The sequence below is a fragment of the Schistocerca serialis genome, chromosome 3 (genome assembly GCF_023864345.2).
Source record: "Schistocerca serialis cubense isolate TAMUIC-IGC-003099 chromosome 3, iqSchSeri2.2, whole genome shotgun sequence".
NCBI lineage: Eukaryota > Metazoa > Arthropoda > Insecta > Orthoptera > Acrididae > Schistocerca > Schistocerca serialis.
In genome coordinates this window covers 180,903,481-180,975,569 of record NC_064640.1, presented here as the reverse complement: position 1 = coordinate 180,975,569, position 72,089 = coordinate 180,903,481, and positions in this window count along the sequence as shown.

The following is a 72,089-nucleotide window of genomic DNA, read 5'->3' as shown; positions in this document are numbered from 1 at the left end:
GAGTCTTCGACGCAGGAAACAGGAGTTTATTGAGACCATGTTCTGCTGAACCTTCTGTCATAGAATCCTGTGTCTTACGTCTGCTTTCTCTTTTGTCTTCCCGTCTCTGTTGATAATTTAGAAAAAATCGCGTCTCCTCTTAAAATATGCCATTTCACTGCAACAATGCTGCTATGATAATTAGCTTGAAACTACTTGGCCTCACTCATCTCAGCACGCTCAGACTGCTTCCATTGTCTTCGTACCGTAATTCTCTACTCCGTGACACATGTTCTAACTTTTCCTACACAGAATACTACATCATAAGCGCAAACTTCACTAATAAATCGAAATGCCCCTCTGCACGTCATTAAATTGAAAGTTACCCGATTCAAATGCGTTTTTCCTTTATAGCTATTCTTGTATTAATAATTTGTACAGATTTGTCCAAGGAATCGCGTTTGTACCCAGCCCCATATCTCTGCGTCCAAAAGTGAATCGACTCCCATGAATATCTTTCTTAAAGGCCCTCGCAAGGGGAGAGTTCGGTGCTGTATGGAGGATGTGTAAGGGCTTACCAAGAAACTTATTCAGAGCAGTCTAAATAAAGCAGGAAATATATGCCCTCCCATTTATTGCCAGACTTGTTAGGAGTAGGCTGTAGAAGTTTCGCTGAAAGCAATTACACATACTCCATACGATTACGACCACTGCCCATGTGATTCACGTGTTTTTGGAGTACGAAGAGCAGCACGGCTTGGAACAATCATGGTGCTATAGCAACAGTAAACATTCACTGATCCAATTTTGAGTATGAATATCTTCAGACAAGTCTATATCATTTATTACCATTAGATCCGATAAATTTCCATCACGAGTGTGCTTCCCAACCATCTAAGCAAGGTACTTTTTAGAAAATGCACTTGCCAATGTTTATTTAGGTATCTTACTATGACCAAAAGTTACAAATGTTTCATTATTCCTGTCGATATCTGCATGATTAATATATTGTCCAACGATGACAGTATGAATAGGGAACGTAAATTTTAGTGAAATGAATTTGTCTTTAAGTATTTCGTTTAAATCTGGGAGTGGGTCCGGTGGTTAATAGGTAGATCAAGTTGTAGGACCATGTCCACACTCTATACTGAGCCTTGCCCAAATAATATTGCATGCAGCTTCAATTTGTATCTCAGCTGATCCGAATTGCGATAAATACAGTACTTCCATTTCCCATACGCTTATACTCTCGATATATACTTTCATTTACCACTAAAGTTCCTACCGCTCTCAATTTCGGTTTTTAGCTAAATGTCTCTGCATTTTAAGCAGTGAACTCCATGAAATTGTTATCCTCTCATTCATAGTACATTTCTATTTCTTTCCTTCCCTAAGTTTTTTACATTTCGTCACATGTTGAACATATTTACATTTTATATGTTTATAGGGATAGATATTTCACTGCAATTGAATGATCTTTAATGTTAAACGAAAGGTCATGCGCTTCCAGTTTATACTTTTTATCCTTTACCTGAACTATTCAAATGAGTGTATGACAGATGTAATGATTGATATCAGCTATTTATTTGAACCTGTATCTAATATTTCTATAATTATTTACTTACATCTTCAATGATAATTTACTTATTTTTCTGTTATTTGTAATGTTTTCTGAAAGCCTTATCGCTATCTTAATGTGACAGTTGTAATATAACAAGACTTTCCCCATCTTGTTGGTGTTATGCTGTATTTGCGTCTGCAATAATGCGTGTCGGTTTCACATTGTTATCGTTAATTTCAAGACATTCATCACCAAAATTAGTGATAGTGCTATAAAGCGCTGTTGATCTTACAGTACATCCTCCATAAAAATTGAAGATACCTACCAAAGCTCTCTTAGATCTGCTGAGAGTCATAGTGTACGGAAATGTATTGATGCTTACTGTGACGTTTGTTATGCACTCAGCAAACAAATGCAGGCGGCATTTGACGTTTACTTCTAACTATCCTTTATAAATGGGGCATACTTTTTGCCTCTCTCTAGTATTGCTGAGCTCGATAGCTTCTGCTAGTTTCTCATATTCATGTTTGCTAATCGTATCAATGACTAATGCGAAACGTAGTTTGCCCATAACTCTCTCTCTCTCTCTCACTCTCTCTTTTCTCACTCTCTCTCTCTCACTCTCACTGTCCTTCTTACACCTGACACATTTTTCTCTCACGTCCCCACTGCACTCATCTTTAAAAATCAGTTCAAACAAATTACAAATAATTGAATTGGCGTCATTGGTAGTCACCCTCGATGTATTTCCTTGGTTAACTAGGAATGAAATGCTAGCTAAGAGTCGTGCTCGTTCAGTGTAAACCTGTTCACATGATCCCATTTCCCGGAAAAGCTTTAGAAACTTGAAAGCATCTGACGATGTTGGTAGAACTGTCTTCTCAAACCTGTCATAACAACATGCGGTGTCCTGTAACGGCACAGTACCGCCCTGTCTACAAGTGCTAGTCACAGCAATTTATCGGACTCTCTCCATAATAGAGCCTAAAATCATTCAGTAGAACACTGGTACCGACCTTTCTACATTTACAATGTGAGGCCATCCGTAACTCAGGACACGGATGTAATTAAGTACGCTTGATTTTTTGGTGGGCAGTTTTATTGAACTCATGCGAGTGTGCTACCGATGATTCTACTCCATCTTTAGTAACACAGTATCACCTCCGATTTCTTCACTTCAGTCTCCGCTCATTTTTTCCACGGAGTCTGCAACATCAACGTTTGATTCTTCTGTACATCAGATAAAAGACTGTGTGACGTTTCCATTTCATGTTGTTTATGAGGGGACTGGTCAGCGTTTACTGAATCATTTTTGACTCCTTTAGCCCAAGCTAGGATGGAAAGTCCCGAAAAAGATTTCAAATGATTTGTTACGAATTTGTCAAATCTCGTTGGCCGAATATTATTTCATAACAAGCGATGTTTCAAATCGTTGAATTCCTCCTCAACTGCGGATGAGGTAAAACTTCAAGTCCCAAATCCAAATATGTGTATCATAACACTTGAATACAGGGGAAAATATTGCAGGTTTGCTTTGATGCATCGCCCTAAAGCTCTTACATAATAGGGATTGATATCATCCCTCGTATATGCTGAGTGCCCACACTCAGTTTCTCTTAAGGACTCACTAACTAAAGAAGTGGCCAATGCAGCAATTCCGGATTTGCAATTGCTCTTTTCGCTGCCATCGAACCACCCAAGTGTTTCAGTCTCTTCATTTTTCACTGCACGTTCTTCAGTTTCCACAATTCTGGAGATGTCCGGTTCTCCTCACGCTATACGGCGCAGTATTTTAAATTCTTTCTCAGCGAAACAGTTATAGTCGTCTTTGTGCCCACCATACTTTTGACTGTTAGACACTACGACTGCCGATTGCACTATTTCTTGAAAGTCACTTAAATCGTTGACCGTAGTGAGAAAAGCCGTTAACATTATTCAAAATATTCGCACAAGGTTATGGAGAGTTTTGAGCTCCTTCCACCTAATAATCATATGAATGTAATGAGGCACATTCAGTCGTAGAACACATAATGACGGTGCCTTGGACGAGCCGAGCAAACACCTAAAACATAGAGGTAAATAACCTTTCAAATCTCTACGGTCTCCAGACGCCATTAGAAACTCAAGACTGCGTTTTCTCGAAATCGCAAACAGCTTTAGTACTGGAAATTTTCTAATGTGCTTGCTAGGCACGTGAATAATTTCACTAAGCGAGTATTGCATGGAATTAGTGTTTTGAGACTCGCTGAACATTTGAAAAACCGGCAGTCTGGAAACTGGGGTTTCTGCTACGATTTAATGAAGATAGATGTGCTAATCAGTCACCCGTTAGTTTATTCAGTTTATTTACTAATAAACCTGTTCCATCTATACATATGCATTGCGAATATTGTGTGAAAACCGCAATTTGTTCTTGCATCCAATAATGCACCTGAGATGGAGCTCGACCAATGGAATGAATTACACCGGCTTTACGTTCATACTTTAAGAGTGAGATTTTCACTCACATTAAACTCAGTCAACCCAAAAATTGCGTTTTGACTCTTGTTTTGCCTTACGTGGAACTGAAATTGTTGGCACTTGCAGAGGCTTGGGGTTGCTGAAATTCATTAGATTAAACTAGACTCCCGCTAATCTGGCCAGTCCTGGCACAAATGGGTGCCGGATTAGAGGAAGTGGCAGATTATTGAGTGGTTGAATTTTGTTTTATTCATTTATTTCGTTTTTTATTTATTTTGAAAACAAAGCGGATATAGTGTACTGTACTTTATTACACCGAAGGATACAGTATTGAAACATAGAGGATATACTTTATTAAATCAAAAATACATTTCTTTCCGAAGAAAACTTAGTCCTTGCGTGCATACTGTACAAAATTATACAATCGTATCACTCACTAGGAAACATGTCTCTAATTTTTTAGTGTCGCAATGATGATACGCGACGGTGGCTTCCTTAGTCACGCAACCTCTTTGCAAGCATATCATCGGTACTCTATATATCTGGTTGTTGCATAATGTACTCCAGCAAGACCTCGGCAGCTTCAGCACCAGCAGCGTGAGTAATCTTCATGCTCTCTCCTCCTGTGTCCTCTTCTTCATCACTTCCATCATAACTTTCTTGCACGCTTTTAATTATTTACTCATCTGTTAAAGTTTTGTCCGTATCATACTTTTCCTTATTCAGCCACTTAGTAACATCTTCAGTATCAATTTCTTCTCTTTCTGGAAGGTTGTGGAACATGTCAGCCTACAAAATAATTGATAATTCCGTATTGACTGGCTCATTGCTGTTACTCACTACTGGATCCAACTCGGCATCAATGGATGGCCACAATTTTCTCCAGCTCTTCATTGTGGTAGCGCTCTCCACTTTATCCCATGTTTCTATAGCTTGGAAAACAACATCACGTATGTTAATTGCTTTCCACGCCCTCAGCATAGTTTCGATGGAGTTGTTTCTGCTATCGTTCAGCAAGGAGACAAGTGAATGTCGATAATGACGTTTAATTGATTCCAAAATTCCATGGGGTGAATTAGGGCTGTCACATTGGATGGAAGAAAGAGTGCTTGTTTATCATCTGTCTTCAGAGAAACATATGAAGAACGTTTCTTGGAACCACCGAGAGAGTATTTGTCTGTCTATCCACGCTATCTTCTGAGTGCAATATTGCACTGGTAGAGTATTTATGTCAATGTGTTGAAAACAACGTGGATGTTGGGATTTTCCAATCACCATAAGCGGTAGTTTATGACTCGCATTTGCATTACAGCACGCCATTAATGTTACGCGCTGCATCTGTTGCTAGTAACCACGAGTTTCCTTCTCGTTCTTGGCAGTTAATGTTTTTGAAGGAAGCATGTTGTATAAGAAAATGTTTCATCAGCTTTACACAAGGCATCTGCAGTTAAATCTTCTTCCTCTATTATCTTCCGTATTTTGCTTACAAACTCATCCGCATCCTTATCGCTAGTTGAGCTACGCTCTCTGGTGACTGTCAGCTGAAGAATGCCATGTCGTTTTTCCAGTTTCATAGCCAACCTTTACTTGCTGCGAACAAGTTACTACCGCCTTGTTGTTTGTTAAGTGCAATTGCTTTTTCCTTTATAATCGGGCCATTGACTGGAATTCCTTTACTGCGTTGCTGTATGAACCATCTATAAACAGCTACGTCCACTTCTTCAGTCTCATTCTTTCGCATAAACTTCCGTTTTCCCAACTCACTATCCATTTGTGTTGAGTACTGTCGAATAACATCATCTTTCTTTTTGATGTCATAAATAGTGGATCGTCCAACATTGAAGTCAGCAGCAATGGCATTCTGCGAAGAACCTTGATTTAACTTAACTGAAATTTCGAGTTTCTGCTACAATAACGTGTTTCCTCTTAGATGACACGTTCCCGAATTGTAAAGAAAGCTACAATTTCAAAAATAGCATATAAAGCATTGTTTAACTAAACATTGTTGCGCACGCTAATTCATTTTGATCGTGTTTCTGGATGTGCGCCGGATTACTGACAGGCCGGACTACAGAGGGCCGGATTAGTGAGAGTCTATTTTATTTGTCTCGTTTCGCCGGCCTGGGTGGCCGAGAGGTTCTAGGCGCTACAGTCTGGAACCGCGTGACTGCTACGGTCGCAGGTTCGAATCCTGCCTCGGGCATGGATGTGTGTGATGTCCTTAGGTTAGTTAGGTTTAAGTAGTTCTAAGTTCTAGGGGCCTGATGACCTCAGAAGTTAAGTCCCATAGTGCTCAGAGCCGTTTGAACCATTGTTTCGTCTCGTTTCTGCGCCAGATGCGAGATAAAATATTGCGGTCTACCATTGTTGAAACCTTGATTCTTCGTTCTCCTTTTAGATGACTCTTCTTACTATCCATAAAATAACCATCCTGAATATCCAGCACCCACTCCATTATGACGTCACGTCCTTGTGCCCAATTGTTAACAGCAATTACTGAAAAATTGCTTCTACAGTCTTTGCATCTACCCGTGATCTTAAGGTACCTTCCAAACTCCGAATCTCTTATACGAGATAGGTCATGGTATCGACGATTGCTCCCACAGTTTCTCATACAGGGTATCTGTCCAGACTTTTAGCAATAGAACACTGGACGCATTTTCAGATTGCTCTTTTCCCGAATAAGCTGCCTCTATACATGATGACCCTGGTTTTAGTTGGTAGAGTCAGCTGAAACGAAGTGAGACATTTTGGTTTGCAATTTTTCCGAAATTACGTTAGTCTCGAATTCATCGAATGTATCACTGTTAATTTTGATATCGTGGAATCAGGAATTTAGGAATACGCATTACACTTATTATTCGGTAGAATCGTGTAATAAGTTATAGGGCTTTTAAATACGATATTATCAGAATTGCTGATCACTGCAGTGATATTCATGTAAATAGCTGAGCTGGGCACCACTGGTCTGCCTGATGGACGCAAGACAACCTTGTAATCACATGATAGTACTACCCTTAAAATCGTGGACCGTACAGAAGCATTTTCCTACACGCCTATTATGTTAATATATTAATAATACACATAAATTAATTAGGATTTAAAGACGCATAAATCATGGTCTATCAAAAGTTTACTAAACTATACGTCAACACACAGCATGCTACATGCCAGTACAATCTCACGCACAATAATTTGCATGTGACCTATTGTCATTAGGTACCACCAAGCCGTTCTGAGAATCTGCGAGACATAGTTAGCCACCAGTAAAATTGTGTGCTTTGTACTGAACTCTCGCTGTGGCTGAAATAAGTCCTGGAAGTATCAAAGTTCTATTAAGAATTTTTACAATCTTGAAGAGACACTGACCCGTCTTGGTCTTCCTAGCTTGCGCAGCGTCATCGTCATTGCAGTTAGTCATCTGTTGGATTGCATAGGATGGGTGCGGTTGTAAGGCACAAGGAACTTTTCGAAACCTGGGGACAAACTGCAATCCGTACTAATTTCCAGGATATCTAAAGAGAGCAAACTAGACATACTTGTAAGCTCAGATAAATCTGCTCATCACTTCCTTACAAGAATTTCCTTTACGAAAGAGATAATTTAAAAGAAGTGTCGTCACTCTTTTCCAACGTTTGTGATGCTATAAAATAGTATTTTGCAGCAATACGGAGGAAGATTGAAACTTCTAACCTACGCAAAACTGTTATTTTAATTTGGGGGAGAGACTAAACTACAAAGGAGACTTTGACCTCGCTCCCATATTATTATTATTATTATTAATTTTTTTTTAAATTGTCGTTCTAGTTCTTGAGATTTTTTAGAACTAGAGCAAGTTAAAACAAGCTTAGAAACTGCATTTGCTCATAGAAAGTGAGGCGAAAAAGAAAATAGTCGCAGTTCCCAGTTGAATTAAATTTACTTCGACACTTCTGATTGAAGATATTATGTTCGGTACAACTACAGCGGCACAGAGCAAGTGTGAAAAGGAAAGCAGATGTAAAAACTGGTTTGATTTCTATTTCGGTACTATTTGCTTGTCGGCATAGACGTTCTGGAGAATGTTGGGAATACTTGGAGAATCTAAGAGTTCACTTTAAAAGGTCTAGGGCAAAAAATTTCTTTTGGCTACCAATTCTAGACTGCTAGCAAGTTAACACGAATGGAAAGGACGTTAGATTCATCGTAATTGTAGGAACTCGAAGACATAGCCGGTTTTCAAAAGTAGGGGCTGCTGGAAAATATGTATTTGGTTCGCGTTAGAAAAATGTTTGCCTGAGGGCATTGTCGTTCTCAGCTAACACTGAGAGCCACAAGAGCAACTCAGAGCTAGCATAAAGAAAAACCCGATTTTGCAAAATCTGGGTGCTGTCGAAAAGTACCTTCTTACCTCCCACTTGAAACCTGTGAATTTGAGGACGTTGTCGTCCCAGAGAAAAGTTGGGGGCTATGCTATCAGAGGCTCGTGAGTATCCTACACACCATCAGTTAGATGGATAGGAAGTTAGATTGTGGATTCCACCACAAACTCAAAACGACGTACGCGGAATGACTTACGTACGAGACAGCACTAATTGGTCGATAAGGTGCGGGCAATGAACGTCACCGCCACTGAATATACTGAAACACACTTCAGTATCACTGGATACAGGTCACAGTCAACGAACACTCACAAAATGCTACCACGAAACCGGCCATTGTTTCCCCAAAGTAATTCAGCATTGCACAAACACTTTCATCATAACCTACACGTGGCTAGCCCCACTTCTGCTCTCGACTACGACACATGACTTCCTTTTATAAACATGCAGACACAAAAATAATTACATAAAGCAGGCACGCATGTAGACTCATTGTGTTGTTTATGTAGCTGTTTAGATGTATAAATGATTTCTCTGTTTCAAAGATTGAAGAGTTGTGTGTAAACCAAGTATACTTAATCATTCATAAGGAGACCTAAGAATTTATGAATTAATAGGAATTATTGAAAAATATTGAGCAATCTGATTTAAAATAACCATCAGAGTTAAACTGCCGACATGAAATGTTTATCGAATGTTTATCAGTACACAGGTCTCGTAATACAATATGAATTTCGCAAAACAAACTTAAATTTCCTAATTGCTTATGGCAGTTGATGGAAACAGTAACGATTCATTTGCACTCAAGAAAGCATGACTCTACACCTTCAGTTAAATAGCAAGTTACAGCATTTGACTATGAGAAAATAATCCGTCATAGTGAATAATCGAATATATTTGTGTTTTTTGAAGCAAATCATTCAGTTCCATTATTCTCCATTGACATTAATCTCTACATGAAGTCTGATACCAAATGTTTTCACCGAATGTAAACAGCAACTGATGGGCCGAAAATAATGGCTGCCAGTTGGGAAATGTAATTGTTCCCTCGCCTGAGATGAATCTTCTGTAGCAGCTGAACGTAGCAGGAGCTGTAGTAAGTAAGCTGTCCACGGCAGGACTATACTTTGACGATGGGTCGTATCGAAAACGATTAAATTAATTCAGAAAAATGGTATTAATCTACACTGTTGCTCTTGTGTCTCGTCTTCCTTTGAAAAGTTTATTGAAAATAACTGTTGTTCAGTCAACCTCCTACTTCCATAGTTAAAATAACGTGTTTATATATTTCGTACACCGTCTCCGTTGGTGCAGCATAAATTCCCGTTTTATGATGGAGATTGGTCCCTTCTCACACTGTGGTTTTCTGGAATCTCCGACGCAGGAAACAGAAGATCATTGTGACAACGTTCTGCTGAATCTTCAGATCTTTAATCTTGTCTTTTAAGTCTGCTTTCTCTTTTGTCTTCTCTTCTCTGAAATTTCGAAGAAATGTGTCTCCACTTAAAATTTGCTGTTTTACTGGAACGATTCTGCTGTGCTAATTATCTGGAAAGTTCTTCGTTTCGTGCTCAGACTGATTCAGTTGCCACCGCACTGCAATTCTCTTCTCCACGTGATACTTTCCAACTGTTTACTACACACAGTCCTGTAGCTAATCTTGTTTTGAGTACGCTGCAAAGGCTTCGCTGGATGCCCTTATACGGCCTCTATACGACACCAGTCTCTCCCCATGTGATTCCCACGTTTTTGGAGGACTCAAGAAAGAAATTCATGGCCATCGATTTGTTTCGGTTGAGGAGCAGCACGCCTGTCGTTGTACCATCGGCAGCCTCAAACATTTTGCACATGACAGCCCCATAAATGTTTTATCAGTTATGGAGATCACTCTTGAAATTCTTACGTTTTCCCCAACTGCCTTACTTTCACGGGCTACATCACTGATACCATTTTGAGTAAGAACACCCTCAAACAGGTCTAGTCAATTTATTTCCTTTAGATCCATAATATTTCCATCGCGAGTGGTCTTCCGAACTATCTAAAGTAGGTACTTTTGCGAAAAGGCATTTAGCAATCTTTAGAAACGTGTCATCAAATGGCCAACTCATACAAGTGTACACTTATTCACATCGATATCAATACGTGTAAAACTTCAATGATAGCATCATGAATGGGCACCAAACATTTTAGCGAGATGAGTTTCTATTTAAAGATTTCGGTTAAAGCTGGGCGTGAGTCCGATGCTTAACAGATAGATCCAGTTATACGATTACGACCACACTTGATTATGAGTCTTTCCCATGTAATCTGGCCTGCAGTTTCAATTTCTATCTCAGCTGATCCAAGTCTGTCGTCTTTTGCAGTAAGTGCACTTCTTCCATTTCCTATACCGATATTCTTTCGATATTCACTTCCATTTACCACGGAAATTTTCACTGCCGTAATTTCGGGTTTTAGCTAAAATTCTCTGCATTGTACTGTGTGAACTCCACATCTTTTTGCGAGCACTTCCAGTCATTGTACGCTGTTGCGAATGATTCGGTAGCTGATCAGTGTAAAATGACTTTGACCTCGGTTTGTAGGGTGCAACTGACCATTTTACGGGAGCCCTACAGTTTTCGAACACATATCGCTAATCTAGGAACTACCAGCCCTGTCCAGTTTCTCACACAGGCTTCGAAGGCTGTTGTTCACTCTGGCCACTCGATTCAGAACAGTGGGCTTCGAAGGCTGTTGTTCACTCTGGCCACTCGATTCAGAACAGTGGGTCTGAGATCAGTTCCGCGGAGAATGCACCACAGTGTAAGCGTCGTTAAAATTCCGTGAACAAGGGCGTGGATTAAGACTTCTGCAGCTAAATTTCATGATTTTTTTTTCAATTTCTTCTTTTACTCAGCACAACACTCAGTGCTCCATAAACCGCTGTCTCTTGTGACTGCTGTTTATGATTCTGTCAGTGTTGTTCGCTTTCTGAACCTGCTGAACATTGCTGTGGGATGGAATGCGGGGTTAAAATGACGTTCGTTGTACATGACAAGTTCTTGTCGATAACAGCCGTTAGCTAAACCGTAGCAGCATACTATGCCATTAAATTCCCGAGCGAAGTAATTGGACTACATTTCACAGTTCATTTTGTTCACACTTCACACCTGACACGAATCATGTTCTGATTCCATCACAAACTGAAAACGAAGAATACGGAATGGCTTATATAGGAAGCAGCAGTAACTGCTTTGTACGAAGGCCTAAACATATTCAGAGGCATAAACTCAGATTATTACCCGATAAGATGTGATCAATGAATGTCAACACCACTGCGTACAGATCGTTCTCGACACAACAGTAGTGCATAACTTAAAACGTAATAATTTCACATGCTGTTGAAATACATAACACTGATGAAATTATAAATACTGGAATACTCGATGTAGTACTACTGAAGAACACTGTAATATTACTGAATAGAGGTCACCTTCAGTGAACATTCACGAAATTCAACCACCAAACCAGCTACAGTTTCGCGAAAATAGCTCAGTACTACAGAAATACTTTCGCCTAACTCGAACGTTGCTAGCCTCCTTTCTGCTCTTGACTATGACATATGACATGATTCGACACACGCATGTATACACATAATCACAAAAAGCAGTTACAGATGTAGAATCGTAGTAGTATTTATGTGACAATCTAGATAGATAAATAAATTCTCTCTTTCGGCGACTGAAGTGCGTTGTGTCACCACAGTTTGCTTCATTTTCCACAAGGAAACTAAGAATTTATCAATTAATTCCAATTACCGAAAAATAAATAGCAATCTGCTTTTAAATGACGATCATAATCAAACCTCCGACATGAATTTTTATCGAGAGTTTATGGTCGCAGAGTATTGAATCAAGGTAGTTAAAATCAGTTTTGATAATGCATTTTGATGTGAAGTTATAAAATATACCAATTTTGCAAACAAAATTAAATTCCCAGATTGATTGTGGCAGTTGATGGAAATAGTAACGATTTCACTTTATATTTTGCTCTAAAGGCAGGATGATTCCACTGCTCGAATTAACTCACTGCTTGACTTAACTAGTATAATAAACCATTCCACTGCGAGAAAACTATGCATCCTTATGAAAAATCGAATCAATTCCTATTTATTGTTTTTGTTCTTAAAATAACTTACTCAGTTTCATTATTCTTCAGTGTGATTTATCTCATCGTGAAGTCTGCTACATAATGTTTCCTCGAATGTGAATAGCTACTGATGCGCAGAAGTAATGGCTTCCAGTAGGGAAATATATTTGCTCCCTCACCTTAGATGTATCTTCTGTAGCAGCTTAATATCTTAGGAGCCATAATAAATTATGTGTCCTCGGGAGGACGACAAGTTGGTGATGGTTCGCATCTAAAACGAATAAATTAATTCACAAAATCGGCTTTGTGGGAAGTTGCGTGCTTATGGATTATCGTCTCAGTAACTTTGTAACTAAAAGTCTAAGAAGCCGAACGTGCTTACGTTATTGGACGGCTCACAGGTGGCGGATAGTGAACGTTCCATCAGATATGGTGGACAGCTACGAAGACTGAATAAGCAGCACCGGACCAACGCCAAAAAAATTTAAATCCAGTTTGTATCTATCTTGTAGCAAGCGGCAAAGTAGTCAGCGTAACAACTACGTTTCTTGCAACGCGTAACATACAAACACATTTGCAATCAAGTATACTTCTTAAATTACGAAATACATTAAAAGAACAGAAGATTAAAATTTTGGCATTTCACGAAAAATGGATTTCAGGAGTTATCGTCTTTTTAAAAGTAAAACTGATGAAACAATACTTAACAGTAGACCACATATGGGAGTTGCTTTTGCTGTCTCCAAAAATACTTCAAATTAAAGAACGGAAGTAAAACCCATTAATAATAGACGTACGACAATTTCTATTAAATGCACAAATAAAGCATACACACCAATTAATGGCCATACGCCAGTCAATGATGATAATCGTACAATACGTGAAGTTAATGAAGCTTTAAAACAGTTAGAAAACATCACTTCGAACATTCCTTCAAACCTTAATGAAGCTTGATAACCGTTAAAAACGTTAAAACAAGTCAAAAAACTTACGAAAGAACCCTTATAAACAAAAAAACTTGTCGTGCAAAATGGTTCAAATGGCTCTGAGCACTATGGGACTCAACTGCTGAGGTCATTAGTCCCCTAGAACTTAGAACTAGTTAAACCTAACTAACCTAAGGACATCACAAACATCCATGCCCGAGGCAGGATTCGAACCTGCGACCGTAGCGGTTTTGCGGTTCCAGACTGCAGCGCCTTTAACCGCACGGCCACTTCGGCCGGCCTTGTCGTGCACCTAATACATTTATTGGTAAATATTATATCCATCATGCAGGGATTTCATACCCCAACAACAAAGAAATTTTAAACCGCCGAGTTAGGAAAGGAGCTAATATTGACTCTGACCATTACTGAACGCGAATCACAGTAAAACGTAAACCTAAAAATTCCTTCCAAAGAAACACTATCCCTAAATTTGACGCTGCTAAAATAACCCCAACTCTAACAAGTGAACTTGACAAAAACAATCTAACAAATGGCAAAGCCTAAAAGAAAAGTTCATCAAAACAGCACAACATTTAATTCCGCTTCGAAAGAAACAGAAACACCCTTTCTGGAACACGGATTGTGAAACAACTGTTAAGTCTAGGCATGAGGCATTCAGAAATTAGAATAGTAACAAAACTAAAAATACGTTCAATACCTTTCTTCTAACTGCAACAAAAGAAATATGTAAATTAATCCGACAGAATAAAAGAACCTACGAAAATGTCTAACTTTTAGAAAAATGAAAGAGTCTTCCAAAAGAACAGTAAAAGAAACTTTTATAAAACATTCAAAACAAAAATAACCTGTTACCTACCTCAAAGTCTTTGATTCAAAAATAAAAATGACAGTTTGACTTTCAACAAGCAGGAAAATTGTAAGGTACTTGCTACTAATTTTGAAAAACTGTTAAACTGTGCAGAACCAGCAAATAAATTCCTACCACAGCCAACTAATAACATCAATCCTAACTCTAAAGTGCCTGACGAAATCGAAATAACTAAAAACACTGAGAGACTTAAAAACTGTAAAGGATCCAGAGAAGAAGGTATAATTGCAGAACTACTCCAATTAGCCGGCCCTAAAACTGTAAAAGAGATCACTCAACTAATAGGACATTTCTGGGAAACTGAGAAAATAGCTGAGGACTGGGTAACTGCAGAAATTCCTCCATTGCATAAAAAAGGGGATAGAACTTGCGTTAATAATTACCGAAGAAACTCTGTTCTTCCGGTTACATGCAAAATTCTCACTCAGTGTTTATGTGATCGAGCCCAAGAACAGTTAGGATCTGAAACTGGTGAATACCAAGCAGGCTTTAGGCGAAACGGATCCCGTCCAGAACAAATTCTTAATTAAAACTAATCCTTATTCACCAAAGTAGTTCTACTAACAATACTGTGTGTACATGCGTCGGTTTCAAAAAGGCCTAAGACTCAATTGATCATGAATCTCTATTCCAAATTTTAAAGGAACGAGGGGTAGACAATAAAACTCGAACACTGATCAAATAAACGTTAACCAACACTAGCTCCAAAGTTTAATTCGTGGACGAAAAAGACCAGCGTTGGACAGGCTGATGGACTCTCCCATTACTGTTTAACTGTGTTGGAAAAGGTAATTACAGAATAACGAGAGCAAAAGACGAGTCAAAATACAGATCATTCTATCAGTTTAGGTAGAAGTAATACTAACAAGATTGCTTCTCCTTTGCTGATGATCTGTCAGTTTTAACTAGGGATATTACCACAGCCCAAAAACAAATTGAAATTCTTAGAGAAGTTACGGAAAAAACAGGACTACAAATATCATTCAAAAAAACGTTAAAAATGAAATGCAACAAACAAGCAGCAAAGTTTTTAAACACGAAATATGGAAAAGTTAAAAGGGTCTCTCAGTTTAAAACTCTGTGGGAAATCATACAAGAAAACTTCCTGGAAAAATCTTCAAAAGAAGTTCACTGTCAAAAATGGCACTGCCTTCAGCCTAACACAAAATATTCATAATAAATAGTCACTTTCTTAATTCAGTTAACTTAGATATTACAGCACAGTAATCAAACCTCTATGTCTTTATGGAGCATAAACTTTAATTTTAAATAGAAAGAGGGATACTGAAGAAATTCAAAAGAAGGAATGAGAGATTATTAGGAAATATGAGGCCTCAAAATTACATATGTAGAAACTTACAGGCTGAGAAGGAAATAGAGGAATACACAGACATACATGGTGACATGAGAAAACGAAGACTACTTTTTTTGGACACGTTAAAAGAATGGCTCCAACTAGGTTGACAAAATATATAGCAGAATTCTACGAAAACAGGAATAAGGACGAAACTGTGCCAGGTAAATGGATCGCTGTGATTAAGGAGTATCTTAAAGTAGCCAGTATAACTCAGGCGGACGTTGTGGATAGAAAAACATGCTGACAAACGATATTTTATCGGAAAATTGTTCAGAAGGAAATTAGAAAACGGCCCGGTACACAGGGGTCTGATGAAAGAAAGACTTCTTTCTGAAAGGATCAAACTAACTTGAATACAAAGGAAGTCCGCCATTAAATGCGACATACATTGATTGCATCTCGCATGACCCTATTGGGCTCGTACGTGAATATTACTAATAACATTATGTGACCTAGGAACTACAATTACGAACAATTTCAATTGAGAAGAACACATAGAAAATGTTGTGGCTAAGTCAATCCAAAGACTGCGTTTTATTGGCAGAACGCTTAGAAAATTTAACAGAACTACTAAAGATACTGCCCACACTACGATTGCCCGTCCGCTTTTGCAGTTCTGCTGCGAGGTGTTGGATCCTTAGGAGATAGGAGTAACGGAGTACATCGAGAATGTTTAAACAATAGAAGCGTGTTTTGCATTATCGAGAAATAGGGGGGGAGCGTCATAGAGATGATAAAGGATACCGGATTGACACCATTAGAACAGAGGCGTTTTTCGTTTCGAGGGAATACTCTCACGAAATTTCAATCAACAACTTTCTCCCCCAGTGTGAATATATTGTTTTCACGCCGACCAACATAGGGAGAAACGGTCATCATAACAAAATAAGGGAAATCAGAATTCGCACGGCAAGATAAGTATCAATTTTTCCGCGCGCTGTACGAGGGTGGAATAAATGAGAATTATTCTGAAGGTGGTTCGATGAACCCTCTTCCAGGCACTTAAGTGTGATTTGAAGAGTATCCATAAAGATGCAGATGTAGAAAAATGCTATTAACTCACACTTTTACTCCTGTGCATCGCCTTGGTTTGTAAGGTTCGCTGATAGGCAATTGTACTTCAGTCAACCTCCGGTTTCCATTGTTCAAATAAGGTCTTTATCTGTTTCGTACACAGTCTCTGTTGGTACGGCGTATATTCTCGTTTTGTGATGAAGATTGGACCCTTGTCACAGTGTCGATTTCTGGAATCCTCGAAGCAGGACACAGAACATCATCGGAACGATGATCTGCTGAATCTGCAGTTCTTGAATCTTGTCTCTTACACAAAATCATTCAGGACTACATAAATACTTTCCCCTAACCTGCACACGTCTAGCCTCGCTTCTGCTTCTGTCTGACTTTATTCCTTGATTCCACCGACGCATATACACACATAATCACACAAAGATACAAATACAGAATCGTGGTAGTTAACATGTACCTACAATGGTATCAAAAATTAAAGCAACTAACCACAATTTCCCCAGCCTGTGTCTAGTTCAGGATATAATCAAACTAACTGGCAACTGATGTCCATATAATCGTATTCTGCTCGGAAGATTGCATTTCGGTTAACGGAAAACCACGCCGGCGAAGACGTCAGGTCACCTATGAAACGGAGTAGTGTTTACCGGGCAGTCCCACATTCACAACTGCTGTGTACACGATCACAGACGGTCCAGTATGGCACAGAGAAGTCGCGTACCAGCCTCTCTAAGTTGGAGGACTACAGGAAGAATGGAAGCAGGACAGTCGTGAACTCATATGGCCCGATGAGTTAACGTAAATCGTTCTGTTCTTTCTCAAATGTGGCGACCGAAACTACGTCATGAAGACCAAGGCAGGCCACCCACGTATGATATCAGAAAGAGAGGACCGCTATATGGCTGTAAGGGCACTACGGTACAGTCTCAGTGCTGCGCAGCAACTGGGATCTACCCTCGCAGCATCCACTGGACGTGTTGTATCGTCCACTGGACGTGTTGTATCGAGGCAAAAGATGTATAGAAGGCTTCGGCAGTGTGGCCTTTATTGTCAGAGACATGCTGTATACGTGCCTCTGACCCGTCTTCACAAAAGGCAACGTCTAGATCGGAGTCGTCAACATGCCACCTGGATAGTCAAACAGTGGGCCAATGTTGTTTTCACAGATGAATCCCATTTGCTCTGGAGAATGGTCTCAACGCATTCGCATCTGAAGAGAATGTGCAACTTGATTTAGAGATACGACCATTGTGGGAAGAGACCGATATCGACGAGGATCGCTAATGGTGTGAGCAAGAATTATGTTCATCACTCGGACATCTCTTAATGAGCTTTTATGGGTTAATCAGGAAGGTTTAAGTGTTGTCAGGTATAGTGACGAGGTCTTGGTACCTCATATACGGTTGTTGCGAGGTACTGAGAATCCAGAATTCGTACGGATGAACGATAATGCTCAACCTCAAAGAGCACGAGTAGTGGAAACAGAAGATAGCATAGAGTGGCTGCCTCCCTCTCTCGATTTCAGTACCATAAAGGATGCTTGGGATGCATTGAGAGACGGCTTGCATCACGTCAGCATCCACCAACCACTCTAAAAAACTGGCTAGCAGCTCCGCAGGAACAATGGACGTTATTGTCTCAACATAACACTGGTGACGTTATTCACAGCATGCTCTGTCGTTGTCAGACCTGTATAGCTGCCAGAGGTGGTCGCACCCCATAGTGAGTACATTAACCAGTTCTCCGAATGTGTGTGTAATTCTGTTGAGTAGGAAAAATCGAAGAACAATTTCCTCTACTGTTGTCCATGTTTCAGTTGTTGACGTTTTATGTTCTTTATATACTTTCTACTTTCCTATCACCTGTTTTTCCTGTTTTGAGGCAAAATAAAAGCAAACTTGCAGAAATTCAGTTAGCTGCTTTGATGTTGGGCACAATTACTTTTAGATACATACATAATTTCTCTATTACGACTACTGACCTTACGTGTGTCAATACAGTTTGCTTCATTTTTCATAGGGTGTGCTAAGAACTTATACATTAACACGAATTATAAAAAAATCTACGCTCTGATTTAAAATGACAGTCATAATGAAACTTGCGACATGAAATAATTATCGAAAGTTTATGGCTGAAGAATATGGAACCACTTTAGTTAAGTTCACTTTGGATAATACAATATGAAGTGAAAGATAAGGTAAACGATTTTTTCAAGACAAACTTAAATTTCCAAATTGATTATGACAGCTGATGGAAACAGTAATAAAGCATTTTACTTTTTACTCTAAAGTTAGCATGATTTCACTGCTTCACTTACATAGTGGGATACAGATTCTTGAATGCCAGAAAATTGTGCTTCTTTATTATCTTATTCAGTTTCATTGTTCTTCATAGTCTTTTATCTCTACGTGAAGACTGCTACATAATGTCTTCTCGAATGTAAGTAGCCTCGGAAGTGTCGAAGATAATGGCTTCTAGTAGGGAAATGTTGTTGCTCCCTCACCTGAGATGTATCTTCTGCAGCAGCTGAATATCGCAGGAGGCATTGTTAACCAGCTGTCCGCGGAAGAACGATAAGTTGACGATGCGTCGTATGGGAAACGAATAAATTAATTCAGAAAAGCGGCTTGTGGAGGAATTACCCGCTTACGGAATATCATCTCAATTATGTGACAGGATTCGTGATTTCCTGTCAGGTCACTGATCGTGGTAAATGACAAAGTCATGCCGGCCGCGGCGGTCTAGTGGTTCTAGGCGTCCAGTCCAGAACCGCGCGACTGCTACGGTCACAGGTTCGAATCCTGCCTCGGGCATGGATGTGTGTGATGTCCTTAGGTTAGTTAGGTTTAAGTAGTACTAAGTTCTAGGGGACTGATGACCACAGCTGTTAAGTCCCATAATGCTCAGAGCCATTTGAACCATTTTTTGACAAAGTCATCAAGTAAATGAAAAGTGATTTCTGTCGTTCCCCGAGGAATTTTTATATTGCCTCTGCTGTACCTTATCTGTGTAAATGATGTAGAAGACAATCTGAACGGCAGTCTTAGTTTGCTTCAGAAGATGCTGCCGTTTATCATCTAGGAAACATGAGAAGGTCAAAACAAATTGCAAAACGATTTAAAAAAGATATCTGAATAATGCGAGAGTTGGCAGTTGACCCTAAATAATTAAAAGTGTTGGGTAATATCACGAGTGCTAGATATCCAAAAATCTTCAAATGTATGGGAATTCCTAAGGGTCCAAACTGCTTATGTCATCAGTCCCTAGACTTACACATTAATTAAACTAACTTATGCTTTTTTTTGTCATCTGTCTACTGACTGGTTTGATGCGAACCGCCACGAATTTCTTTCCTGTGCTAACCCCTTCATCTCAGAGTAGCACTTGCAACTTATGTCCTCAATTATTTGCTTGACGTAATCCAATCTCTGTCTTCCTCTACAGTTTTTGCCCTCTACAGCTCCCTCTAGTACCATGGAAGTCATTCCCTCATGTCGTAGCAGATGTCCTATTATCCTGTCCCTTCTCCTTATCAGTGTTTTCCACATATTCCTTTCCTCTCCGATTCTGCGTAGAACCTCCTCATTCCTTACCTTATCAGTCCACCTAATTTTTAACATTCGTCTATAGCACCACATCTCAAATGCTTCGATTCTCTTCTGTTCCGGTTTTCCCACAGTCAATGTTTCACTACCATACAATGCTGTACTCCAGACGTACATCCTCAGAAATTTCTTCCTCAAATTAAGGCCGGTATTTGATATTAGTAGACTTCTCTTGGCCAGAAATGCCTTTTTTGCCATAGCGAGTCTGCTTTTGATGTCCTCCTTGCTCCGTCCGTCATTGGTTATTTTACTGCCTAGGCAGCAGAATTCCTTAACTTCATTGGCATCGTGACCATCAATCCTGATGTTAAGTTTCTCGCTGTTCTCATTTCTACTACTTCTCATTACCTTCGTCTTTCTCCTATTTACTGTCAAACCACACTGTGTACTCATTAGACTGTTCATTCCGTTCAGCAGATCATTTAATTCTTCTTCACTTTCACTCAGGATAGCAATGTCATCAGCGAATCGTATCATTGATATCTTTTCACCTTGTATTTTAATTCCACTCCTGAACCTTTCTTTTATTTCCATCATCGCTTTCTCGATGTACAGATTGAAGAGTGGGGGCGAAAGGCTACAGCCTTCTCTTACACCCTTCTTAATACGAGCACTTCGTTCTTGATCGTCCACTCTTATTATTCCCTCTTGGTTGTTGTACGTATTGTATATGACCCGTCTCTCCCTATAGCTTACCCCTACTGCTTTCAGAATCTCTAACAGCTTGCACCATTTTATACTGTCGAACGCTTTTTCCAGGTCGACAAATCCTATGAAAGTGTCTTGATTTTTCTTTAGTCTTGCTTCCATTATTAGCCGTAACGTCAGAATTGCCTCTCTCGTCCCTTTACTTCTCCTAAAGCCAAACTCTCAATTTTCTTTTCCATTCTTCTGTATATTATTCTTGTACGCAGCTTCGATGCATGAGCTGTTAAGCTGATTGTACGATAATTCTCGCACTTGTCAGCTCTTGCCGTCTTAGGAATTGTGTGGATGATGCTTTTCCGAAAGTCAGATAGTATGTCGCCAGACTCATATATTCTACACATCAACGTGAGTAGTCGTTTTGTTGCCACTTCCCCCAATGATTTATGCTAAGAACAATATACACACCCATGCCCGAGGGAGGACTCGAACTTCTGGCAAGCGGGGCAGCGCAATCCGTGACATGGCGTCTCTAACCCCGCTGTCACTCAGCGAAGCACTTGTCCGTTCTCGTTCGCAGTACTTCTGTACGATCTGGGATCATTACCAGATAGGATTAATGGGATACATCAATATAATTCAAGGAAGAACAGGACGTTTTGTATTAACGAGAAATAGGGAGAGGTTGCCACTGGCATTATACTGGATTTGGGATGGAGACAATAAAAACAGAGGCGTTTCTCGTTGCGGTGGAATCTTCTCAAGAAATTTCAGTCACCAACTTTCTCCTCCGAATGAGAAAATATTTTGCTGACGCAAAACGACATAGGGAGAAGAGATCATCATAATAAAATAAGGGAAATCTGAGTTTGAACGAAGAGATATAGGTGTTCGTTTATTCCGCTCGCTGTTTGGGAGTGGAACAATAGAGAATTATTGTGAAGGTGGTTCAGAGAGCCCTCTGCCAGGCCCTTAAGTGTGATTTGCAAAGCATTCATGTAGATGTAGGGGAGGAAAAATACTATTAATTCATGCCGTTGCTCTTCTGAATCGCCTCGCTTTGCAAAGTTCGCTGATAAGAATTGTAGTTCCGTCAACCTCCTGTTTCCATAGTTAACATTACGTGGTTTATCTGTTACGTACACAGTCTCTGTTGGTGTAGCGTATATTGTCGTTTGGTGATGACGATTGGTCCCCTCTTACACTGACAATTTCTGGAATTTTAGAGGCAGGAAACGTAAGACTATCGAGACAATGTGTCTGCTGACTCTTCACTCTTTGAATCTTGTCTCTTACTTTTGTTTTCTCTTTTGTCTCGTCTTCTCAGCTGATAATTTTGTAAAAATCGTGTCTCCTCTTAAAATTCTATTTCACTGCAACGGCATTGGTATGAAAATATGTTGGCAACTTCTTCGTTTCACCCGTCGCTGTACGCTTAAACTGCTTCGATTGTCACCATACTGCAATTCTCTTCTACACGTTACTGATTCCAACTGTTTATTACACACAATACTACCTCATTTCTGCTATATTATCACGGTCTTCGCTAGTAAAACGACACGACCGTCTGCCCGGCTATAAACTGCCACTTCCCGGCATCAACTGCCTTTTTCATTTATCACTTACCTCGTAATAAAAATTTGCACAGATTTACCTCAAAACCCAGTCTGCAGATGGCCTGTATCTCGACGTCTGGTGCAAATCCACGGCGACGAATACCTTTCTACAGTACTCCAAAAATATGGAAATCGCAACGGGAGAGTACGAAGCTGCTTGGAGGGCTTACCGAGAGTCTTCTTCAGCCTAGTAGAAATAATCTTGGGAATAAAATATCCGTCCACATATTGCTAAGCTTGTTTTGAGTATACTGAAGGAGTTTCGCTGGACGTCCTTATACATGCTCCTTACGATCCCTATCCCTCTCCATGTGATTTTCATGTTTTTGGAATACTGAAGAAAGACGCTCGTGGCGATCGATTTGCTTTGCGGGAAGAGTAGTACGCCTTTGTACAGTCATGGCGCCAAAGATAACCGGAAACATTTTTCCGTAAGGGCGTTAACAGTTTTGTCCCACAGCAGTGTAAATGTTTTAACAGTTATGGGATTACTCTTGGTATAACAAACAGTTTACTTACGTTTTCCCCAACTATTTGTTTTTCAAGGGCTGCCTCTTATACAACTTCCTCAAAGTCAGTGTTACCATTTCGAGTATGAACATCCTCAGGCAACACTAGTCCATTGATTGCCTTTAAATCCAATATATTTTCGTCACGAGAGGACTTCCGAACTTCTTAAAGGATATTCTTTTTAGAAAAGGCATTAAGCAATGTTTAGCGAAGTGTCTTACCATGAGCAACACTTAAAAATGTTTAATTATTCCCATAGGTTTCTGTATGATTAAAATCTTCTCTAATGATGACAGTAAGAATGGACAACATACACTTTTGTGAGGTGAGTGTCTTCAATTTTCGGTTGCAGCTGGGCATGAGTCTCATAGTTAATAGATACACCCGGTTATAAGATTATGCCCATGCTTGATACTGAGTCTTGCCCAAATAATTTGGCATGCAGCTTTGATATGTATCTCGGCTGATACATGTTTATTGTCTCTTGCGATGAATAGACCACTTGAATTTCCTATTCGCTTATGGTTTCGAAGTAGAATTTGATTTACCACAAAAATTCTCACCACTGTCAATTTAGACTTTTCTTAAATTTCTTTAGCTTGCATTGTGTGTAATCTGCAGCTTTTTACGAGCACTTCCAATCCTTGTAGGTCGTTGCGAATGCTTCAGCAGCTTGTAACACCGAAGATGCACATGAAATACCTTCTGCACCATTCAACAATTTTGCTGGAATTAATATCCGCTGATAGGTTGTACTGTACCTCTGTTTCTGAATCTGTAGGCTGTATGATAGAAACTATATTTAATAAGTAATCGATGTAATAGTGTATTTATTTCTAACTGTATATAATTTATTGTAATTATAATGAAAATTTTGTAAATTTCTGGGTAACAGCCAAGGTAACTTCACTTAAATGTATCGATCACATCGAAGAAATCGCATTAGCTATGTCGTTGTTTATCTTTCCGTATGGAGACACTCTGTCACTTTGTGAGCAGGGAGGAAGCGGATCAGCCTGAGTGATGAAAGAGTGCAGAAGAGTTTGTCGGGTGCTCCCACGGACGCGGTGTGCAGCTATGCTCGCGCCAGTGTAGACGCGCCTGATTTGTTACCCCCCGAGTATTGAGAACACGTTAGGAGTGGACAGGCGAAGGTATCTGCAGATCTAACTTTTGCCTGTCGCGTAATTATCCGTGGCTCTGGAGACCACTCGGGATTCTCGAGCAGCAGCAGCAGCAGCAACAGCGGCAGCTCACCATTGTCGGTGGCTACCCATTTCAAAATTATCATCAGTATTCAGCAGTTTCAGATATGGATACTAGAGTGAAGAAACAGCTGACTACGTATGATGAGAAAAAGAGGGAAGTGGAAGCGTTAGCGGCGACCACTTGCAAGTAGCTACAAAAGTAACCGAAATAGAAAGGAGATTAGACGGAAAACAGCACTATGTGTCATGCCATGCACGTAACACTGAAATCTTAGCGAAGGCGGAGTGTTTCGATTCCCTAAAGAAACAGAGGGTATTGCACGCTACCGACTTCATTAAAAATTTCGCAAAGGTATTGTCTGAATCATTGATGGATAAGAGAAAAATTTACATTGTAATCGACGTGATATCGGGCGAGGCCAAGCGATGGGGCTTCAAACTCGACATTGTGGACATGGGCTTTCAAGAATGTAACAACCCGTTCATGGTCATAGCAGCAGCAGGAGAGTGAATGGCGCGATTTCGTAATGTCAAAAACCTACGATTCTAACTCTCGCTGCTGGATGAAGGAATTTTATGAAATTGGGATCCGCAAATTAGAATATCTGTGTGATCCACTGACTGAATTCGAAATTGTATGGGAGCTGTGGAGGAAACTTTCAGATGATTCGAAGCAGTACATATGCAGTAGTTACAGAACAATTACTGCATTCTTAGAAAAGGTAGAAGATGAGGACAACTGGCGGAATAACCGCTTAAAATTTAAGAGTCGTGGTAATAGCAACAATTAGCACCAGTACAACAACCATAATAACAATAACCATGGCAATAATGGTAACCACCACCATGGTAATGATAACTCGCATTACTTTAACAGTAACAGTTCAAAATGGCTCTCAGCACTATGGGACTTAACTTCTGAGGTCATCAGTCCCCTAGAACTTAGAACTACTTAAACCTAACTAACCTAAGAACATCACACACATCCATGCCCAAGGCAGGATTCGAACCTGCGACCGTAGCGGTCACGCGGTTCCAGACTGTAGCGCCTAGAACCGCTCGGCCACCACGGCGGGCTGTCTCCAGTACAGTGTGATTCGCCTGGAGGAATTAAAGAAGACGATATTGGATAAAATTTCCGCAGTCGAGCAGGGCAACGCGGAACGTGGGGATGTGTGGCTAGGTCAGTTCGGTCGGATATACGACGATCTGAAGAATTACAGAGGATTATGTGGGAGGTGTGCTAATGGGGAAAGCGGACAATATTTGACGCTTCTCAACCCGCATGTAATTTGCGTTTATGAAGAAATGGGAAGGTCTGTACCGAAGAGGCAGGCTTGTTCAAATGTTGTAATAATTGAGGTAGCCAACACCAACGACGCTGATCCTAAAGAAAAACGAGGCGAAATTTCTGAAGAGGGGCAGGACGAGTTTGCTGATGATGACGGGGAACGACTAATTGACGGTCACATAGATAACAACACGTACAAGGTTAATACTGACGTCATAAAGTCAGACAAGAGTGGTATGGGTTGCATGAGCTCGGGAGAAGAATTAGAAGCAGAAGCAGAGCTCATTTCTCCAAGTAATTTGGAAGACGATGGTCATATTTCCGAAGGAAAGTTGTGTGACTTTACAGCGAATTGTTGGTGATACGAGGTACGTTACTCAAAGAAAAAGGTAAAAAAGTTTCAGTGTTGGGGTGAAAACGACTTCAACAACCGCAGGACAGGCAGATAGAAATTAAGAATATCCAAAAACAGAAAATTAAAAAAATCACCAGACAAACCGCTATCGGTGTCAGTCGGACGGGTTTTTCTGCAATGACCCTTATATGGATGAAGACCTGTTATGGGAAAACCAAGATCTAGATACAGATAAGTGTAAAAAAACAATACTGCCCGTCGATATACACGGTCTACAAATGCACGTTTTAATAGATACCGGGTCAGAGCTAAGACCTATTTCCGGAAAAAAATTCGATTTGTTACGGAAAGACCCGGAGCAGTGTAAATGCCCGTAATGGGTGTTGAAATAATCGATGCTACCGGAAAGAGTAGCAAACCTACATCCCGTCAAATATTTGCCTGTTTCGAAATTCAAGGGTAACAATTTGAACATTAATTTATTGCCGTGCCAGATTTGAGCAGCGAGATAGTAATAGATTTTGACTGGTTATTGAAACACCATGCAGTAATTAACTGCAACAAGAAAACAATGATGGGCATTTCAAAAGATAAGACCGAAATTAGTGTGAGTTTTTTGTGAAGACCTTGTATGACGAAAAGAATGAAGACGGAGAAAAATTTAGAAAGCTTATAGAATATACAACAATATCCTCTATATACGCAAAAGTCCGCAGCTCGTGGTCGTGCGGTAGCGTTCTCGCTTCCCGCGCCCGGGTTCTCGGGTTCGATTCCAGGCGGGGTCAGGGATTTTCTCCTCCTCGTGATGACTGTGTGTTGTGTGATGTCCTTAGGTTAGTTAGGATTAAGTATTTCTAAGTTCTAGGGGACTGATGACCATAGATGTTAAGTCCCATAGTGCTCAGAGCCATTTGAACCATTTCTTTTATATACGCAAAGATGAAAACAGCGACACTTAGCACGTGTGTTGGTCCACCAAGTACATCAGTAATAATAATGGCATGTGACGAGGGCCTCCCGCCGGGTAGACCGCTCGCCTGGTGTAAGTCATTCGATTTGACGCCACTTCGGTGACGTGCTCGTCGATGGCGATGAAATGATGATGATTAGGACAGCACAACACCCAGTCCCTATGCGGAGAAAATCTCCGACCCAGCCGGGAATCGAACCCGGGCCCTTAGGATTGACAGTCTGTTGCATCCCTACTTGGTATTGCCTCATTTTGTTCGCTTTCGTTCGGTGCATCTGCTCGGGGCGGGCGTCGTAAGACATCCATTGAAGTTCGTTATCGATCTATTAACTCAGCTGCCGGGGGCGGACAGTACATCAGTGAGATGGTAGGTTGTTATCATTTAGGCAATGTTCATTGCGTACCAAAGAAATGTACAGAGAAAATGGCTGAATCTGTGGATTTTGACAGCGTCTTAAAGAGAATAACAGATAGGATACAGACTTGCGATAAGTGTCGGAGGGTGAAAGTGACCAAATGCACAAATCGTGGCCCTTTGCAGAGCATGGGACCTGACGTAGTACTAGAGCTAGGTAATTTTTCCCACATATTAGTAGTGCTGGAAGCTTTTTTGAAGTTCATTAAGTTACATCCGATAAGAAAAGCAATAGCTAAAGCGGTTTGTAGCAAACTTGCAAACGATTACTTTGTGCATATCGGCTAACCAAAAGCGATTTTGTCCGAAAAAGGGACACAGTTTACTTCCAAATTATGGAATGAAGGTATGGAAAGCAATGGGGTTGAAGTGGTACACATCTCGACATATTGCCCATCCATAAATACAGCGGAACGATACACGAGTGAGCTGGGGCAACTTTGCCGAACGTATTGTCACCACAATCACAGAGCACGGGACAAATACATAAACGAATTTGAAAAGATTATGAATGCTTTGACTCTGGAGGAAATCCAATTAGACCATAAGTCTAAGAATTTGGTGGAAGAGATAATTGATTTCCCTCCGCGAGTTAGTACTGACATCGAGGTGAAGAAAGAACGTTTACGACAGTTAATGAAAAAGAAAGCCGCGGCGCCAATACGGCGTCAAGACGCGAAAGTGCTGTTTGCTAAATTTGCAATTGGTGACCTCGTTCTCGTTAAAGCGAACGAGAAATCAAGCGAGATTGGTAATGAGATTTCTAAATGTAAATTCACTTGTGATAGACCATTTAAGATTGTCATTATACCTCACACTTACGCTGACTGCTTAGCTTTTCCTATTTCTGGCAAGTTCTTAGCTGTACGTAAAATTGTTGACTTGAAGTTGTACCAGTGAAGAACTGATTAACTTGAGTAAGAACTTCCAGTAAAGACTTAATTGCTAGCGTAATTGTCAAAATTTATTCCAAATTTATTTCTTGGACCAGACTCATCAACGAATTTGCAGAAAGTGTACCGAGAAATTTAGCTTAAACAGCAAATGTTCTGGAAGCAACTGAAATGAAAAGAAACTCAAGCCATGTCCAATGTGAAAAAAATCACTCTGGTTTCTGTCTCATTTGTAATTTTTATACCCTGTATTATGTAAGCGAATACTGATGCAGTCAGGTAATGTAGAAGTTTCAGGTTTGTGTATACTTATGGATATGGACAGTGTTGAGTTATCGACTGTGATAGTGGAGATTACTCGGGAGTTAGTATTAGCAGCATGTAAGCAGGTGGACGCTCTGGTACGCCCTGCACAAACAGATCAAGCGTGCCCCTGTGGCACACGCAACGATGCCACGTCGGGAATAAGCCGCTGCGGGCATCTAGAACACTACGGCGTCCTCAGTAAACAGGCGGGTGGAACGCTGCATTTTTCTTTACAGTGCAACCAGTGTAAGGATTTGTTGTATACATTTAAGTTTTATCGGGACGCTTGCTTAAAACACACAAACTCTCATAACAAGAAATGCAATCTGTTAATACCATGACATTTATAAAAAACTATCTAAAGTAAACATTGTAACTAGCGATTTCTTATCTCGTTTCTTATCCTTTTACTCACTTTTGTACACCTTGAACTATGTTGAAACTTCCTGGCAGTTAAAAACTGTGTGCCGGACTGAGACTCGAACTCGGGACCCTAACTATGTTACTTACGTTTTCGTGTACCGTACTGACAATTTTCATTTCAATTATAATGGTTTCTTGAAAGATGTGATATTATTGTTTAAAATATGTTATGGTACACTATGATGATTTGAGTTATAATGACACAATGTTGTCATGCTGATACGTGGCCACACATGAGTATGATAATCAATGAGAAGCTTAATGAGTGATTAATAAAATTTATGGAGACAAAACTGAATGCATTTGCGCATCTGCATTTCCTTTTGTGTTTGTTCGGACATTCAGTTATTTTGTTTCCCTTCATGAAAAAACTCATGGAATGTGGGACACATGTAACACCGAAAATGCAGATAAAATACCTTCTGCACCATCCCAACATTTTGCTGTTCAATATCCCTTTATAACGTGTGCTGTACTTCTGGTTCTGAATCTGTAAGCTATGTTACAGTAACTATATTTAATTAGTAATCGATGTAATAGTACATTTATTTCTCACTGTATATGATTGATTGTATTTATAACGGAAAAATTGTAAGTTGCTGGGTAATAGCCAAGGGAACTTTATTTAAATATATTCTTAACAACGACGAAATGGCAATAATGTGCCGTTGTTTATCTTCGCGTATGGAGACACTCTGCCGCGTTGCGACCAGGGAGGAAGCAGAGTACCTTAAGTGATGAAAGAGTGTGAAAGTGTTTGTTGGGCGCTCCCGCTGACGCGGTGTGCAGCTATTCTCGCGCCAGTGTAGACGCGTCTGGTTCGTTAACCCGCGAGTACTGAGAGCACGGTAGGAGTGGAATGACAGAGGTAGCGGCAGGTCTATCTATTACCTGTCCCGTAATTATCCGTGTCTCTGCAGACGACTTGGGGTTCACAAACAGCAGCAGCAACAGCGGCAGCTCACCATTGTCGTAGGGTACATTCTTCGTCGTCCGCACGGCTGCAACATCGTAAGACTGTTAACTGACGGATATAGTACCGTAGACGCTTTAATCAGTTACATTTCTTTCACAAAGTATGGCTAACTTGAATGATAACTTGCAATTATTAAAACTTGTAGAGCACCTGTGTTGTCACAGTCCTCAGACAATATTACCAGACAGGGTCATTTTCCTTTCTATGCAATCACCAACTGTCATAAGAATTCGTAAATGTATTAACTATTTACTGCCAGTTTTGTGAGTTTGCTAATGACCAGTTTCAGTCTACATTTCCGGCCTCAGTAACTGTTCATTCTTATATTGCGTAACAGGGCTTAAGTATTTTGATATTTTGACTATTAATTTCATTCACTTAAAATAATGCAAAATTTCACTCTCAAAACTAATAACTAAAGGTACAGCACAATTACGAGCGCGCTATTTCATTACTTCCATATTTAGCTTAGCGACTGACTTCTAGTGGCTTGGTATGTATTTTATTGTTGTTATTTTAAAAGTAAAATCAGTTGCTCGTTTGCTTGAAGTAAATTCAATTCAATCTTCAATAATGAAAAGTAAATAGCTTTCCGTCTTCTAAATTTTGCATCACGTTCCACTGAGGCTAAAGTAAGTAATTTTTCCACATAAAAAAGTTATAGCTAAACCAGTCATTTATTTAACAAGTAAATTCATTTCATTTTACTTTTAAAATTTTGTATCTCAGGATAACTCCAAATTCAGTGCTTTCTGGGGAATTTATTATCTCGTGAGCTGTTGTGTTGTGGAAAAGTGTGACATCCTTACGCTGCCACACCAGTGATTATTGCTTGAATTTCTTTGCCATTACCTTTCTTAAGCTTCTGGACATTCATTGCCCTATCGAGTTAGCGACCGTTTAATTGTACCCTTTTCAGCTAATGTGTGCTTTCTTTACATTACCAGTAATTTTTATAGTAAAAATTAGTGGAACCATTTTTCCCCTCTGAGGTTCGTGAGCGATTGCATCATATTCCACCCATTTAAAAATTATCATCAGTATTCAGTTGAAGTTTAGAATAGATTTTTTCTTCAGAGGGGTCTGTTGCGCACATTCCTACAATTAACCGGTATTATTATCCTTGGGGAACGATAGCCTTACTCACTGGAATATTTCTTTAAGCAAAGCCGATCACGGTCAATTACTTCGCACTCCAGTAGGCCGATTAAGAAGGAGGAGGTTAGAAGCTGACCTGGGCTGAAGTGGTTGGAAAGTCACCTCGACCAAAAATCCCTCTTGAGCATCGCACCCACATCAGCTAGAGGACTCTCATCTCGGTTTGTAGTGCGTCACTGACACATTTATGGAGACCCTACAGTTTTCTAACCTAGAGCGCTAATCTATGAACTCCCAGCCCTGTCCAGCTTGTCACACAAGTCTCTCGTTCAGGCCGCCCACACATCGCAGAAAAAGAGGTCACTGGTTCATGCGACACACTCGTCTCAGAACAAGGCGTTCGCGATCAGTTCTGCGGATAAAGCTGCATATTGTAAGCTTCGTTGAAATTCCGTGAACAAGAGTGTGGATTAAGACTTTTGCACCTTTTCTTCACCTAACACTTCATTAAAAATTTCGCAAAGGTATTGCCTGAATCATTGATGGATAAGAGAAAAAGTAACATTGTAATCGACGTGATATCGGGCGAGGCCAAGCGATGGGGCTTCAACCTCGACATTGTGAACATGGGCTTTCAAGAGCTTAACAACGCTTTCTTGAAAGAATATTGGTCATAGCAGAAGCAGGAGAGTGAATGGCGCGATGACTTAATGCCAAAAACCTACGATTCTAACTCTCGCTGCTCGATGAAAGAATTTTGTGAAATTAGGATCCGCAAATTAGAATATCTGCGTCATCCAATGACTGAATTCGAAATTGTATGGGAGCCGTGGAAGAAGCTTTCAGATGATTGGAAGCAGTACATATGCAGTAGTTACAGAACAATTACTGCATTCGTAGAAAAGGTAGATAATGAGGACAACTGGCGGAATAACCGCTCAAAATTTTAAGAGTGGTGGTAATAGCAACAATTAGCACCAGTACAATAGTCATAATAACAATAACCATGGCAATAATGGTAGCCACCACCATGGTAATGATAACTCGCATCACTATAACAGTAACAGTTAAAAATGGCTCTTAGCACTATGGGACTAAACTTTTGAGATCATCAGTCCCCTAGATCTTAGAACTACTTAAATCTAACTAACCTAAGGACACCACACACATCCATGCCCGAGGCAGGATTCGAACCTGCGACCGTAGCGGTCGCGCGGTACCAGACTGTAGCGCCTAGAACCGCTCGGCCACCCCCGGCCGGCTTGCAACAGTCATCGTGGGAACAACAATAGCAGAAATAGCAGAGGCAGAAATAGCAGAGAGCATATGTGGTTCTCAGCAGAATGATTGCAAGCAGGAGCAAAATCAGCAACTGCGACACTGGGGTAGAAACGGGCCTCTCGTTCTTTCTCAGGGAAACATTAACCGCGCCAGTTAGGAGCCCATCGGGCGTGGGAAGACCTTGACGGCCTAGAAGAAAGCTTGGGCAACGTCGCTGTGATAAATCCGGATGGATAAATCGGCGATGGGAAAATGTTCAAGAAGACAGAGCGAGTAACGCACCTGCAATAACAGTAACTGAAGATGAAAAGGATCGCTGTTTGTAACAACGGTGAACATAGAGTACCGGTCGAGAGGAATTGGCGGCCACTGTTAAGACAACAATGGTGCCTCAGTCTCCAGCAAAAAATTCTTCAAATGGCTCTGAGCACTATGGGACGTAACTTTTGAGGTCATCAGTCCCCTAGAACTTAGAACTGCTTAAACCTAACTAACCTAAGGACATCACACACATCCATGCCGGAGGCAGGATTCGAACCTGCGACCTTACCGGTCTCGCGGTTACCGACTGTAGCGCCTAGAACCGATCGGCCACCAACAGCCGGCCGTCTCCAGTACAGGGTGATTCGCTGCAGGAATTAAAGAAGAGGATATTGGATAAAATTTCCGCTATCGAGCAGGGCAACACGGAACGTGGGGAGGTGTGGCTAGGTCAGTTCGGTCGGATATACGACGAACTGAAGAATTACAGTGGATTATATGGGAGGTGTGCCAATGGGGAGAGCGGACAATATTTGACGCTTCTCAACCCGCATGATATTAGCGTTTATGAGGAAATGGAAAGGTCTGTACCGAAGAGGCAGGCTTGTTCAAATGTTGTAATAATGGAAGTAGCGAACACCAACGACGCTGATCCTAAAGAAAAACAAGGCGAAATTTCTGAAGAGGGGCAGGACGAGTTTGCTGATGATGATTGGGAACGACTAATAGACGGTCAAGCAGAAAACGACACCTACAAGGTTAATACTGACGTCATACAGTCAGACAAGAGTGGTATGGGTTGCATGAGCTCGGGGGAAGAATTAGAAGCAGAAGCTGAGATAACATTTCTGCAAGCAATTTGGAAGACGATGGTCATCTTCCTGAAGGAAATTTGTGTGACCTGACAGCGAGTTGTTGGTGAAACAAGGTCCGTTACTCAAAGAAAATGTTAAAAAATTTCAGTGTTGGGATCAAAATGACTTCAACAACCGCAGGACAGGCAGATATAAATTAAGAAAATCCAAAAACAGAAAATTAAAAAAAATCACCGGACAAACCGCTATTGGTGACATAGTCGGACGGCTTTTTCTGGATTGACCTTGATACGGATGAAGACTTGTTATGGGAAAACCAAGAACTAGATACATGTAAGTGTAAACAAATAATATTGTCCGTCGATATATACGGCCTACAAATGCCCGTTTTAATACATACCGGGGCAGAGCTACTGTAGTGTAACGACGTAAGTTTTGTATAAATGATTTTCTTTTGACTTCGTCACCTACGTCAGTTACAAAACATTTCAAAATTATTTAAATTCTTTTTAAAATTGTCTCTGAAGGGTTCTTGAACGAAACTGTAATTAAAACCATCATTTGAGTCGTATGCGCAGAATTGCGTCAAGCAGTCCAATTGGTTTGCGCAAACATTTTCCAATTTAGATGTCGTTTGTTTCTTCTCAGAAATTATATTAATGCAAGTTATCTGCTTTAATAAATATTAAAACCACATTGAATAAACTTTCAAGACTCAAACTCGCGATGAACGTTGTCCAAAATTAATAATCTTGTCAAATAAATTAGTAATTCTTCTTCCTTAACATAATTCTTCATAAATAAATTCTCGAAACACGTATTCAAACTTTTGTAGTATACACTAGTCTATTATCTTCCTATGTACTACATATAGACGTGAATCTGAGCCTTGACAAGATAGGACTGAACATTTACATGATTAAACTTTCTATGACGTCATTGTTGTAGAAACATTACAAATTCTTATTTTTTCGGTTTTTAGAAGCACGACGCAACAACTCGGTTTCAGGATCTTCTGTTGCTCTTTGGCTGTCGACCCGCGACTTATAGTGGCCAGCAATTTTCTCTCTGGTCCCGGCAGTGAAGATGCTGTCTCCGTTCGTTGCGCCGCCCTCTCCGTACATGAAACATAAAAATAAATACAAAACTTTAGGTAATTCACAACCATTACAAATATTACAAAATACATAAACAAAACACTAAATTAAACTTATATTCACCTGCAAACTGGGGTGACACTGGTGGATGGGTGATGCTTCAATTTCACGTCCCACTACATTCCCCACCCACAAGCTCTGTTTGTCAGGTTTTAACCGAAAATAAAACTTCTTATATATACAATATTTAACTGTTAATATTATACATTTTTCTCACATTTTCCGTAATCTAAAGTCCTTGCTCTTAGATAGATTCAATCCTATCATGACGATATTATTGTGACTATTTGTCATTTACTTCTAATTGTGCTATTATGGTAATTCATAACCGAATATATGGAGATTACTCCTTTTCATTTTATAGTTGCTACTAAATAATAATTTAGTACGTTCTTTAACGTTGTTACATTAGGACAGAGCGTTCAAATTGTGATAGGTTAGTTTCAGTTTTATTCATTTACTAGAGCTATTCTTTCCAAAATATATATGACTAATAAGTTTGTCACAATAACTAATAGTACTATTTACTTTACGTCGTTCTTTTCCATAATGCTTTATTTGTGCCTGAGGTCAAGAAGAAATCAAGCAAAACTTTCTTAGAATCTCGGCACGGCTTTCTTTACCCTCGGACACTTTGTAGGGTAATGGCAATTTATTTAGGAGAAAAAAGCGAGAGAGCCCCGTTTGGTGTGTTCTATATTAACACAATTACAAATCTCTATTAAAGGCACTCTGCTATGTCCTCGTGAGCCATATAGCTCTGGACGCCCATGGTCCCTAAAATTATTAACCATCCTCTTTGGTTCCTACTATCCGAGTAAATATAAAATATACAAAATTTCTTCTGACCTAATAACAAAAATTTCTTCCATATAAATCCCCTTTTAGTTATCTTTCCCTTTTTGAAGTACCGGTAGATTATTGTAGAACACTTGTTTAAACTTCCTTTCATTACTTTAAAATAACACGTAACTATCACAAAAAACTTCACATGAATAAACTATGAACGCTCGTCCGTATGTAACATATACTAAATATTAACTTATTTAGGAATGAAGGGTTTAATTTGATCGACACTATATAATCCTTTAATTACACCTGATGAAGGTTCCATAAGAAGTAACGCTTTGGGATGTACAATCTTATGAACGACATATGGACCTTCAAAGATAAAGAAGAATTTTCTACATTCCCTATTGATCTTCGAACTTTTAGGATGAGATCGTACTAATGCAGGATCTCCTACCTGAAATGAGGGTTTTATAGCATGTTAATGATAACTTTTAATTCTCCGTTCAGCATTTTTAACAATCTGTTCGCGAATTTTGTCGCTTTTAATGCATTGTTGGATCTCATTAACTGGTGGCCAAGGTAGAGCAGGTAGTACAGGCTCACCTATAATTCGTTTGCCTAAAATTTCTATAGGTGATAATCGCGTCGTTAGATGAGGCAATTCATTTAATATCTTTTCGAATTCAGGCATTAGTTTGGCCCACCGAGTATGTTTATATGCATAATAAGTTCTTTGAATTGTACTGGAATAGGATAAGGTTTCTTAAAGAATGGTTTTTGATCTTTAATCTTAAGTTTACAAACGTAATCTTTGATTCTCCCCGGTTCATTTAAGAAGACGGCTCTAAATTCTAACAATAAAGATTCCAACTCTTCCTTTTCTTGTTCGGATAGACAATCCGTAGAATAACATTTTTCTTTCCTTTACATAATACGGTAACCTACTAATTAGGACTCGTATTAGATGACTTTCAATAACTGGTTCTTCAATGAATTAAGCACGGTTTAAATGCCATTCGAAATAATTGCTATAACCTCCCCAACGTTTAGAATATGGAGGAGGGTCTAGCAACTCTAAAGTTAAGGGTTGTTGTTTTCCACTTGACCAATAATTTTGTTTAAAATGCTTAACAAAATCATCCCGGTCCCTAAATTCAGTTCCATGCAGTACTGCCCATTCGGCAGCTTCTGCTTCTAAATGTCTTATTACAAATTGAATCCGTTTTTCATTACTCCATTTAGAAGTTTCAAAAGCTTTTATAAAGATTATAGGGTGAAGTTCGCCTCCTGGTTTGAATACAGGAAATCGACTTGCTACATTTGAATTTCTCGTTATATCATCCCAACATTCTGCGAGAGACATAGTTGGATTTTGTTTAGATTGCAGAGACGGAGTTGCGTCGGATTTGCTTGCCGTGAATTCTTGATTTGTGTTGTTGACGTCCGAGCTAGCAAACACGGTGCGACTGTTGTCTCTGATTACGTTATTACTTCTACTACTTGAAATGTTTTCATTATTATCTAATTCCGATAACCGTTTAGTAATTTCCTGTATTCGCATTTATGTATTGGATACACGGTTAGCTAATATCGATTCTTCACTGTGTTCACGATGTGAACGCTCTGTACCTTCGTCAATGTTATTGTCTTTGGAAGTCTCAAGGTTACTGCATATTTCGGTAATTAAAAACTTCATGTTTTCTATTTCAGTATGATCTTTTTCTCCTCGATGAGTTAATGTCTCTAATTCTCAACATTATCTATTGAAGAAATCAAGCCGGCCTGTGTGGCCGAGCGGCTCTAGGCGCTTCAGTCTGGAACCGCGTGACTGCTACGGTCGCAGGTGCGAATCCTGCCTCGGGCATGGATGTGTGTGATGTCCTTAGGTTAGTTAGATTTAAGTAGTTCTAAGTTCTAGGGGACTGATGACCTCAGATGTTAACTCCCATAGTGCTCAGAGCCATTTGAACCATTTTTTTGAAGAAATCTCTACAGGTTTGGTAGAAACCTCTTTAATAGATTCTAATAATTGTCTACGAACAGTTTCTGTTTGCACAGAAAATTCATCTCGTAACTTATCGTTATTTTTCTCTATTTCATTTACAACTAAGACATTGACATTATCTAGTCTCTTGGTTAAGTCAGTAATATCATTTCGCATGCGAGCTTTTTCCTCACGCGATTCCTGGGTATGTTCTTCTAACCTTTGACAATTATCAGCAATCTTATTACTAAGTCCTACTAGCTTTTCCTGCATTTCAACTTTAGAAGCCTCTATTTTATCACTTAATTCTCGACTGGTTTCATTAAGATGTTCCTGTAATCTGTCTGTAGATTTTGTTAGCTCTCCTTTAAGTTCCTCTTTTAATCTACCCGTAGATTCTTCGTTAGATTGTTTTAATTCCTCTTTGAATCTAGCAGTAGATTCTTCTCTATATTGTTTTAATTTAGCGATCGCCCTAAAAAGGGATCTCATGCTCCTATTGGATATAGATTGATCTTCGTCTGACATTTCACTTCCCGACATTATTGTAAGATATTAACTAGTTACACACGCAGACTTGTATTCAACAATTCTATTAAAAGCACACTCCCTATGTACAACACTACACTCCCAACAAAACAGACTCACCGGACACTAATATTGTAGTTTGTAGTTCTCGGTGATCAGTATGCTGCTATGGGCTACAGAAGTAACAGCCGTCGATGCAGCCGCTGAGATGCTGCGACCCTGCTTCCGCAACCGGCAGGACGCTGAGTCGAACACCGGAGACGTCACTGGCTGCAACCACGCCCGGCCGCACCGTAGACAGGCGAAGCCCCCAGCAATACCTCTAATACCAGCCGGAGGAACGCCCCCAACTGACGTACTGGGCCTGTTAGTTTAGGGACAAAAGGGTTGTCGGGATTTGCAGCGTTCAGCTGCTGCCCAACAGATGCGCCTTCTCGTGGAATAACTGCGTGATCGTACTGCTTGGCTGCGTTCCGTCAGATGCCCACACCCGTGAAGTCGCCACTGGCTGGTGAAAGCTCCACGAAAATTCGCGTTGACTTCCGAAGGACTCTTGATGTTTTGTTTCGTACCTGTGTGTCTTAGTTGCACACAAGTCCTGTTTATAAGGTCGCCACGGTGTAGCGTAACGACGTAAGTTTTGTATGAATGATTTTCTTTTGACATATGACCATGTGCAGACTTCGTCATCTACGTCAGTTACAAAACACATCAAAATTATTTAAATTCTTTTTAAAATTGTCTCTGAATGGTTCTTGAACGAAACTGTAATTAAAACGTCATCATTTGAGTCGTATGCGCAGAATTACGTCACTCAGTCCAATTGGTTTGCACAAACCTTTTCTTCTCAGAAATTATATTAATGCAAGTTATCTGCTTTAATAAATATTAAAACCACATTGAATAACCTTTCAAGACTCAAACTCGCGATGAACGTTGTCCAAAATTAATAATCTTGTCAAATAAATTAGTAATTCTTCTTCCTTAACATAATTCTTCATAAATAAATTCTCGGAACACGTATTCAAACTTTTGTAGTATAAACTAGTCTATTATCTTCCTATATACTACATATAGACGTGAACCTGAGCCTTGACAAGATAGGACTGAACATTTACAACATGATTAAACTTTCTATCACGTCATTGTTGTAGAAACATTACAAATTCTTATTTTTTTCAGTTTTTGGATGCACGACGCAATAACTCGGTTTCAGGATCTTCTGTTGCTCTTTGGCTGTCGACCCGCGACGTATAGTGGCCAGCAATTTTCTCTCTGGTCCCGGCAGTGAAGATGCTGTCTCCGTTCGTTGCGCCGCCCTCTCCGTACATGAAACATAAAAATAAATACAAAACTTTAGATAATTCACAACCATTACAAATATTACAAAATACATAAACTTATATTCACCTGCATACTGGGCTGACATTGTTGGATGGGTGACGCTTCAATTTCACGTCCCACTACACTACGTGCTATTTCCGGAAAAAATTTCGGTTTGTGAAGGGAAAGACCCGGAGCAGTGGTAATACCCGTAATGGGAGCTAAAATAATCGGTGCTATCGGAAAGAGTAGCAAACCGATGTCCCGTCAAATATTTGCCTGTTTCGAAATTCAAGGGGAACAATTTGAGCATTAATTTATTGTCGTGCCAGATTAGAGCAGCGGGATAGTAATAGATTTGGACTGGTTATTGAAACACCACGCAGTAATTGACTGCAACCAAAAAACAATGATGTGCATTTCAAAATATAAGACCGAAACTAGTGTGGTTTTTTTTTTTTAAGACCTTGTATGACGAAAAGAATGAAGACGGAGAAAAATTTAGAAAGTGTACAGAATATACAACAATATCCTCTATATACGCAAAGATGAAAACAGCGACACTTTGCACGTGTGTTGGTCCACCAAGTACATCAGTGAAATAGTAGGTTGTTGTCATTTAGGCTATGATCATTGCGCACAAAAGAAATGTACAGAGAAAGTGGCTGACCTTCGAATTTTAACAGTGTCTTAAAGAGAATAACAGATAGGATACAGACTTCCGATAAGTGTCAGATGGTGGAAATAACCAAATGCACAAATCCTAGCCGTTTGCAGAGCTTGAGACCTGTCGATGTACTAGAGCTAGTGTGTACGAATCCATATGGTCCCCTGCCGAAAACCTCAGGTAATTTTGCCAACATATTAGTATTGTGGGAAGCTTTTTTGAAGTTCATTAAGTTATATCCGGTAAGAAAAGCAATAGCTAAAGCGGTTTGTAGCAAACTTGCAGACGATTAGTTTGTGCATATCGGCAAACCAACAGCGATTTTGTCTGAAAAAGGGACACAGTTTACTTCCAAATTATGGAATGAAGGTATGGAAAGCAATGGGGTTGAAGTGGTACACATCTCGACATATTGCCCATCCATAAATACAGCGGAACGATACCCGCGTGTGCTGGGGCAACTTTGCCAAACGTATTGTCACCACAATCACAGAGCACGGGACAAATACATAAACGATTTTGAAAAGATTATGAATGCTTTGACTCTGGGTGAAATCCTATTAGACCATAAGTCTAAGAATTTGGTGGAAGAGATAATTGATTTCCCTCCGCGAGTTAGTACTGACATCGAGGTGAAGAAAGAACGTTTACGACAGTTAATGAAAAAGAAAGCCACGGCGCCAATACGGCGTCATGACGCGAAAGTGCAGTTTGCTAAATTTGCAATTGGTGACCTCGTTCTCGTTAAAGCGAACGAGAAATCAAGCGAGATTGGTAATGAGATTTCAAAATCTAAATTCATTTGTTATGGACCATTTAAGATTGTCATTATACCTCACACTTACGCTTACTGCTTAGCTTTTCCTATTTCTGGCAAGTTCTTAGCTGTACGTAAAATTGTTGACTTGAAGTTGTACCAGTGAAGAACTAGTTAATTTGAGAGAAAGAACTTCCAGTAAAGACTTAATTGTTAGTATAATTTTCAAAATTTATTCCAAATTTATTTCTTGGACCACACTCATCAACGAACTTGCAGAAAGTGTAACGAGAAATTTAGCTTAAAGGGTAAATGTTCTGGAAGCAACTGAAATGATAAAAAAGTCACTCTGCTTTCTGTCTCATTTGTAATTTTTATACCATGTATTATGTAAGCGAATACAGATGCAGTCAGACAATGTAGACGTTCCAGGTTTGTGTATACTTAAGGATATGGGCAGTGTTGAGTTATCTACTGTGATAGAAATATAGGGACTCCTTGAGATTAATCGGGAGTTAGTATTAGCAGCATGTAAGCAGGAGGACGCTCTGGTACGCCCTGCACAAACAGATGAAGCGTGCCCATGTGGCACGAAATAATGCCACGTCGTGAATAAGCCGCTGCGGGCTTCTAGAACGCTACGGCGTCCTTAGTAAATATGCGTGTGAAACGCTGCGTTTTTCTTTTCAGCGCCACCAATGTAAAGCTTTGTTGTATACATTTAAGTTTTATCGGGACGCTGGCTTGAAACACACAAACTCTCATAACAAGAAATGCAATCTGTTAATAATCATGAAATTTATGAAAAACTATCTGTAGTAAACATTGTAACTAGCGATTTCTTATCTCGCTTCTAATCCTTTTACTCATTTCTTGTATACCTTTAACGTTGTTGAAACTTCCTGGCAGATTAAAACTGAGTGCCGGACGAGCCTCGAACTCAGGACCTTAACAATGTTACTTACGATTTCGTGTACAGTACTGCCAATTTTCGTTTCAAATGTAATGGTTTCTTGAAAGATGTAAGTTTATTATTTAAAATATGTTTTGGTGCACTATGATGATCTGAGTTATATTGTCACAGTGTTGTCATGCTGCTACGTGGCCACACATGAGTATGATAATTAATGAGATGCTTAATGAGTGATTAACAAAATTTCTGTAGACTAATCTGAATGCATTTGCGCATCTGCATTTCCGTTTGTATTTGTTCGGTCATTCAGTTATTTTGTTTCCCTTCAGGATAAAACTCATGGAATGTGGGACACATGTAACACCGAAAATGCAGATAAAACACCTTGTGCACCATCCCAACATTTTGCTGTTCTGTACCAGTTTATAACTTGTGCTGTACTTCTGGTTCTGAATCTGTAAGATGTGTTACAGTAACTATATTTAATAAGTAATTGATGTAATAGTATATTTATTTCTCACCATATATGATTGATTGTAATTAAAATGGAAATATTGTAAATTACTGGGTAATAGCCAAGGTAACTTTATTTAAATATATCGCTAATAACGACGAAAGGGCAATAACTGTGCCGTTGTTAATCTTCGCGTATGGAAACTGTCTGTCGCGTTGCGAGCAGGGAGGAAGCAGAGCAGCTTGAGTGATGAAAGCGTGAGGAAGTGTTTGTTGGGCTCTCCCGCAGACGCGGTGTGCAAAAATTAAAAAAAAAATTGTTCAAATGGCTCTGAGCACTATGGGACATACCTTCTGAGGTCATCATCCCCCAGAGCTTAGAACTACTTAAATCTAACTAACCTAAGGACATCACACACATCCATGCCCGAGGCAGGATTCGAACCTGCGACCGTAGCGGTCGAGCAGTTCCAGACTGTAGCGCCTAGAAACGCTCGGCCACTCCGGCCGGCGTGATGTGCAGCTATGCTCGGGCCAGTATAGACGCACCTGCTTCGTTAACTCCCGAGTATTGAGAGCACGGTAAGAGTGGACACGTGGCGGTAGCTGCAATTCTAAATGTTTTCTGTCCCGTAATTATCCGTGGCTCTGGAGACGACTTGGGGTTCACAAACAGCAGGAGAAATATCAGCAACAGCGGCAGCTCACCATTGTCGCCGGCTACAGTCTTCCTCTTCCGCACAGCTGCAACATCGTAAGACAGTTAAGTGACGGGTATAGTACCGTAGACGCTTTAATCAACTACACTACTGGCCATTAAAATTGCTACACCAAGAAGAAATGCAGATGATAAACGGGTATTCATTGGACAAATATATTATACTAAAACTGATATGTCATTACATTTTCATGCAATTTGGGTGCATAGATCCTGAGGAAGCAGTACCCAGAACAACCACCTCTGGCCGTAATAACGGCCTTCACACGCCTGGGAGTCGAGTCACACAGAGCTTGGATGGCGTGTACAGGTACAGCTGGCCATGCAGCTTCAACACGATACCACAGTTCATCAAGAGTAGTGACCAGGTATTGTGACGAACCGGTTGCTCGGCCACCATTGACCAGACGTTTTCAATTGGAGAGAGATCTGGAGAATGTGCTGGCCAGGGCAGCAGTAAAACATTTTCTGCATCCAGAAAGGCCGCTACAGGACCTGCAAAATGGGTCGCTAATTATCCTACTGAAATGTAGGGTTTCGCAGGGATCGAATGAAGGATAGAGCCACGGGTCGTAACACATCTGAAATGTAGCATCCACTGTTCAAAGTGCCGTCAGTGCGAACAAGAGGTGACCGAGACGTGTAACCAATGGCACCCCATATCACCACGCAGGGTGATACGCCAGTATGGCGATGATAAGTACACTCTTCCAAAGTGCGTTCATTGCGATGTCGCCAAACACGGATGCGACCATCAAGATGCTGTAAACAGAACCTGGATTCATCCGAAAAATGATGTTTTCCCATTCGTGCACCCAGGTTCGTCGTTGAGTATACCATCGCAGGCGCTCCTGTCTGTGATGCAGCGTCAAGGGTAACCGCATCCATGGTCTCCGAGCTGATAGTGCATGCTGCTGCAAACGTCGTCGAACTGTTCGTGCAGATGGTTGTTGTCTTTCAGATGTCCCCATATGTTGACTCAGGGATTGAGACGTCGCTGCACGATCCGTTACAGCCATGCGGATAAGATGCCTGTCATCTCGACTGCTAGTGATACGACGCTGTTGGGATCCAGCACGGCGTTCCGTATTACCCTCCTGAACCCACCGATTCCATGTTCTACTAACAGTCTTTGGATCTCGACCAACGCGAGCAGCAATGTCGCGATACGATAAACAGCAATCGCGATAGGCTACAATCCAACCTTTATCAAAGTCGGAAACGTGATGGTAAGCATTTCTGCTCCTTACACGAGGCATCACAACAACGATTCACCAGGCAACGCCGGTCAACTGCTGTTTGTGTATGAGAAATCGGTTGGAAACTTTCCTCATGTCAGCACGTTGTAGGTGTCGCCACCGGCGCAAACCTTGTGTGAATGCTCTGAAAAGCTAATCATTTGCATATCACAGCATCTTCTTCCTGACGGTTAAATTTCGCGTCTGTAGCACCTCATCTACGTGGTGTAGCAATTTTAATGGCCAGTAGTGTACATTTCTTTCACAAAGTATGGCTACCTTGAATAATAACTTAAAATTATTAAAACTTTTAGAGCACCTGTGTTGTCATTGTCTTCAGACATTATTACCAGACAGGGTCATTTTCCTTTCCACGCAATCGCCGACTGTCATAAGAATATGTAAATGTATTAACTACTTAAGAGCGCGCCATTCCATTTATTCCATATTTAGTAACCGGCCTCTGTGGCCGTGCGGTTCTAGGCGCTTCAGTTTGGAACCGCGCTGATGCTACGGTCGCAGTTTCGAATCCTGCCTCGGGCATGAATGAGTGTGATGTCCTTAGGTTAGTTAGGTTTAATTCTAAGTCTAGGGGACTGATGGCCTCAGATAATACGTCTCACAGTGCTTAGAGCCATTTCAACCATTTTTTGAACCATATTTAGCTTAGCGAGTGACTTCCGGTGGCTTGGTATGTATTTTATTGTCGTTATTTTAAAAGTAAAATCAGTTGCTCGTTTGAAGTAAATAAATTCAATACAATCTTCAATAATGGAAAGTAAATTGCTTGCCTTCTTCTAAATTTTGCATTACGTTACACTGAGGTTAATGAAAGTCATTTTTTGACGTAACAAAGGTTTATTAGTTAAGCCAGTCTTTTATTTAACCAGTAACTTCATTAACTTTTACTTTCTAAATTTAGTGTCTCAGTGCTTTCTGGTTAATTAATTTTCTCTTGGACAATTGTGCTGTGGAAAAGCGTGACAGCCTTATGTTGCCACACGAGTGAATATTGCTTAAATTTCTTTGCCATTACCTTTATTAAGATTCTGGAGATTCATTGAGTTAGCGGGCTGGCGACCATTTAATTGTACCCTTTTCAGCTAATCATCGCCTTCTTTATATTATCAGTAATTTTATAGCAAAAACCCTTTTTCCCCCAGTGCGGTCTGTGAGCGATTGCATTATATTCCACCCATTTCAAAATTATCATCAGTATACAGCGTAAGTTTAGAATATATCTTTCCTTTAGAGGAGCCTGTTGCACACTTTCCTCCAATTAACCGGTGTTATTATGCTTCGGTAACGATAACCTTACTATCTGGAATATTTCTTTAGGCATATGCGATCACGGTCAGTTACATCGCAATCGAGTTGGCCGATTAAGAAGGGGGAGGTTACGAGCTGATATGGGCGAGGTAGATGGAAAGTCGCCTAGACCAAAGAACCCTAGAGAATATCCCACCCACCATCAGCTAGATGACTCTCATCTCAGTATGTAGTGTGCCACTGACACACTTATGGAGACCCTACAGTTTTCGTACCTAGAGCGCTAATCTAGGAACTCCCAGCCCTGTCCAGCTTGTCACACAAGTCTCTCGTTCACGCCGCCCACTTTTCGCAGAAAAAGAGATCACTGGTTCATGTGACCCACTCGTATCAGAACAAGGCGTTCGTGATCCGTTCTGCGGAGAAAGCTGCATATTGTAAGCTTAGTTGAAATTACGTGGACAAGAGTGTGAATTAAACCTTTTGCACCTTCCATTCATCTAATTTATTTTTTTTCAGTGTCGTATTCTTCTCGGCACATCACTCGCTGTTCTATACACGAAATGCACATTCTGCGAGGTAAACACGTATCACTTGCGTTTGTTGCATATGAATCAGTCAGTGTCTTCAAGTAGCTAAATGAACCTGCTGAACTTCCAGATGTAATGCGCGGTTAAAACGTCGTTGGTCGTAAATGACAAGTGCTTGTTGACAACTGCGGTCGGCTAAACCGTAATTGAATACTATGTCATCAAATTCCTGTGTGTAATAACATTGCTTCACTTCACCGTTCTCTTGGTTCATACGCCACAGCAATCACGAGTCCTGTTCTGATTCCGTCACAAACTCAAAACAATAAATACGCAATGGCTTACGCAGGAGGCAGCAATAAATGCTGCATATGAAGAACGAAACATTTTCAGAGCAATGAACTCAGAGATAAGCCAATAAGATGTGTGTAATGAACGTCAACACCACAGAATACGCTGTTATCGACGCAACTGAAGTGGTATCTCAAGACAGTAATAATTTAATATACTGTCGGAGTAGATAACACTGATCAAATTATTAGTACTGGAATACTTGCTGTAGTACTACTTAATGTTATTTGGAAGGCAAAGAGTTTGTGGTACGCAAACAGATCAGCTAATTCACAGGATAAAATTAAAGTCATATGATCAGCTGTGAAGGATGTGTCTGATCAGCAGCACTAGTCAACTATATAGAGGCAGCTCGTAGTGATGACATTTCTGTTACTGATAAGTCAGATATATGTACAGTATTTACAGAGTCACAATTATTGAACTGTAAAAAATAAAACCATCATAATTTCTGAACGGTTAGCGTTAGGTTGTTCAAACTGCACTGTTGGCAGCGGGGCATGATGGAAATTAGTATCCGGTGTTTGGTCTGGTTTAGTTACGAAGCCCACATTCATTTGGATGGGTTAGTCAAGAAGCAAAACTGCAGCATTTGGGGGACTGAGAATCTGCGTTTCGTGATCGAGAAGTCTCTTCATCCCCAACAGGCGATCGTGTGGTGTGGAATTTCCTGTCATGGAATAATCGGTGCAATATTCCTTGATCGCGCAGTGATTACTGAATAGTACGTGAATATTTTGGAATATGATTTCATCCCCATTATTCAAAGTGACCCTGATTTCTGTAAGATGTGGTTCATGCAAGACGGAACTCTACGCCATCGAAGCAGGATAGTGTTTGATGCCCTGGAGAAGCACTTGGGGAACCTCATTCTGGTTCTGGGGTACCCAAATTCCACTGGCATGGGCCTCGATTGGCCGCCATATTTTCCGCATCTGTACACATGCGAGACCATTTTGTTCGGCTATATTAAAGAGGCCCCGCATGAACCATGGACCTTGCCGTTGGTGGGGAGGCTAGCAAGCCTCAGCGATACAGATGGCCTTGCCGTAGGTGTAATCACAACGGAGGGGTATCTGTTGAGAGGCCAGACAAACGTGTGGTTCCTGAAGAGGGGCAGCAGCCTTTTCAGTAGTTGCAGGAGCAACAGTCTGGATTATTGACTGATCTGGCCTTGTAACACTAACCAAAACGGCCTTGCTGTGCTGGTACTGCGAACGGCTGAAAGCAAGGGGAAACTACAGCCGTATTTTTCCCGAGAGCATGCAGCTTTACTGTATGGTTAAATGATGATGGCGTCCTCTAGGGTAAAATATTCCGGAGGTAAAATTGTGGTGTCACCGCCAGACACCACACTGGCTAGGTGGTAGCTTTAAATCGGCCGCGGTCCATTAGTACATGTCGTACCCGCGTGTCGCCACTGTGTGATCGCAGACCGAGCGCCACCACAAGGCAGGTCAAGAGATACGGACTAGCACTCGCCCCAGTTGTACGGACGACTTTGCTAGCGACTACATGGACGAAGCATTGCTCATTAGCCGAGCCAATAGTTAGAATAGCCTTCAGCTAAGTCAATGGCTACGACCTAGCAAGGCGCCATTAGTAACATTGCATGTATCTAAAGAGTCTCACTTGTATCGCCACAATCTCCAGATGTACCAAAAGGATGGATTAAAGTTAAGTATTCCAGAAGCTAGGTACTTTTCTTTATAGCATTCATTACGTATCCTGTTTCAGACCTCACGCCATCCTGCTTTAACTTAGCGCGTGACTTTCGGCTTCCTCTCATTGTGTCTAGGCTGTCTTGTCTAGACACAACATTTTTTGGCGACGAGGATGGGATTTGCAAGTACGCATCTGCTAGGTCCAACATAGAAAAGTATTTACCCGGGCATAGTTTATCAAAAAGAACTTCCGGGAGGGGTAAGGGAAAAGTTGCAATCACGAGTTGTGGTCCCACGTTCGTTACAGTCCTCTGTTTTACGGCTTCTTCACCAAGGACATTGGGGTATAGTGCGAACGAAACAACTTGCTCGTCAGCACTGTACTTGGTTCTGAATCGATGCTGCGATTACGAATATGTGTTCTTCTTGCATGGCGTGTGCCAAACAACAATCCGCACCGCTGCGGAAAGTCTTTGCATGGCCAAAAGCCACTTCCCCTTGGCAACGCTTGCACATTGATTTTGCTGGTCCATTCTGGAATGCTAGATGGTTGATTCTGGTAGATGCCTTCAGTAATTTTCCTTTTGTTGTCTGCATGTCTTCCACGACGTCATCTGCCACCATCCAAGCGTCGTCTGCTATCTTTTGCATTGAAGGTCTTCCGCAGACTATTGTTTCCGACAATGGCCCACAATTCATGTCCGCAGAATTTCAGTCATTCTGCCAGGCCAATGGTATTCAAAATCTGACATCCGCGCCGTTTTCGCCTCAGTCAAACGGTGCCGCTGAACGATTGGTCCGGACTTTCAAGTCACAGATGTTGAAGTTGAAAGAGTCGCATTCGCGGGAGGATGCATTATTGCTCTTTTTGTCTTCGTATCGCTCTCAGGTTATGACCTGTAGATTAAAACTGAAGAAACTGCAAAAAGGTGGGAATTTAAGGAGATGGGACCTGGATAAACTAAAGGAACCAGAGGTTGTACAGAGATTCAGGGAGAGCATAAGGGAGCAATTGACAGGAATGGGGGAAATAAATACAGTAGAAGAAGAATGGGCAGCTTTGAGGGATGGAGTAGTGAAGGCAGCAGAGGATCAAGTAGGTAAAAAGACGAGGGCTAGTACAAATCCTTGGGTAACAGAAGAAATACTGAATTTAATTGATGAAAGGAGAAAATATAAAAATGCAGTAAGTGAAACAGGCAAAAAGGAATACAAACGTCTCAAAAATGAGATCGACAGGAAGTGCAAAATGGCTAAGCAGGGATGGCTAGAGGACAAATGTAAGGATGTAGAGGCCTATCTCACTAGGGGTAAGATAGACACCGCCTACAGGAAAATTAAAGAGACCTTTGGAGATAAGAGAACGACTTGTATGAATATCAAGAGCTCAGATGGAAACCCAGTTCTAAGCAAAGAAGGGAAAGCAGAAAGGTGGAAGGAGTATATAGAGGGTCTATACAAGGGCGATGTACTAGAGGACAATATTATGGAAATGGAAGAGGATGTAGATGAAGATGAAATGGGAGATATGATACTGCGTGAAGAGTTTGACAGAGCACTGAAAGACCTGAGTCGAAACAAGGCCCCCGGAGTAGACAATATTCCATTGGAACTACTGACAGCCGTGGGAGAGCCAGTCCTGACAAAACTCTACCATCTGGTGAGCAAGATGTATGAAACAGGCGAAATACCCTCAGACTTCAAGAAGAATATAATAATTCCAATCCCAAAGAAAGCAGGTGTTGACAGATGTGAAAATTACCGAACTATCAGCTTAATAAGTCACAGCTGCAAAATACTAACACGAATTCTTTACAGACGAATGGAAAAACTAGTAGAAGCCAACCTCGGGGAAGATCAGTTTGGATTCCGTAGAAACACTGGAACACGTGAGGCAATACTGACCTTACGACTTATCTTGGAAGAAAGATTAAGGAAAGGCAAACCTACATTTCTAGCATTTGTAGACTTAGAGAAAGCTTTTGACAATGTTGACTGGAATACTCTCTTTCAAATTCTAAAGGTGGCAGGGGTAAAATACAGGGAGCGAAAGGCTATTTACAATTTGTACAGAAACCAGATGGCAGTTATAAGAGTCGAGGGGCATGAAAGGGAAGCAGTGGTTGGGAAGGGAGTAAGACAGGGTTGTAGCCTCTCCCCGATGTTGTTCAATCTGTATATTGAGCAAGCAGTGAAGGAAACAAAAGAAAAAATCGGAGTAGGTATTAAAATTCATGGGGAAGAAATAAAAACTTTGAGGTTCGCCGATGACATTGTAATTCTGTCAGAGACAGCAAAGGACTTGGAAGAGCAGTTGAATGGAATGGACAGTGTCTTGAAAGGAGGATATAAGATGAACATCAACAAAAGCAAAACAAGGATAATGGAATGTAGTCTAATTAAGTCGGGTGATGCTGAGGGAATTAGATTAGGAAATGAGGCACTTAAAGTAGTAAAGGAGTTTTGCTATTTGGGGAGCAAAATAACTGATGATGGTCGAAGTAGAGAGGATATAAAATGTAGGCTGGCAATGGCAAGGAAAGCGTTTCTGAAGAAGAGGAATTTGTTAACATCCAGTATTGATTTAAGTGTCAGGAAGTCATTTCTGAAAGTATTTGTATGGAGTGTAGCCATGTATGGATGTGAAACATGGACGATAAATAGTTTGGACAAGAAGAGAATAGAAGCTTTCGAAATGTGGTGCTACAGAAGAATGCTGAAGATTAGATGGGTAGATCACATAACTAATGAGGAAGTATTGAATAGGATTGGGGAGAAGAGAAGTTTGTGGCACAACTTGACCAGAAGAAGGGATCGGTTGGTAGGACATGTTCTGAGGCATCAAGGGATCACCAATTTAGTATTGGAGGGCAGCGTGGAGGGTAAAAATCGTAGAGGGAGACCAAGAGATGAATACACTAAGCAGATTCAGAAGGATGTAGGTTGCAGTAGGTACTGGGAGATGAAAAAGCTTGCACAGAATAGAGTAGTATGGAGAGCTGCATCAAACCAGTCTCAGGACTGAAGACCACAACAACAACAACAACATCGCTCTCAGCCCTGAGATGGTCGCTCGCCGGCTGAGTTGCTCCACGGTCGTCCTCATCGAACCTTGATGTCTTTGCTGCACCCACCGCATCAGGTTCCTGTGCAGCGGCAGACTTCTGCTTTTGCTCCAGGCGACGTTGTATCCTATCGCAACTATAGAGGTTCACGGTGTTGGCTCGCGGGGCGCATTCTTCGCTGCCTCGGCCGCGCGATGTATTTGGTTTTGGGGGCCTCTGGTGAGGTGCGTCGGCATCTCAATCAGCGGCGCCTCTGTCGTCGCACGGATTCTGCCGCTCCCCGTCTGCTTTCAGCGATGGTGCCGTCCGGTCAGCGCCCTGGGGACCCATCTACTGGCTCGCCTCATCCCCAGGTGTTACCGACGATGCCTTCCATTTTTCCCCATGGCGACGCGCCGCTGCCGCCTCCGCCGCCGCCGCCTGTCCTCCAGCCGGCGCCGCCCGCAGTGGACGCTTCGCTGCAGCCACCAAGCGCCTCCCTGGGTCACGCGCCGCCGATCGCTTCCCATGACCAGCTCTCCTCCGCCATGGAACTCTTGCCCCTTCCGGACCACATGACGTCATCGCGCGTCGGATACCCCGACGCAATGGAGGTCGACCCTTCGGCCCCGCCTGTCTCTTTACGGGCGCATACTCCGCATGTTGACGTGCACCCTGGACTAGGTTTTCAGGCGTTTCCTAGATCCCCTCGGACCGAATGGCCGGGTGCGGGTGGCACAGCCTCGCCTGTTGTTAGGCTCCCAACCTCATCGCATACGTCAACATGGGGTCCTCCCCACGGCGGGCGGAAGCCTTATAACACGACCGTTCGCCGATATGCGGGGGAGGAATGAGGTGTCAACGCCAGACACCACACTGGCTAGGTGGTAGCTTCAAATCGGCCGTGGTCCATTAGTACATGTTGGACCCGCATGTCGCCACTGTGTGATCGCAGACCGAGTGCCACCACAAGGCAGGTCTCGAGATACGGACTAGCACTCGCCCCAGTTGTATGGACGACTTTGCTAGCGACTACATGGACGAAGCATTGCTCATTAGCCGAGCCAATAGTTAGAATAGCCTTCAGCTAAGTCAATGGCTACGACCTAGCAAGGCGCCATTAGTAACATTGCATGTATCTAAAGAGTCTCACTTGTATCGTCACAATCTCCAGATGTCCAAAAAGGATGGATTAAAGTTAAGTATTCCAGAAGCTACGTACTTTTCTTTATAGCATTCATTACGTATCCTGTTTCAGACCTCACGCCATCCTGCTTTAACTTAGCGCGTGCCTTTCGGCTTCCTCTCATTGTGTCTAGGCCAGTCTTGTCTAGAAACAACATTTTTTGGCGACTAGGATGGGATTTGCAAGTACGCATCTGCTAGGTCCAACATAGAAAAGTATTTACCCGGGCACAGTTTATCAAAAAGATCTTCCGGGCGGGGTAAGGGAAAAGTTGCAATCACGAGTTGTGGTCCCACGTTCACAACAGTCCTCTGTTTTACGGCTTCTTCACCAAGGACATTGGGATATTGTGTGAACGAAACGACTTGCTCGTCAGCACTGTACTTGGTTTGGAATAGTTGCTGCGATTACGAATATGTGTTCTTCTTGCATGGCGTGTGCCGAACAACAATCCGCACTGCCGCGGAAAGTCTTTGCATGGCCAAAAGGCATTTCCCCTTGGCAACGATTGCACATTGATTTTGCTGGTCCATTCTGGAAAGCTAGATGGTTGATTCTGGTAGATGCCTTCAGTAATTTTCCTTTTGTTGTCCGCATGTCTTCCACGACGTCATCTGCCACCATCCAATCGTTGTCTGCTATCTTTTGCATTGAAGGTCTTCTGCAGACTATTGTTTCCGACAATGGCCCACAATTCATGTCCGCAGAATTTCAGTCATTCTGCCAGGCCAATGGTATTCAAAATCTGACATCCGCGCCGTTTTCGCCTCAGTCAAACGGTGCCGCTAAACGATTGGTCCGGACTTTCAAGTCACAGATGTTGAAGTTGAAAGAGCCGCATTCGCGGGAGGACGCGTTATTGCTCTTTTTGTCTTCGTATCGCTCTCAACCCGAGATGGTCGCTCGCCGGCTGAGTTGCTCCACGGTCGTCCTCATCGAACCTTGATGTCTTTGGTGCACCCACCGCATCAGGTTCCTGTGCAGCGCCAGACTTCTGCTTTTGCTCCAGGCGAAGTTGTATTCTATCGCAACTATAGAGGTTCACGGCGTTGACTCGCGGGGCGCATTCTTCGCTGCCTCGGCCGCGCGATGTATTTGGTTTTGGGGGCCTCTGGTGAGGTGCGTCGGCATCTCAATCAGCTGAGCCTCTGTCGTCGCACGGATTCTGCCGCTCCCCGTCTGCTTCCAGCGACGGTGCCGTCCGGTCAGCGCCCTGGGGACCCATCTACTGGCTCGCCTCATCCCCAGGTGTTACCGACGATGCCTTCCATTTTTCCCCATGGCGACGCGCCGCTGCCGCCTCCGCTGCCGCCGCCTGTCCTGCAGCCGGCGCCGCCCGCAGTGGACACTTCGCTGCAGCCACCAAGCGCCTCCCTGGGTCACGCGCCGCCGATCGCTTCCCGTGAACAGCTGTCCTCCGCCATGGAACTCTTGCCCCTTCCGGACCACATGACGTCATCTCACGTCGGATACCCCGACGCAATGGAGGTCGACCCTTCGGCCCCGCCTGTCTCTTTACGGGCGCATACTCCGCATGTTGACGTGCACCCTGGACTAGGTTTTCAGGCGTTTCCTAGATCCCCTCGGACCGAATGGCCGGGTGCGGGTGGCACAGCCTCGCCTGTTGTTAGGCTCCCCACCTCATCGCATACGTCAACATGGGGTCCTCCCCACGGTGGGCGGAAGCCTTATAACACGACCGTTCGCCGATTTGCGGGGGAGGAATGGGGTGTCACTGCCAGACACCACACTGGCTAGGTGGTAGCTTTAAATCGGCCGCGGTCCATTAGTACATGTCGGACCAGCGTGTCGCCACTGTGTGATCGCAGACCGAGCGCCACCACGAGGCAGGTCTCGAGATACGGACTAGCACTCGCCCCAGTTGTACGGACGACTTTGCTAGCGACTACATGGACGAAGCATTGCTCATTAGCCGAGCCAATAGTTAGAATAGCCTTCAGCTAAGTCAATGGCTACGACCTAGCAAGGCGCCATTAGTAACATTGCATGTATCTAAAGAGTCTCACTTGTATCGCCACAATCTCCAGATGTACCAAAAGGATGGATTAAAGTTAAGTATTCCAGAAGCTAGGTACTTTTCTTTATAGCATTCATTACGTATCCTGTTTCAGACCTCACGCCATCCTGCTTTAACTTAGCGCGTGACTTTCGGCTTCCTCTCATTGTGTCTAGGCTGTCTTGTCTAGACACAACATTTTTTGGCGACGAGGATGGGATTTGCAAGTACGCATCTGCTAGGTCCAACTTCGAAAAGTATTTACCCGGGCACAGTTTATCAAAAAGAACTTCCGGGCGGGGTAAGGGAAAAGTTGCAATCGCGAGTTTTGGTCCCAAGTTCGTTACAGTCCTCTGTTTTACGGCTTCTTCACCAAGGACATTGGGGTATAGTGCGAACGAAACAACTTGCTCGTCAGCACTGTACTTGGTTCTGAATCGATGCTGCGATTACGAATATGTGTTCTTCTTGCATGGCGTGTACCAAACAACAATCCGCACCGCCGCGGAAAGTCTTTGCATGGCCAAAAGCCACTTCCCCTTGGCAACGCTTGCACATTGATTTTGCTGGTCCATTCTGGAATGCTAGATGGTTGATTCTGGTAGATGCCTTCAGTAATTTTCCTTTTGTTGTCCGCATGTCTTCCACGACGTCATCTGCCACCATCCAAGCGTTGTCTGCTATCTTTCGCATTGAAGGTCTTCCGCAGACTATTGTTTCCGACAATGGCCCACAATTCATGTCCGCAGAATTTCAGTCATTCTGCCAGGCCAATGGTATTCAAAATCTGACATCCGCGCCATTTTCGCCTCAGTCAAACGGTGCCGCTGAACGATTGGTCCGGACTTTCAAGTCACAGATGTTGAAGTTGAAAGAGTCGCATTCGCGGGAGGACGCATTATTGCTCTTTTTGTCTTCGTATCGCTCTCAGCCCTGAGATGGTCGCTCGCCGGCTGAGTTGCTCCACGGTCGTCCTCATCGAACCTTGATATCTTTGCTGCACCCACCGCATCAGGTTCCTGTGCAGCGGCAGACTTCTGCTTTTGCTCCAGGCGACGTTGTATTCTATCGCAACTATAGAGGTTCACGGCGTTGGCTCGCGGGGCGCATTCTTCGCTGCCTCGGCCGCGCGATGTATTTGGTTTTGGGGGCCTCTGGTGAGGTGCGTCGGCATCTCAATCAGCGGCGCCTCTGTCGTCGCACGGATTCTGCTGCTCCCCGTCTGCTTTCAGCGATGGTGCCGTCCGGTCAGCGCCCTGGGGACCCATCTACTGGCTCGCCTCATCCCCAGGTGTTACCGACGATGCCTTCCATTTTTCCCCATGGCGACGCGCCGCTGCCGCCTCCGCCGCCGCCGCCTGTCCTCCAGCCGGCGCCGCCCGCAGTGGGTGCTTCGCTGCAGCCACCAAGCGCCTCCCTGGGTCACGCGCCGCCGATCGCTTCCCATGACCAGCTCTCCTCCGCCATGGAACTCTTGCCCCTTCCGGACCACATGACGTCATCGCGCGTCGGATACCCCGACGCAATGGAGGTCGACCCTTCGGCCCCGCCTGTCTCTTTACGGGCGCATACTCCGCATGTTGACGTGCACCCTGGACTAGGTTTTCAGGCGTTTCCTAGATCCCCTCGGACCGAATGACCGGGTGCGGGTGGCACAGCCTCGCCTGTTGTTAGGCTCCCAACCTCATCGCATACGTCAACATGGGGTCCTCCCCACGGCGGGCGGAAGCCTTATAACACGACCGTTCGCCGATATGCGGGGGAGGAATGAGGTGTCACCGCCAGACACCACACTGGCTAGGTGGTAGCTTCAAATCGGCCGTGGTCCATTAGTACATGTCGGACCCGCATGTCGCCACTGTGTGATCGCAGACCGAGTGCCACCACAAGGCAGGTCTCGAGATACGGACTAGCCCTCGCCCCAGTTGTATGGACGACTTTGCTAGCGACTACATGGACGAAGCATTGCTCATTAGCCGAGCCAATAGTTAGAATAGCGTTCAGCTAAGTCAATGGCTACGACCTAGCAAGGCGCCATTAGTAACATTGCATGTATCTAAAGAGCCTCACTTGTATCGTCACAATCTCCAGATGTCCAAAAAGGATGGATTAAAGTTAAGTATTCCAGAAGCTATGTACTTTTCTTTATAGCATTCATTACGTATCCTGTTTCAGACCACACGCCATCCTGCTTTAACTTAGCGCGTGCCTTTCGGCTTCCTCTCATTGTGTCTAGGCTGTCTTGTCTAGACACAACATTTTTTGGCGACGAGGATGGGATTTGCAAGTACGCATCTGCTAGGTCCAACTTCGAAAAGTATATACCCGGGCACAGTTTATCAAAAAGATCTTCCGGCGGGGTAAGGGAAAAGTTGCAATCACGAGTTGTGGTCCCACGTTCGTTACAGTCTTCTGTTTTACGGCTTCTTCACCAAGTACATTGGGATATAGTGCGAACGAAACAACTTGCTCGTCAGCACTGTACTTGGTTCGGAATCGATGCTGCGATTACGAATATGTGTTCTTCTAGCATGGCGTGTGCCGAACAACAATCCGCACCGCCGTGGAAAGTCTTTGCATAGCCAAAAGCCACTTCCCCTTGGCAACGCTTGCACATTGATTTTGCTGGTCCATTCTGGAATGCTAGATGGTTGATTCTGGTAGATGCCTTCAGTAATTTTCCTTTTGTTGTCCGCATGTCTTCCACGACGTCATCTGCCACCATCCAAGCGTTGTCTGCTATCTTTTGCATTGAAGGTCTTCCGCAGACTATTGTTTCCGACAATGGCCCACAATTCATGTCCGCAGAATTTCAGTCATTCTGCCAGGCCAATGGTATTCAAAATCTGACATCCGCGCCGTTTTCGCCTCAGTCAAACGGTGCCGCTGAACGATTGGTCCGGACTTTCAAGTCACAGATGTTGAAGTTGAAAGAGTCGCATTCGAGGGAGGACGCGTTATTGCTCTTTTTGTCTTCGTATCGCTCTCAGCCGCGAGATGGTCGCTCGCCGGCTGAGTTGCTCCACGGTCGTCCTCATCGAACCTTGATGTCTTTGCTGCACCCACCACATCAGGTTCCTGTGCAGCGGCAGACTTCTGCTTTTGCTCCAGGCGACGTTGTATTCTATCACAACTATAGAGGTTCACGGCGTTGGCTCGTGGGGCGCATTCTTCGCTGCCTCGGCCGCGCGATGTATTTGGTTTTGGGGGCCTCTGGTGAGGTGCGTCGGCATCTCAATCAGCTGCGCCTCTGTCGTCGCACGGATTCTGCCGCTCCCCGTCTGCTTTCAGCGACGGTGCCGTCCCGTCAGCGCCCTGGGGACCCATCTACTGGCTCGCCTCATCCCCTGGTGTTACCGACGATGCCTTCCATTTAGCCCCATGGCGACGCGTCGCTGCCGCCTCCGCCGCCGCCGCCTGTCCTCCAGCCGGCGCCGCCCGCAGTGGACGCTTCGCTGCAGCCACCAAGCGCCTCCCAGGGTCACGCGCCACCGATCGCTTCCCGTGACCAGCTGTCCTCCGCCATAGAACTCTTGCCCCTCCCGGACCACATGACGTCATCGCGCGTCGGATACCCCGACGCAATTGAGGTCGACCCTTCGGCCCCGCCTGTCTCTTTACGGGCGCATACTCCGCATGTTGACGTGCACCCTGGACTAGGTTTTCAGGCGTTTCCTAGATCCCCTCGGACCGAATGGCCGGGTGCGGGTGGCATAGCCTCGCCTGTTGTTAGGCTCCCCACCTCATCGCATACGTCAACATGGGGTCCTCCCCACGGCGGGCGGAAGCCTTATAACACGACCGTTCGCCGATTTGCGGGGGAGGAATGTGGTGTAACCGCCAGACACCACACTGGCTAGGTGGTAGCTTTAATTCGACCGCGGTCCATTAGTACATGTCGGACCCGCGTGTCGCCACTGTGTGATCGCAGACCGAGTGCCACCACAAGGCAGGTGTCGAGATACGGACTAGCCCTCGCCCCAGTTGTACGGACGACTTTGCTAGCGACTACATGGACGAAGCATTGCTCATTAGCCGAGCCAACAGTTAGAATAGCCTTCAGCTAAGTCAATGGCTACGACCTAGGAAGGCGCCATTAGTAACATTGCATGTATCTAATGAGTCTCACTTGTATCGCCACTATCTCCAGATGTACCAAAAGGATGGATTAAAGTTAAGTATTCCAGAAGCTACGTACTTTTCATTATAGCATTCATTACGTATCCTGTTTCAGACCTCACGCCATCCTGCTTTAACTTAGCGCGTGCCTTTCGGCTTCCTCTCATTGTGTCTAGGCTGTCTTGTCTAGACACAACAAAAATAGTCCCCCTTTCGGATCTCCGGGCGTGGACTACTCAAGAGGATGTCGTTATCAGGAGAAAGAAAACTGGCGTTCTAAAGATCGGAGCGTGGAATGTCAGATCCCTTAATCGGGCAGGTAGGTTAGAAAATTTAAAAAGGGAAATGGATAGGTTAAAGTCAGATATAGTGGGAATTAGTGAAGTTCGGTGGCAGTAGGAACAAGGCTTGTGGTCAGGTGACTACAGGGTTATAAACACAAAATCAAATAGGGGTAATGCAGGAGTTGGTTTAATAATGAATAGGAAAATAGGAATGCGGGTAAGCTACTACAAACAGCATAGTGAACGCGTTATTGTGGCCAAGATAGACACGAAGCCCACGCCTACCACAGTAGTACAAGTTTACATGCCAACTAGCTCTGCAGATGACGAAGAAATTGAAGGAATTTATAATGAAATGAAAGAAATTATTCAGATAGTGAATGGAGCCGAAAATTTAATAGTCATGGGTGACTGGAATTCGTCAGTTGGAAAAGGGAGAGAAGGGAACGTAGTAGGTGAATATGGATTGGGGCTAAGAAATGAAAGAGGAAGCCGCCTGGTAGAATTTTGCACAGAACATAACTTAATCATAGCTAACACTTGGTTCAAGAATCATAAAAGAAGGTTGTATACATGGAAGAAGCCTGGAGATACTGACAGGTTTCAGATAGATTATATAATGGTAAGACAGAGATTTAGGAACCAGGTTTTAAATTTAAGACATTTCCAGGGGCAGATGTGGACTCTCACCACAATCTATTGGTTATGAACTGTAGATTAAAACTGAAGAAACTACAAAAATGTGGGACTTTAAGGAGATGGGACCTGGATAAACTGACTAAACCAGAGGTTGTACACAGTTTCAGGGAGAGCATAAGGGAAAAATTGACAAGAATGGGGGAAAGAAATACAGTAGAAGAAGAATGGGTGGCTTTGAGGGATGAAGTAGTGAAGACAGCAGAGGATTAAGTAGGTAAAAAGACGAGGGCTAGTAGAACTCCTTGCTTAACAGAAGAAATATTGAATTTAATTGATGGAAGGAGAAAATATAAAAATGCAGTAAACGAAGCAGGCAAGGCCAGCCGAAGTGGCCGTGCGGTTAAAGGCGCTACAGTCTGGAACCGCAAGACCGCTACGCTCGCAGGTTCGAATCCTGCCTCGGGCATGGATGTTTGTGATGTCCTTAGGTTAGTTAGGTTTAATTAGTTCTAACTTCTATGGGACTAATGACCTCAGCAGTTGAGTCCCATAGTGCTCAGAGCCATTTGAACCATTTTTTGAAGCAGGCAAAAATGAATACAAACGTCTCATAAATGTTATCCAAAGGAAGTGCCAAATGGCTAAGCAGGGATGGCTAGAGGACAACCGTAAGGATGTAGAGGCATATATCACTAGGGGTAAGATAGAAACTGCCTACAGGAAAATTAAAGAGACCTCTAGAGAACAGAGAACCACTTGTATGAATATCAAAAGCTCAGATGGAAACCCAGTTCTAAGCAAAGAAGGGAAAGCAGAAAGGTGGTAGGAGTATATAGAGAGCCTATACTTGGGCGATGTACTTGAGGACAATATTATGGAAATGGAAGAGGATGTAGATGAAGATGAAATGGGAGATATGATAGTGCGTGAAGGATTTGGCAGAGCACTGAAAGATCTGAGTCGAAACAAGGCCCCGGGAGTAGACAACATTACATTAGAACTACTGACAGCCTTGGGAGAGCCAGTCCTGACAAAACTCTACCATCTGGTGAGCAAGACGTATGAGACAAGCGAAATACCCTCAGGCTTCAAGAAGAATATAATAATTCAAATCCCAAAGAAAGCAGGTATTGACAGACGTGAAAATTACCGAACTGTCAGTTTAATAAGTCACAGCTGCAAAATACTAACGCGAATTCTTTACAGACGAATGGAAAAACTAGTAGAAGCCGACCACGGGGAAGATCAGTTTGGATTCCGTAGAAATATTGGAACACGTGAGGCAATACTTACCCTTCGACTTATCTTAAAAGCTAGATTAAGGAAAGGCAAACCTACGTTTCTAGCATTTGTAAACTCGGAGAAAGCTTTTGACAATGTTGACTGGGATACTCTCTTTCAAATTGTGAAGGTGGCAGGGGTAAAATACAGGGAGCGAAAGGCTATTTACAATTTGTACAGGAACTAGATGGCAGTTATAAGAGTCGAGGGACAGGAAAGGGAGGCAGTGGTTGGGAAGGGAGTGAGACAGGGTTGTAGCCTCTCCCCGATGTTATTCAATCTGTATATTGACCAAGCAGTGAAGGAAACAAAAGAAAAATTCGGAGTAGGTATTAAAATCCATGGAGAAGAAATAAAAACTTTGAGGTTTGCCGATGACATTGTAATTCTGTCAGAGACCGCAAAGGACTTGGAACAGCAGTTGAACGGAATGGATAGTGTCTTGAAAGGGGGATATAATATGAACATCAACAGAAGTAAAACGAGGATAATGGAATGTAGTCAAATTAAGTCAGGTGATGCTGAAGGATTTAGATTAGGAAATGGGACACTTAAACTAGTAAAGGAGTTTTGCTATTTGGGGAACAAAATAAATGATGATGGTCGAAGTACAGAGGATGTAAAATGTAGACTGGCAATGGCAAGGAAAGCATTTTTGAAGAAGAGAAATTTGTTAACATCGAGTATAGATTTAAGTGTCAGGAAGTCGTTTCTGAATGTATTTGTATGGAGTGTAGCCATGTATGGAAGTGAAACATGGACGATAAATAGTTTGAACAAGAAGACAATAGAAGCTTTCGGAATGTGGTGCTACAGAAAAATGCTGAAGATTAGATGGGTAGATGTCATAACTAATGATGATCTATTGAATAGTATTGGGGAGAAGAGACGTTTGTGGCACAATTTGACTAGAAGAAGGGATCGGTTGGTAGGACATGTTCTGAGGCACCAATTTAGTACTGGAGGGCAGTGTGGAGGGTACAAATCGTAGAGGGAGACCAAGAGATGAATACACTAAGCAGATTTAGAAGGATGTAGGTTGCAGTAGGTACTGGGAGATGAAGAAACGTGCACAGGATACAGTAGCATGGAGAGCTGCATCAAACCAGTCTCAGGACTGAAGACAACAACTACAACAACATATTAAAGACAAGGTGTACAGCAATAATACAAAAAACATTGGAGAGATGAAAATAGCCTTTCAGGAGGTCATCGATGGCATCGGTTTTCCGACACTTCAGCAGGTCATGCAGAATTTCGCTGTATGCCTGCGCTACGTCATCGAATATGATGGAAGGGACATCGAACCTGTCATAACCTAAATATGAATATTTGTAGTAACGTTTAAATTTTGAATAAAGTGCGCGAACGCCGTAGTTTGTAACTAATTTACGTTCGTTTTCACATAGTTCAATAACTGTTCCGTTTGAAGATGACACTAGCTTGGCAGTAAAGTATGTTGTGTGCAACATTGGTTCTGTTTCAAATAGTGCAGTTGATGACATAACTTCATGGTTTGTAGATAATAAATAGGCGCTGAATAACATTAATAACATTAAGACTCAATTGTTACAGTTTCTTACGCAAATTTCAGCAAAACCTGACGTTTTAATTTCACAGAATGGGCGGATGATTAGTGAAACCGAGTAGCTCAAATTTCTAGGTGTTCAGATAGATCGTGAACTATCGTGGAAAGCCCACGTTCAGGATCTTCTTCAAAGACCTACCGCTTCCATTTTTACTATTCTAACGGTATTTGAAGCACGTGATAGTTCACTTTGCTTATTTGCATTCGCTTATGATGTATGGTATTACACTTTGTGGTAACTCTTCCCATTCTCAAAGGATATTTTTGGCTCAGAAACGGGTGGTTCGGGCAATAAGTGGTGTACGTTCGCGAACCTCTTTTCAAACCCTGTTCATTAGTCTGGGTATTCTGATATTGGGCTCCTAATGTACATAGTCTGTACTGCCGCTTCTTGGTAACAATATAACCTTACTCCCAAGAATCAGCAGCTTAATACTAGGCAGAAACGCAATCTGCATTTGGATCACACTTCCTTGACTCTTGCGCAGTACACTGCTGTATTCATTTTCAATAAGCTACCAGAAGAATATAAAAATCATAAAAGTAACCCACGCGCTTTCAAATAAAAAATGAAGAGCTTCCTCATGGGTCACTCCTTCTATTCCGTCGAGTAGTCCCTTGAAAAATTAAGCTGATTCGTGTGCATTTATTTAACCAGTAACTTCATTTACTTTTACTATCAAAATTTAGTGTCTCAGTGCTTTCTGGTTAATTAATTTTCTCGTGGACAATTGTGCTGTGGAAAAGCGTGACAACCTTATGTTGCCACACCAGTGAATATTGCTTAAATTTCTTTGCCATTACCTTTATTAAGATTCTGGAGGTTCATTGAGTTAGCGGGCTGGCGACCATTTAATTGTACCCTTTTCAGCTAATCATCGCTTTCTTTATAATATCAGTAATTTTACAGTAAAAATTAATGGAACAATTACGTTAACACAAACTGGTGGCTTGTCTTTTTTGTGTTCATAAACATTTTATTTCATCTGTTACTACTTCTAAGTTGTAATTTAATATACTGACATGCTCTAACACGTAGAAGATTTGCTCCTCAGTTTGGTCCTACGGGAAAAGATGGGTAAAATAAAATAAAAAAGACACACACTTTAATATTATTGGAAACAGGTCACTCTCAATGAACACTTACGAAATGCCAAAACCAAACCGGCTACAGTTTCGCTAAAGCAATTCAGTACTGCACTAGTACTGTCGCCTAGCCTACACGTGGCTAGTCTCCCTTCTGCTGTTGACTGCGACATCTAACTTGATTCCAAACACGCATATACACACATAATTATATAAAGTAGATATACGTAGTACCCCGGTAGTATTTATGTAGTTATTTAGATGGACAAATAACTTCTCTGTTTCGACGACTGAAGTGCTGTGTCTCAATATAATGTGCTTCATTTTCCATAAGGAGAGCTAAGAATTTATACATTAACACGAATTATTGAAACATAGTCAGCAGTCTGATTTAATGTGACAATCAGAATGACACTTGCTGCATGAAATGCCTATCGAAAGTTTATGGCTGTGAGAATGGAATCATGTTACTTACGTTCAGTTTTCGTAATGCAATGTGATGTGAAATAACACAATAAACGAATTATACAAAACAAACTTATATTTCCAAATTGTTTATGGCAGATGATGGAAACAGTAATGGTTTATTTTACACTTCGCTTTCAAGTAAGCATGATTTTACTGCTTGATATAAATAGTGGGATAAATAATTTGGCTGCGAGAATATTATGCGTCTTTGTGAAAAATCGATTCAGTTTGAGTTTATTGCTCTTGTTATGAAATAACTCATCCGTTTCATTATTCCTCATTTTCATTTACCTCTACATGAAGTCTTCTGCATGATATTTGGTTCGATTGTGAATAGCCACTGACATGTCGAAAACAACGGTTGCCACGAAGACGATAAACTGACGATGCTCGCATGGAAAATGAATAAATTTATTCAGAATAATGCTATTAATTCACACTGTTGCTGTTGTGCATCGATTTTCTTTGTGAATTTCGCTGATAAGAATCATAGTTCAGTCATCTTCCTGTTACCATAGTTAAAATAACCTTTTTACCTGTTTCGTACACCGTCTTTGTTGGTGCAGCGTATATTCCCGTTTTGTGATGACGATTGGTCAATTCTCACATTGCCGATTCTGGAATCTTCGACTTAGGAAACAGAAGTTTATGGATACGATGTTCTGCAGAAGCTTCAGTTCTGGAATCTTGTCTCTCACATCTGCTTTCTCTTTTGTCTTCTGTTCTGTGTGGAGAATTTCTAACAATCCTTTTCCCTCTACAAATGTTCTATTTCACTTCGTTTCAACCATTTCTGTACGCTCAAACTACTTCCATTACCCCCCCATTGTGTACTTCTCTTCTCGACGTTACACGTTTCGAATGATACTTTATTTCCCAAAAAATTATCTCTCTGTTCACTAATCAACTGGCACACCCCTGTGCCCGTCTTCAAATTGAGACTCCCAGATGCAACTGCGTTTTGCCTTTATAATTACACCCCTAATAGAAATTTGTCAGCTTTGTCTATGTATGGAGTATATCGACGGCCACGAATATCTTTCTTTAAGAGACCGAAAATAAGGAAATCGCAAAGACAGTATGAATGGAGAAGATAAATTTTAGCGAGGTGAGTTTGTCTTTAAAATTTTCGGTTACGGCTCGGCGTGTGTCTGGTGTTTAATAGATAGCTCCAGTTATAAGACTACACCCATACTTTGTACTGAGCCTTGTCCAAATAATATGACATGCATCTTCAATTTGTATCCCACCTTATCCAAGTTTGTAGTCTCCTGTGATAAATACACAACTTCCATTTCCCATTCGCTTATGCTTTCGATATACACTTTTATTTACCACAAAAATTCTCACCGCTATCAGAATCGGTATTTACCTTAATTTCTGTACCTTGTATTGTGTGAACTATACATCATTTTACGAGTACTTACAATCGTTGTACGTTGTTGCGAATCTTCCGGGCGGCAACTGATCAGCGTGACGTGGATGGGAAGTCGCCTACGCTTGAGGAACTTTCCTGAGTGTCTCAGAAAAGTTGGGCCACAAATTTGAAAAATTTTTTGAATTTATTTTGTTTCTTTGGGTTTCTAGTGGCTTGATCTACGTCGCTCCAGAAGCAAACGTCTCCAAATCTCAGTGCAAGCAATCAATAATAATTAAGTTTCTCCAGAACAACAATGTCGTGAGACAAACAGTTTCCAGATGGGAGGATGAAACAGATTACCCTCCAAGCAACCACTCCTTGAAAAATCGGAATTCTTGTGCATGCCCTGAGTTGCTGTAGTTGCTCGGAACCTTGCTTCAGAACAACAACATTTCCGGGAAAATAGTGTTCAGATGGGAATCATAATCATATTTAGCACCAGCCATCAATTTTTGGAAATATAACCCAAACTTAAACTTGTTCAGATTTGCATTAGTTGCTCCAAATAACGTTGTCGGCAAATAAATGGTACTCGATTGGGAGCCAACGAAAGTTATGGAATTAATGTAGGAGTAGAAAGGAATAAATGGTTTAGAAAGCTACAATCCTGGTTTTGATCATTCAAAAAAGCCAACCTTCTGAATCAAATCATAACCGAAAAGAGAGTGGGCTATATCACTACGTTCCACTTACTTGGCAAAGGTTACTCTCTCATCAACATGGGAAAAATATCAGTGAAGGCGCGTGCAGGAAGGACCATGTGCAGGTTGTCTATTATCTTTCCTGTTCTTAATTTTTTATATATTTATGTCATTTTCGATACATCTATTTTTGAATTTTTTATGTTTCTTCTACGTTTGTTTCAGTTTTTATAAGTTAACTATTTTTTAATTTGTTTTTTACTTGCTCCAATTAATTATGTATGTTTGAGGTGTTTACGAAATTATTATGCCCTCCTTCGTTGCATGTTTCTGTTTGTTTCGTTCCTTAAGTTTTTCCACATGTTTTTACATATTTCTTCATATTTTTTCGTATGCTGGACATTTTCAATTTTTTTATGTTTCACTGGAAAAGAATCACCATATCTTTCATGTTAAAGGAAAAGTTGAAGCGTTTACAATTTATGCCTTTTACCGTTTGGAAGAACAATTCAAATGAGTTTAAGATAAGTGTAATGACTAACTTCAGTTGTTATATTATAACCTGCATTTAATGTTTCTGTTATTATTTATTTACACTGTCATTGTTAACTTCCATATTTTTTCAGTTATTGATATGTTTTCTGATAGGTGTATCGCGTTCTTAATGTTTCGGTTTTACTAAAACAAGAATTACCGAATCATGTTGGTGTTATGCTGTATTTGCGTCGTGACGTTAAGACAAATGATCGGACTGATCAAGTGGTCTTCAACTATAAGTGTCGGTTTCACACTGTTATCGTTAATTTCAAGCCACTCGTCACCAAATTTAGTAATGGTGATGTAATGCGCTACTGATCCAACATTACAGCCACCATAATAATTAAAGATACCTAACAAATTGTATGTAGATACACTGACAGTAGTAAAATAAGGAAATGTTTTGATTCTCACCGTGACGTTAGCGTCTCCTATGCACTCGACAAACAGATGCGGGTGGTATTTGACACTTGCTTCGAACTGACCATTACAACTGCGACGTACTTTTTCCTCTCTTTAGTATTGCTAGTATCTATAGGTTCTGCCAGTTTTTCTTATTCGTGCTTGCTAATCTTATCAAAGTCTAATGAGACTTGTTGTTTGCCCGTAGTACACTATCTCTCTCTCTCTCCCTCTCTTAAATCTGACACAATATTCAATCAGATCCCCACTGCACTAATCTTTAATAATCCATTCGAACGAGTTACACATATTTGAACTGGCGTCATTGGTAGTCACCCTTGATGTGTATCCTTGCTTAACTAGGCTTTAAATGGTAGCCAAGAGTCGTACTCGTTCAGTGTAAACCTGTTTACATGATTTTCACAAAAAAGCTTTACCAGCTTGAAAGCATCAGACGATATGGTTTGAATAGTCTTCTGAAACCTATCATAAGTACATTCGGTGGCCGGTAACAGCACAATACTTCAAATCCATAAGTATTAGTCGCAACAAGTCATAGGCCTTTGTCCCTAATAGATTCCGAAATATTATCATTCAGTAGAACAATCATATCGATCTCTCTAGTTTTACAAGATGTGACCATCCCTAACTCAGGAAGTGGCTGTAAAAAAGTAAGCTTAATATCTTTGCAGCTACCTTTGTTGTGCCAGTTGTGTTCTAATGTTAACTCGAGCGAGTCTCTTACCGATGAGTCGACTCTACCCTCAATAACGCTGTTTCCTGAGAGATCACCCCCGATTTCTTCACCTTAGTGTCCTTCATTTTTTCCACGGATTCTGCAACATTAAACGTTTGACAGTTCTGACATTCGATAGAATGCTGTCTGACGATTCCATTACATACTGTTTATTGCAACCAGCAGCGGACTGGTCAGTGTTTGTTGAATCACTGTTGACGCCTTTTGTCCAAAATAACTTCCAACGTCCTGAAAACTGTTTCAAATGATTAGTTACGATGTTGTCAACTAGCTTTGGACGAATCTCATTTCGTAAAAAGCGATGTTTTCAATGGTTAAGATCCTCCTGTACTGCGGATGAGACGGCATTTCAAGTCCGAAATCTAAATTTGTGCATCATATCACCTTGATGAAGTGAAAAATAATGCAAGATTTCTTTGATGCTTCGCCCTATTGCTGGTGCATAATAATGATTGAGATCATCCCCCGGCTACTCTATGTGCCCCCATTCAGGTTTCTTAAGGACTCATTAACTAAAGTTCTCGCCCATTCAACAATTACGGATTCGCAATCGCTGTCGTCTTTATCATCGAAACACTTAAGTGTTTCAATCTCTTTTATTTTTCGTGGTCGGTCATCGGTTTGAACTGTTCTGGAGATGTCCTTTTCTCCTGTCGTTATGCAGCGCAGTATTTTAAATGCTTTCTCAGCCAAACATGGAGAGTTGTCTATGTGTGTACAACACATTTGGCAGTTAAAAACTATGCGGCAGATTTCACTGCTTCATGAAATTGACTGGAACCCCTGACCTTAGTGAGAAAAGCCATTACATTACCCAAATTGTGCGCACAAGAGGATGGAGAGTTTTGAGCTTCTCCCACCTACAAATGATATGAACTTAATGGGACACATTCAGGCGTACATTTTGGCAGTGCATTCGACGAGCCGACCAAGCAGCTAAAACAAAGCGATAAATAATCTTTCAGATCTCGACGGCCTCCAGACGCCAACAGCGTAGCTGTAGAAACGCAGACAACTTGTTTTAGTACTGGAAATTTTGTAATGTGCTTCCTACCCAGGCGAATAATTACTTTAAGCTAGTATTGTATGGAATTAGAGTTTAGAGACTCGCTCAACATCTGAAAAATCAGCAGTATGGATACTGGGGTTTCTGTGAGGATTTGAGAAAGACAGATGTGCGAATTCAGTTCTACCGTTATTTTCTTCAATTTTGTTACTAATCAACCTGTTCCACCTATACAGATGTATTGCGAATATTGTATGAAGACAACAATTTGTTCTTGCATCCAATAATGGACATGAAACTTATCTAGACCAATCGAGTGAATTTCACCGGCGTGACGTTCGTACTTCATGACACATTTTGACGATTGCATCCAGTCATCCCAAAAACTGCATTTTGGCGTTGTTCTTTTGCCTTGCGCAAAACTGAATTTGTTGGTAATAAGGGAAGCTCATATACCGCATGCCACCAAAACGTTTCCTCATCAGGGCATTGACAGATTTCTCTCACAGCAACAATGTGTTTGAACTGCTTTCACAGGCTGCCTCTGATACAAACACCTCAATGTCTCTGATACGATTTTGAGTATGAACATCCTCAGACAGGTCTAGTCCACTTACACCCATTACATCCAATATATTTCCATCACGGATGGGCTTCCGAACTAAGAGAACAACGTACTCTTTAGAAAAGGTACTCAGCAGTGTTCAACAACGTGTATTACCAGACAAACACTTGCAAATATTTAATTATTCCTATCGATATCTTTACGATTAAAATCTACTCTAATAATGACAGTATGAAAGAGGTAATAGATTGATCCACTTGTAAAACTATGCCCACACATGAAAGTAAGTTTTGCCCAAATAATCTTGCATGCCCCTTCAATTTTTATTTCATCTTATTCTATACGCTTGTTCTCCGATATACACTATTATTTACACCAAAATTCCCATCGCTGCCAAATTCGATTTTTACCTAAATTTCAGTACCTCGTATTCTGTGAACTCCACACCTCTTTGCGAGTGTTGCCAATCTCTGCAGGTTGCCGCGAATGCTTCAGCAACTGGTAAGACTGAACTGGATTGGAAGTCCATTACGCTACACAACCCTCCTGAGTATCCCACACACAATCAGCGAGACGGATAGGACTTCCGATTCTAGTGCTGCGCTAGGACATTTACAGAGATCCCACAGTTTTTGAAATTACGAGTACAGCGCTGATCTACGAACCCCCGCCTTGTCCAGCTCATCAGAGAGTCATTGCAGTTCCTGGTTCACACGGCCCACTCTTCTCAGAAGAAGGGGTCCGTGATTATTTCTGCGGAGAATGCCACATCTACAGCTACATCTACGTGATTACTCGGCTATTCACAATAAAGTGCCTGGCAAGGGGTTTAATGAAACACCTCCAAACTGTCTCTCTACCGTTCCGCTCTCGAACGGCACGCGGGAAAAACGAGCACTTAAATTTTTCTGTGCGAGCCCTGATTTTTCTTATTTTATCGTGATGATCATTTCTCCCTATGTAAGCGGGTGCCAACAGAATGTTTTCGCAATCGAAGGAGAAAACTGGTGATTGAAGTTTCATGAGAATATCCCGTCGCAACGAAAAACGCCTTTGTTTTAATGATTGCCACTCCAATTCACGTATCATGTCTGTGACACTATCTGCTCTGTTTCGCGATATTACAAAACGAGCTGCCCTTCTTTGTACTTTTAATATAGATCAGGGACAATAGAGGGCCTATAACACTTCCTTGGGGAACGCCGGATATTACTTCTGTTTTACTCGATGACTTTCCGTCAATTACTACGACAGGAATTCACACAACTGAGGCGATACTCCGTAGGCACGCAGATTGGTTAGAAGACTCTTGTGAGGAACGGTGACAAAAGCCTTCTGGAAATGTAAAAATATAGAATCAATTTGACATCCCCTGTCGATAGCTCTTATTACTTCATGAGTATAAAGAGCTAGTTGTGTTTCAGAAGAACGATATTTTCTCAAACCGTGCTGGCTATGTGTCAATAAATCGTTTTCTTGGAGGTACTTCATAAAGTGCGAATACAGTATATGTTCCAAAACCCTACTGCAATTCGACATTAGTGATATAGAGCCTGTAATTCAGCAGATTATTCCTACTTCCCTTTTTGGGTATTGGTGTGACTTGAGCAATTTTCCAGTCTTTAGGTACGTATCTTTTGTGTGAGCGAGTGGTTGTATACAATTGTTAAATATGGAGCTATGTTATCAGCATACTCTGAGAGGAACCTGACTGGTTTGCGGTCTGGATCGGAGGCCTTACTTTTATTAAGTGATTTAAGCTGCTTCGTTACTCCTAAGATATGTACTTCTATGTTTCTCATCTCGACAGTTGTTCTTGATTGGAATTCAGGAATATCTACGTCTTCTTTTGTGAAGGAGTTTCGGAAAACCGCATTTAATAACTCTGCTTTAGTGGCACTGTCATCAGTGAATTCACCGTTGTTATCGCGCAGTGAAGGTATTGATTGCGTCTTGCCACTGTTGTACTTTATGTATGACCTGAATCTCTTTGGGTTTTCTGCCAAAGTTCGAGACAGAATTTCGTTGTGGAAATGATTAAAATCACCTCGCATTGAAGTACGCGCCATATTTCTAACTTCTGTAAAACTTTGCCAATCTTGGGGATTTTGTGTTCTTTTAAATTTGGCATGCTTTTTTCGCTGCTTCTGCAACAGCGCTCTGACCCGTTTTGTGTACCATGGGGGATCAGTGCCATCACTTATTAATTTATGTGGTATATATCTCTCAATTGCTGTCGACACTATGTCTTTGAAAACATTCCACAACGTTTCTACACTTACGTGATCACATCGGAAGGAGTGAAGACTGTCTCTTCAAAAGGCGTTAAGAGCATTTTTATTACTTTCTTTAAATAGATATACTCGTACTTTACGTTTCTTTGTAGGTGTTACGGTATTCAGCCTAGCAGCAACTGCCTTGTGGTCACTAATCCCTGTATTCGTCTCAATACTCACTATTCGTTCAGGATTGTTTGTTGCTAAAAGGTCAAGTATGCTTTCGCAACCATTTACGCTTCGAGTGAGCACATGAATTATTTGTTCAAAATAATTTTATGAGAAAGCATTCAGTATAATTTCGGATGACGTTTTATGTCTACCGCCGGCTTTAAACGTATAATTTTTCGAGCATTTCGAGGGTAGATTAAAGTCACCACCGACAATAATTGTATGAGCGGGGTACTTATTTTGAAATGAGACTCAAGTTTTCTTTGAACTCTTCAGCAACTATATCTTCTGAGTCGGGGGGTAGGTAAAACGATACAATTAATAGTTTAGTCCGATTGTCAGGTATAACCTCTACCCATACTATTTCACACTAACTATTTAGTTCAATTTCGCTACAAGGAAAATTACTTCTGACAGCAATAAATACTCCACCACTAACTGTATTTAATCTGTCCTTTGTGAACACTGTTAGATCGTTTGAAAAAAAATTCGGCTGAACTTATTTCCGGCTCTAGCCCACATATTGAAAGCTTCGTTGAAATTCCGTGAGCAATGACGTGGTTTAAGACTTCTCCAGCTCCTATTCATCAGACGTTTATTCTCTATTTTGTTTAATACTCGGCACAACACTCACTGCTCCATATACGACATGTGAATTGGCGAGGTACACCACCATCTTTTGTTTTTGTTGCTAATGATCCGTCAGTGACAGCAAGTCACTGGATGAACTTGCTGAACCTTAGTTTGGGATTGAATGTGTGTGTACGATGTCGTTCGCCGCGCATGACAAGTTCTTGTACTATTACTTCATTTCATGGTTCACGCGGTTCACACCCCCACAGCAATCGCAAATGCTGTTCTGATTCCATTATAAACTCAAAACGACAAGTACAGAGGGGC